The sequence below is a fragment of the Mesocricetus auratus genome, unplaced genomic scaffold (assembly GCF_017639785.1).
Source record: "Mesocricetus auratus isolate SY011 unplaced genomic scaffold, BCM_Maur_2.0 Super-Scaffold_100029, whole genome shotgun sequence".
Lineage (NCBI taxonomy): Eukaryota > Metazoa > Chordata > Mammalia > Rodentia > Cricetidae > Mesocricetus > Mesocricetus auratus.
The window spans coordinates 9,740,482-9,812,570 of NW_024429210.1; the positions used below are offsets into that span (position 1 = coordinate 9,740,482).

Below are 72,089 nucleotides of genomic sequence, written 5' to 3' on the forward strand. Positions count from 1 at the left end.
GAACATTATATGGGTCAATGGATTACGAAGACAACATGCTCTCTGTGTGCTATGATCTTTGATATCTTTCAGCAATATTGTAGAAGGAATTAGCCAAGGACCTTGGCAGGGTCTCTGTTCTAATCCTGGTTGGGCAATGAATAATCCTGACCGTATTGTCTTTTCATTCCAGCCTGCCACCCTTCTTTCTATGGCTTACATTTAGAAACCACAGCCCATCCCTCATAAAGTACATGTTTAAAGACTGCCCCAACTCAAAGCTAGAATTATAAATAGGAACAAGACACCGTATGTGGCTCGGTTACTTTTCTGTTCCTGTGATAAAACACCATGACCAGGACAACGTATAAAAGAAAGCTGTCACGTCTGCTGCGCGGCCTGTGTCCGAGAACGTGTGGAGGGTGTTGGGGATTGACAACACAGAGACTTGTTCAATGATGTAAAGAAAACTTTAAACAGGCTCCAAAAAAGGTTCAAGAAAACCTCCTCAGAAAAGCTCCCACCAGAGAAGCTTCTGCTCTCTCCTCTACCCTGGCTGGTTCTGCTCTGACACCAGAGGTGGGTGTGTGTGGGTTTGAAGGTGCGGTTAGTCTTTGGACAAGGTCGAGGTCAGGGCGGTTTCTGTGGGAAGGCCTTTCCCAGGAACTTATTGTATCGTTTTTAGTAAACATGTTTTTACTAAACATTGTCTTACAGCTGCCTACTCCCAGGCAGAAGGGGAAGTGGGTCTCTGTTCAAGGTCTGGTGTTCCCACAGAAAGCCTTTAAATGGACTCACAGTTCCAGAGGGTTAGCGTCCAGACAGTGGAGTGAAGGTGTGGCGATGGGAGCAGAAGAGAGCTCACATTTTAAACTACAAGCAGAAGGGAATGAAAACCTCAAAGCCTGCCCACGGTGACACACCTACTCCAACAAAACCAACCCCCTGCATCCTTCCCAAACAGTTTTATCAACTGTGAACCAAATATTCTAACATATCAATCCATGGGGGCCTTTCAGGCCACCACATTCCACTCCCTGGGTCCCACAGGTTCATGGCCATATCATAATGCAAAATGCATTTATTGTGACTTCGACAGTCCCCATAGCTTTTCTGTTTCCACACTATTTAAAAAGTCTAAAGTCTCTTCTGAGATTCAAGGCAGTCTCTTCATTGCAACCACCCATACACTCAGAAAGCGAAGTACATGCTTCCAACATGCATTAGCACCTGATCGGCCATTACTAAAGGGAGGACTTAGGACAAAGTGAGGAAACTCTGAACCAAAGAAAGAATAAAACCCAGCAGAGCAAATTTCCAATCTCATAGCTCCATGTTTGAGGTCAAATGGCTTAGATGACTCAGCCCTTTCAACTTTTCAGCCTGCAAGTGACAGCTCTCTTCCAGGCTGACTCCATTCCCTATCTACAGCTGTTTATGGTAGATCATCTATGGCTCTGGCACCCCTAACATTTTGGGGTCTGCAATGTAATCCAGGCTCCACTTTTACAGCTTCACACAGTGACCTTTCACCCTTCTAGGTTCTTCCTGCAGTGTCCGCCCTGCCATATATTACCTGTCCTCAACAGCTCTCCTTAACAATGGAGGAGCACTCCACAACCCTTTTACTAATGTGTCCTTCTGACTATAAGGTGACACTGCTGAGCTTCGTTGCCTGCTTGGAAGGAGCTCTGTACCCCTTCAATCACATTTGTGGCAACTTTTGTTAATTCCTTAGGCCTTTCACAGAGTTGAAGCTAGCTGGGTAGGGGAGCCTCCCCTGAGGGCATCCTTCCTTTTATTCCAATACAGATTTGCCCTTTTCCTAATCTCTTTATTTCTTTGAGCACATGCCAGGACTCCAACATTAAATGCCCTGATTCTTTTTCCCTTCAAACGGTACAGTTCATTTTTATTTTTGCCCCATTTGCTGATAAGGGTGGTCCTTCTTCATGCTGTGAATATATGTTTCTCTTATTGGTTGATGAATAAAGCTGTTTTGGCCAACGGACAGGCAGGAAGTATAGGCAGGGATACAGACTAGGAGAATTCGGTGAAGAAGAATGGAGAGAGGAGCCACCAGGGAGATGCCATGTAGCCATGGGAAAGAGAGAATGCCTGAGCATTCTCCAGTAAGCCAAAATACTTAGATTAATAGAAATGGTTTAATAAATAAGAGAGAGAGAGCCGGGTGGTGGTGGCGCACGCCTTTAATCCCAGCACTCGGGAGGCAGAGGCAGGCAGATCTCTGTGAGTTCAAGGCTGGGCTGGACCGACAGCCTCGAAAACAATACAGAGAAACCCTGTCTTGTAAAAATCAAATAAATAAATAAGAGAGAGCTTGCCAATAAGAAGCCTAAGCCATTGACCGAACAGTTTATAATTAATATAAGCCTCTGTGTGTTTATTTGGGACTAAATGGCTGTGGGGGCAGGCAGAATAGAAACTTCCATCGTCAAAGTACTGAATAACCAAGTGATAGAGTCAATTTGGGGCTCTTGAGATCTCCTCTGCCAAAGAATTTAGTCAATTACTTTTCAGTTTTGCCTCAGGAAAATTTTTAGCACAAGGATAGACAACAGCCACATTCTTTGCCAAAAATCACAAGACTGGCCCTATTGCTGCTAAAGTCCCTGCTTCTCTCTGAAACCTGTTGAGCTGGGCTTCCACAGTTTTTACTGCTCTTGGGACTACTGCCTCCCAGTCTCCAACAAGGATATTTCCTTAAGGCCTGCTTATACAATGTTCAACAGATTCTCTATTCAAAGTCCAAAGTCTTCCATATTCCTCCAAAACCCACATAGACAGGCATGTGACAGCAACTGGTACCAACGTCTGTATTTTTTTATGTCTATGATAAAATGCCATAACCAATGCAATTTATAAAAGAAACTGTTTACCCAGGCTTACGATTCCATAGACTTAGATTCCTTGATAGCGTCAAGAGTGAAGCCATAGCAGCAGGTAGAGCTGAGCACTCACATCTAGAACTGTTAGCAGCAGGCGGAGAGAACATTGGGAATGGCGTGAAGTCTTTTGGACCTCAAAGCCTGCTGTCTTGGTTAGATTTTCTATTGTTGTGATAAAACACCATGACCAAAAGCAACACAGGGAAGAAATGGCTCACCTGAAGTGTCCAATCACAGCCACCATGAAGAGAAGTCAGGGACCTGGAGACAAGAGCTGATGCAGAGGCTGTGGAGGAACAGAACACTGCCTACTAGCTTGCTCCTCGTGGCTTGTCCAGCCTGCTGTCTTATACCATTGGGGACCACCCACCCACGCATGACATATCACTTGTGAGATGAACCCACTCACTTCCTCAATCAAGAAAATGTACCATAGGCCAATCTGGAGAGGTCATTTCCTCTGCTGAGGTTCCCTCTTCCAAATGACTCTAACCTATGTTGAGTTGATACAAAAATCTAACCAGCGCACCCATCCCCAGTAACATAATCCTTCCCAAACAGTTCCATAAACTGGAGACAAAGTATCCAAGCATGTGACCTACAGGGACCATCCTCATTCAAGCCACCACACCATGTAAGGCAACTATAGTCCAGTGGAGAGTCAGAGAGCCATGTTGCAGGGAGGAAGCAGGTGCCACATTGTGTGGATGGTTGAGACAAAGAGGAAGAGATCAATGAACCCCCCCAAAAGGGATACTTAGACATTTGAATCTTAAAAGTAAGCAGTTGCAATGTGAGTGGATGTGTCAATATGGCGTGCCAATGTTGTGGGTATTTACAGGGGTCTTCACTGTCCTGTCTGTAACCCTTCTGCATGCAGAAGACTTCCCTTTGCTCCTGGGGCATCCAGGAACAAACTATGATGTGGACAACTAACCCTCCCTCTATTCCACCAGTATCTGGAATAGTGTATCCTTGGCTCCTTCTCTTCTTGCTGCTGCAATCAGCCCACACAATGAAGGTCAGTCACTAAGTAGGTCGCTTATAGACTATTAACCATATTCCAATGGAAACTGGCTCAAAAATCAAAAGAATCAATGTAATACGTCTTGTTGATCTGTTGAAATCTATGTACTACTAATTAGCATGCTCACCAGAAAAAAAGCACACACATGTGCAACGTGCACTCTCTCTCGTCCCCTTCCTTCCTCCCTTCTTCCTCCCTGCTCCCCCCTCTCCTGTCAAATACACAGGCACACACATTTTACTGTCTGTTTCCATGTACGCATAGCAACTGAGTAATGGTGCCTTTTGCAAGCAGACGGAAATAATGGGACTTTAAAAGATGGATTTTTATTGTTCTACCAAACATCTTAAAGCTGATCGAAGCCTCAGAGGAGAGAAAAACAAAGCCACTCTCGGAGGCTTTCTGTCTACTCCTTCGGAAAATTCTAGGCATCCCAGGCAACACTTAGAAAAGTATTAAAATTTGAGCAACACTGGTTTCCTTGTTCCTATGCATCCCAATAGGATTTCCTACCACGTCTACAGACGCTTCAAAGGCTCCACAGTGAGATGCATCAGGACGTGGGGAGCGCAGAGAAAGACACTGCTCCAGTGTTTGGAGACACAGTGCTGCCGCGAGGGCTCTCAGGCATCCGGTAATGCCAGCCTGACACAGTGTCTGCCATCCAGACTGTTTAATGAATTCTGAGAACACCGCTTCACAGGTGCTGCAGGAAGTATGTTAATTTAAGATCACATCTTCCCAATCCCCACAGGTTTCATTCCAACCTAATAAATGAAATAATCTCATTGCAAGTGCCCTGCTTACCTAATTAGGCACAGGACTGAGCAGTGGCATTTGGTGTACCTCGATGCCACTGGTCACCTTCAGAAGCATAACTGTGGTCTGGCTGTGGCTCCCTGCTTGCCCCAGGTTTCTATCCTGCACAGATCAAAGGCAAACAAAACAGGAGACTCACTTCCCCTCTCTCCCAGTTTGTAGTCTTGCCTTTAGAAATGCATCTACAATGCTGGAGCCTGTGAAACCCTACTTGGCTTAATTAAAATAAAGCTTAGTTCTGATTTCCTGTTAATTCACTAAATAGTCATAAGAGTAAGGTTGTTTTTAAGCAAGCAGGAGTTTTCCCCATTGAAGAGGCACTAATGGGAATGCTTCAATTCTACTGAGACAGTGGTCAGACCAAGACAGGTGTCATTATGCCCGCCCCTCCCTCCCTCCCTCCTGTTCCCTCACCTTCAGAAACTAGCCTCATGTTGCTGCCCCAATGCTATTGACCTTCCCCCCATCCCCAACATTCTCCAGCACTCCTTCATGCCTGGACTCAAAAGTTAGCCCCTCAGAAAGACTTCTCCTGACTACCCAGGTCAGAGAGCCACTCCACCTGGAAACTGGCACCTAGACCTCCCTGCACAAAAAGGCAACACGTGACTGTACTTCCTAACTTACAGGGAGAGAGTATAAAACAAAGCATGTTACCCAGAGCTCATGTTTGGGTCTACCTGGGTGGGTTTAAAGCCACCATGAGAGTCTGACTCCCTGTTATCCTAGTTCATTTATTTTGGAATGAGCTCTAGATCTCAATGGAGACCTCTGGTGCTAAGTCTGGAAGACTCGGTGAGCCGCCATGTAGTAGGGTGGCTTGTTTGTAACAACTATGCAATCAAAGGGGTCAGTTCATTCCCTCTTCACCAGTGGACTGAGGATATGTGTATGTGTGTGTGTGTGTGTGTGTGTGTGTGTACATATATACACATATATATATAAATAATTTTGTATTATTTATGTATTTCTGTATTTATTTATTTTTGCATGTGTGTATGTGAGCCACACACATGCTTGGTTCCCTCAAAGATCAGAAGAGGACATCAGATCCCCGGAACTAGAGTTATGGATTGTGAATCAGCCACCATGTTGGTGATAGGAATTGAACCCCGGTCCTTGGTAAGAACAACAAGTACTCCTAAAACTGAGCCATCTTTCTGGCCCTCCAAATGTTATTTTTGTTTCACTCTGTGGTGTGCAGAGCCCAGGACCAGATCCCTTCATGGAGGATTTATGTAGATTCTGCTTAAATCCCTGCTGTGAGGCAGCGGCAGCTTTTCCTTTGCACCAGTGGAGAGCCACTGGACTGGAAGAACTGAGGCCACGTTTAGAAAGCCAGCCTCCAACCCTCAGCCGCTTGGGAAGGAGGTGAAACGGAGAGGAGAAATGCTTGCATTAGAGACTGTCTGGGTAGCTCTGAGTTCAGAAGCACCAGCTTCGGCCAACTGCTGAGGCCCAAACTGAAGAAGAGGTTTCACAGATATCACCAGGCAGGGCCCCAAAGTGGCCGCCTGCTAAGGACAGGTTTCAGAGCAGCTCCACCCAGTTTGAACTGGCCTTGACCTGGCCTTGGATAAACTCTGTGTCTGCCGTTCTTACAGGACCATTGCTGGTCTAGCCTTAATCCTTAGCAGTTACAGAACTGTCGCTGGGACTGGTCTAGCCTCGGGCTCCTGAACTCAGTTGGCTTCTCTCATTTCCCATTTTCTGCTCTGGGCTTTGAGCAAAACCTCCCTGCGGAAACCCAGAAAACGCTGCCAGGTTTCTCCAGCCCTGCTTGAAGTAATCAAACCCCCAGTGTATGCCCCAACTCAGCCAATGCTGGCTTAGCCACCAGCCCCCGCCTTGCTAAAAAATTCATAAAGCACAGAACAGCTGGGCCACATTCTGCTTTCAGAGCAAGCGTCCACTATCGGGTTTTCATCCGGCACTACTGAGAACTAAGTGTTTATTCTTGACAAAGACTTGAAAGAGGAAACCTCACTGGCTGCCTACTCCGAGTCACACGAGGACAGGTTTGATGGGATTCCCATACATATTCCAATGAGATGAAAGATTATTCATTCCTAAAATGTCTTCAGAGACTCCATTAATGGAGAAATTCCAAGAGACAGAACCAAACACAGGTCCCCTAATATCTACATACAGTCGTATTAGAAGTGGGAGAGAGGAAATGCTTAATAATAGACCTCCCCAAAATCAGGTTTCTTTCCTTCTCAGCACAAAAGATAAGAGATGGCTTGAGGAGTGGGGGAGGGGGACAAAGAGGAGCCCAGGAAAACATGTGGGACCAGTTAAGCAGGAGGGATTTCACCAGGAAGTTTCTGTATTTGGACAATTGCTATGGAGACGAGTCCTCTCAAGAAGTCCCTTATCTTCTCTAGTCAGTTAGAACTGGGTTTGGTTAGAGTAATCCTTTGTCTTTGGAGGGCAACAAGGAGAAAGACTATGGAACTTTCTTCAAACTGAGTCTACACTAAAAGCTTGCTTCTACAGGTCAGTTAGAGGGAAAAGCAGGAAAATTCCTGAAATGCTTTTCACCCATTCATTGTGAAAGGCTGTGAAACGTCCCCTGTCCATAGCTGAGCAAAGGAAGAGTAATTACATCGAATTATGTTAACATGTTGATCATGAAATTGTTAGTGTCCATCATCAGTCCTGAGGTGCATTGTTCTCAGTTCCAGTCACTAAAATCGGGCTTATACAAGCAAAGAAGTCTCACAGCGGCTGGGTTTGAACATGAATTCTTCCAGAGGGTATTTGCATTTGTCCCTGACAGTCCAAGTAACCTGAGACCACTAGAAATCAATCTCACTGCTGGAGGATTATCCCACCAAAGATGTGAATCAGCCCCGGGCCTAAGCAAGCCTCTACCAGCCTGTGCTGATACACAATTCACAGGTTCTTGTGCTTTCTTGCCTTTAAAAATCCATGGCTGAGGCACATGTATTACTTTTCTGGTCCTTCTGGAGTTTCCCTTGGACCTTTCATCAGCGTCTAACCTGGTGATATCCTCACCTTACGTGGGCCTCCTGTGGGATGCTGACGATGAAATTATTTTCTTCAAGCAAATAGTACCTGAAATAAATACTACCTTTATAGCATGGCTTCTTGACTTTGATGAAACAAATTGTTGTTGAGTATTTACCCAGCCCAGAAAAGCAAGGGAGAATTTCCCTGAACCATTTCACTGATGCCGCTGACTGTCTTCCTGTTTCTGGAACCAGCACACCGGACTAACACAGACCATTATAAGCAACCCCCCTCCCCAGCCCCACCTGCCTAGACCAGATGGTTCTCCCTTGCAGATACTTTCTGAATTAGCTACTTTAGTGATTGCTTAAAACCTGATGAGCTTCATTGCAACTAAAGAGGGAGAGGAGAAAGGCAGCAAGGAGGCTTTGGGGATGACTGCCTTTTAAATGTCCCCAAGACAAGAGTCCCTATGGAAAGGGGCTCCCTTTACAGAAAAGGTTAATTAAATACCATCTGTCTGAGATAGAGACTCACTCACCGGCGAGGCACTAGATACCATCATTCAGATACTTGTCACCGGGTACGGAGGTGCACACCACTAATCCCAGCACTCTGGAGGTAGAGGCAGGAGCATCTCTGTGAGTTTGAAGCCAGCCCGGTCTACACATTGAGCTCCAGGGCAGTCAGGGCTACATAGGGAGCTCCTGTTTCAAATACATATATATAAATTCTGTCCTTTCATGTGAACTTTACTGGGTGCTTGACTAATCTTCCAGCTACTCATCTTGCCATCAGTAGCTCAAATAACAACGAACTTTTTTTGTCATCCATTTGAGCTTCCGTAAATGCCACAAAAGTATTCTCCAGTCCTATAGGGAATGATTCCAGAGAAGGCTGAACAAGATGCAGCCTTTCACCCTCTAACTCTGTTACTGCTGAGGTGAGACCTTGGTTAAATCCCGATTTATATCCCCTCTCTGTTCATATTGCCTGGTGCTCCTTGCAGTACTGAACCTCATTTGCTGCCAAAGAGAAAACATTTGCTCAGTGACTCTGCTGGTCTCCATCTCCTTTCTCTTGAGGATTGCTGGAAAATAGGACATTGACTCCAGGTCTCTTTCTTCCTCTTTTCCCCTTAGAGCCCCTTGCCGTATAACAAGATTGTTAAAGACAAATTGCTAACCATTCCTCTTACACACACACCTCATTAAATAGCTTGCACAATTTTCTCTCCGCCTTTCTCCAGGGCTGCTATAGGAAGAGAGGCATTTATAATCCGTGCCACTGTCACCTGTAACTGCTGGGCTCACATGAAAGAAGGTATACACTTTTTGTTTTGCAAAAGGCTTTCTTTCAGGTGTAAGTGATTTTCTTTCCGTTTCCTTAATGATTGGCACGTTGGGAGACCTTAGTTCACGTTGGGTTCAACCCATCTGTTAATGGATTCGGTTGAAATGGTAGAAACTACACAAGACTGCAGAAAGGTAGTAGCGTAAAGGTGATCCGTTGCCTTGTCCTCGTTTTCAGTTTCACTGAGAAGTTAGCATGAGCCGAAAGGAGTCAGCCGTTCTCATCCCCTTGGCTCACCCAAATAAAATCCAAGTTTCCAAAATACTAATGAAAACCAAAATAGAAATGGGTTATTTTGGACAGGGCATCTGCTCCGTGTTGAGAAGCCTAGAGTAACACTGTAGAGTCAGGTAGTCAGTAAGTCTCAGTTTCCCCATTATGTGAGGGCAATAAAAACACCCTCCTTCCAATATAACATGTGTAATAAGCCCAAATAATGCTTCGTGAGAAGTGCCTTGGAATAGATCAAACAGCAGACTTGGGAAGGCTGTACTGCCAGCACATCACAAGGATGCTCTGAAGTTTCTCCAATCCTTACTATACAACATCAGCCTCTGGGAGTCAGAAACAAATGAAAAGGAAAGAGCTAGGTAGGTCTTGGGGTAGGTCTAGAGCCTGATTCTGAATATCATCCACTTTAACACAAATGCCCCCTTATGCACAAAGGCTCACCCACTGAGCAACCTGCCAGAAATGTCACAGGAATGAAAAGCAATAGCTACATTTTGTGCTAGGTACACAAAGGAAACACAGAGTCGCTAAGGGACACAGCAGGAAGAAAACGAAAAAGCAAGGCTTCCCAGAGGTCATGTCTGCCTCTGCCCACTGGCCCTACATGCTTGACAGCAGCTTGGGAGCCATGCATGACTAGACAGGGTGGGCAGAGCTAACTTCCCTGTCCTGGAGTCCCAGATACCCATATACTCAACAGCATCGTGCCCCAATCTATCCCTGCAGCTCCGCTCGCACCCGTTATTAAAGGCCTCCTGTAGACTTGACCCAGTCAAGGAAGCTGAACACACCCAGGACATCCTAGAGCTGTGCAGAGCCTACTGTCCCCATCTACTCCTCAACTCACTAATGTGATAGGCTGGTCCCACCACATCCAGTGTGGGCCTCAGGAAGCCACACAGCCAACAGAGAGGGTTTGGTTCTGGTGAGAACTGTGCTGTGATAGGAAGGGGAACAGTGAAGGCCTGAATACAGATGGATGGGACCCTGGGCAAATGTCTCTCCAGGGAGTTAGCTTCAGAACCGAGTAAAGACATTTAAGAAGACAGCATACCTGTAAAATTCCATTCAATTTCAGGTTCTTAAATACTAGAAAGGGGTTGGTTATAGTTTTTATCCTCTGTAAGCAAAACATACAGAATTTAAAATTCATATTTATGAGAATCTTACGTTCTCAATAATGACTTGTTAATTCGGTGATGAGATCTATCTTATAGTTTCTTTTTAAAGTAAAAACTATAGGTCAGCTGAAAAATATACATTACACGATTCTATGCATCTAGGATTCCAAAGGTGACCCAATTTTTTAATAAAAAACTTCTTTTTTCTTTTAGATTTGTTTTTATTTTGTATATGGGGATGTCTTTCCCACATCTAGCACACGCATGCCTAGTATCCAGTGAGGCCAGAAAAAGGCATTGGATCTCCTGGAACTGGAGTTACAGATGGTTGTAAGCCTCTGTGGGGATGCTGGGAATCAAACCTGGGTCCTTTGTAAGGACAAGAGTTGTGAAGTATTGAGCCCAAGCCTCCAGATCCTCCTTCTTTTAGTTAATCAATTCCTTTGTTGAGAACATGTCGCACTTTGTAACCCAGACTGACATGGAACTTATAATGAGGCCTTAGTTTCCCCAGAGCTGGGATTTTAGGAGTGTTGCCATCACACACACACTCTTCAATAAGCAATTTCCTATTGGTGGCAGCTGCCCTTCTCCTAAAGCCACACAAAATACATAGTGCCACTTCTGTGGTGACTGCCTCCTCACCCTCCCTTAGCTTGTCTGCTGATTGGGGACCACTATGGTGGTGAGCTATCAATTAAGCCAGCCTGAGTAACAGTTGAAGGCAGGCTCCCATGGAAGATGACGTCAGCCAAAGAAGCAGCCAGAAAAGGAATGTCAAGTCACCAGGCCGCAACAAGCTGGGTGAGGAGGCATCTAGAAGCATCGGAGCTGAGGGAAGGTCAGGACAGGAGGCGACAGAAAGGAGGCAGGTGAGGATCCAGGACAGGCTGAGGCAGAGTATAGACACCAGTTTCCCAAGCCACCATGTAAGACAAATGGCAGCAGTTTCAATTTTCCTGCCTCTGAAGCCTTCCCTACCACCCTTCCTCAGGGCTGAGAGCTTGGCCATGCCAGGGGGTCAGTGACCATCCCTTCTAGTCCAGTCTAGCCTCCCCATTAACCCTGATGTGGTGCCTAAGGACGTTAATACACAGAGAGGCTCTAGAACACCTGATGGGAGGCAGCTAGAAGGAGAGACCTGGGAACACCTAGTAGGAGGCGGGTACTATTAAAAGGGAAGTCAAAATGCGCTGGCTCTTTGCAAGTTTCATAACCTCTATCTGGACTACGGAGAGGACTTAGAAATGGGAGTAATTAAATTTATTATGCTTCTTTGAATGCCTGGAATAACTCAAATGTTTCCCCAGTCTACGAACTGGTGTGTAAGGGTCATTAAACATATTTTGGTTGGCTCCTCAGGGTTCAGAGCAAAGTCTTGTAGACTTGGAATCTATAAAAGAAATAAAGCCCTTTGGTTTAACAAAAGAAGATAAGGAAAGGGAGAGGCAAATCTGCCTTCCGTCTATCCCCCAATCATTCTCACTCCCCAAAATGAGGCCTGATTAGTTTTAATAGTGAAAATGTTGCTTTAGACCAATTCAGAATCGATGTATTAAAATTGACAGATTATCCAGTCCTTTACCATGAAAGGATGCTCTCGCGTGTTCTGTGAGTGTTCCTCCAGGAAACCTGGGGTTGTAAATGCCTTCCTAGAATGCTATCAATTTAAATGATTGAAAAAAAACAACACATAATAAGTGACAGATTTTTCAAATCAGATAAAGATGGGAACCAGATTATCTGTCTGGGGTGATAGATTGCAGCAATAATAAATTCACTTCAAGACACTGGATCAATTTTTAATCAAGCCAAGAATTATTATTGCAGAAAGATAAAATGACCCATGAGAAGATGCCTTAATTTTCCACCAATCAAATTATAGCCTTTCTAAATAAGATGTAATGAGATCCACGGAATATCCAGGTTACATGTCCCACCTAATTACCCTGTTCCCTGCCACGTAGCGATACGCTGGTGGTAAACTGACCTCTGCATTTGCCCAGATGAAAAGGTAATTAGTTTTTCCACAAAGCTGTGGTGGAAATAACAGCAGTGACACATGTCATCTCCTTCCACCAAGTCACAGTCTCGGAGGTGTTTGTTCTTAAAATATACAGGATATGACCTACTGGGCAATAAACTACACAGTCATTAAGGGAAGCTTGCGTCTGACAGAAAAAACAGCCGCCACCTCTAAGTTGGTGAGGGGGAAGCCTGGAGGTAGAGAAATCACTCTGCACTTGACATTAAACTTTATCAGCTGGGAAAGACTCCCCTCTCCACCCTCCCCCAGGAACCACCAATCAGGAAACAGAGCTTGAATTACCGACCATTATGAAGGATATAGAGAGGCTGGACCCTTATGTCCCAGCTGACCTCCCTGTTCCCATCCATCCTTTCAGGCTAACATGCCTCCATTTGGGAACTAGAAGCTTCCTTCTCTCCCCAAACACTGCCGGAAGAAAGAGCCTCAGTATCCTCCTAAACAAATCTACACGGAGACCCTCCAACAGTCAAACATTCATTCAATGACACTGTTGTGAGGAGACATATCCCCGCCCTTCCTCTGATTCTTAAAATAGCCCATCCAACCCGGATCAAACAAGTCAAATCACTTTGTTCTTGGTGAGTTGCGCTGGCTGGCTTTGTCAACTTGACACAAGTCTGCCTCGACGAAATGATGGGACAGACTTAGTAGACTTCCTAGGGATGCCCTACCCTCTCCCTGGAGCAGATGGATGGATGGGGGAGTGGGGGGAGCAGGAGGAGAGGAGGGAGGGGGAACTGGGATTGGAACGTAAAAAGCTAAATTAATAAAAGAAAAAACAGAGAGTCATTTCAGAAGAGGGCGCCTCAACTGAGAAAATGACCTCACCAGACCGGCCTGTGGGCAAGACTGAGGTACCTTTTCCTGGTTGACTGATAGGGGAGAGCCAAGGGCACGATAGGGTGTGCCAGCCTCGGGCAGTGGTTCTGAGTTGTAAAAGAAAGCAAATGAGCAAGCCAGGGGGAGCAAGCCAGTCAGTAGTGCTACTCCATGGCTCCTGCGTCAGCTCCCATCTCCTGGCTCCGGCTCTGACTTCCTCCAGCGACGAACTATGATTTGGGAGAATAAGCAAAATAAACCCTTTCCTCCCCAAGTTGCCCCTTGAATCGTGGCGTTTTAACATAGTAACCAATAGAAACCCTAATTAAGACAAGAGTCACAGGACACAAACTGAGCTGTCTTGTGTTGGAAGCCCTTGAATTTCTAGAATGTTCGTTCTGATTTCCCTCTTTCAGTCTGTGATTAATCTCCAGCTGAAGTTAGCATGTTCCTGTACAGAGACGATAAGTAAATGGGTAGGCCCAGGGTCATGATGAGACTTTTGGTGGTTTTTTTCTTAATAGAACTAGCAGCCAACTTGAAGTGACATCTCCTTGGAATATTATTATTAAATCATTTGAAGGGCAGTTTGCATTTCAGGAAGAGTGTACAAATTGCCAAGGTCTTGAGTTCTCAAACACAATGTAAGGCCACGCCAAGTGCCCCATCTGATAGCTCTCAGAGAAACAGCAAGCTTATTCGGTACCCATGGGGTGGGATGGGGGGAATCTTCCAATTACTCTAAAGTTATACTAGACATTAACTCATTCCATTGCAGCTCTCAACCCGCACAGTGCCCAAAGGTATTTATTAATAATTACTGTGTATTGGTTTTATTATTTTGATTATTTAGTATGTTATTTATGTTGTGGAATGTTTATGTTTCTTCCAAACTCATGTATTGAAGTCTCAACACCCAGTGTAAAAATATTAGGAAATGAGGTCTTTAGGAAGTATTTAGTTTTCTAAGATTGTGGGGCTAGAGCCCATGCTGGGACTGGTGCCCCAGGCTGGGAATGGTGTCCTCCTGGGTGGAACTGGTAGCTCTATAACAAAAAGAAGACACACCTTCTCTCCGTTGAGGGGTCATAACAAACAGACAGCCATCTGCAAATTACATGTTTGTTTGTTTTTTTTTAAATAACGGCAGCCTTTTGAGAGCTGGAAAAGGGCCTCACCATGGACCAAATCTACTCATGCCTTGATTTGGGGTTTCCCAGTCTCCAAAACTGGAAGAAAAAAATCCTTCTTAAGTCACAGAACCCATGTCATTTTCATAGCAACCCAAGATGGTTAATATGTAAGTGTATAAGTAATAATTATTGTATTTATGTTACAATTGATAATACAGTAACATGTAATACATAAAATTATATAAACACTTGGACCCCACAGTATAAAACCTAACTCCTTTATTCTAACTACAGAGGAAAAAAAAATCAAGGCTTATACAAGACACTAATTTGTACAAAGTCCCACAAGCAATAATAACCCAGGCATCCAGTCTCCACTTAACTGCAAAGATTCAAAGTGGACAGTCCAGGAAATATGTCAAATTCACTTTCTGCTACACTTCAACAAGGATTATAATTCCTGGATAACAGCCACAGACAGCCATGATGTCCCACCGGCACAGCCACAGAAAGTCATTTTTCCCACTTTCTTGGCTTTGGATGTTCCTGTGTCCTCTACCTTCAAAATAATTGGCACAAGTACAGAGAACGTCATCTTGAGTTTAATGAATTCCAGCAATTCATCGTTTGGCTCCCCCTTCCTTGCTAATTTATTAATAACACTTACAATGAAATTGGCATGCTGTATAAATTCTTACATTTTCTCTTTTCCTTAAAATATCATTCCAGCTGATCTGAATGGTGCTATGCTAAGATTTACAGTTTATTACCAGTAACACAGCTATAGCCAATTGACCATAAAAGCCAGCTACTTTTAAGTAATTCAAACTGTCCATTGTAGTGAATAGAATATTTGCTCAGCTGTGTCTTGGGAATATTAACATCTTCAAACATCCCTTTGCATCTTGCATTTGAGCAAGCCAATACCCTCAGAAACATCGACTGAATGTACACTTCTGTCTTCTTAAAGGTGAAACAGCATAACTATTCAAACACCAACAGGCAGAACATTGGTAGTTATGTATTACTTATAGTACTTGATATGTTAATTATCTGATACGGGCAGGTACTCACAGATTCAACTGTAAACACTTCTATTCTATTTTCACATGAGTCTATTTTGGGAACACATCACAAGTGACACAGAGTTGCAATTCCATTGACCCTGTAGTCTCAACAAGTTCATGCAGAGGTACTGGTCAACTAGCGTGCTGCTTTTAATAAGTTTTAAAAATGCTTCTTTACTAAGAAAACAGTGGCAAGCTATTGGAGCCCTTGAACTGGATCATCGGAAAAGCACCACGTGGTTACTAGAAACACAGATGTTCCCTCTAAGGCAGCAAGCACTAAACACTGAATGCACCCAGGCTGTGTTATCCAAGGACGATATAAGAGTTTACATCAAGGTCAAGTCCCAGAGCTATACTGACACAGCCCCTGCTCTGTACCTCTTAGCATGAAACCCAGAATTCCACAGGAAATCTCTTGTCTTCATAGCAATATCCATACCCCTCACCCCTAGCCCCGATTTGGTGTGTTGAACCATGGCAGTTAGTGGTGGACAGGTGTCCCCATGGGCTACTGTGTCATGAGTGAGATGCTGTCAATGATGCCATTTATTAATGGGAACTTCACTGAGATAAGAGATAAAATTGGCGGAAACTTTCTAAGGAACCCAGCCATGCAAGTAATTTTATTATTCTCCTTGCTTCTAAGAAAGCAAGAAAAATGATGCTTAATTAAATGTTTAATGTTTACAGTTCAAATATTAGTTTTAGGTAAAATTTATGATGTACTACACTCATATTTTTATATTATATAGACTTTATAGTTCATTGAGATTTCTTATATAATCAATGTATATAGTATAGCCAAGCCTATTTATATGACAGAGCACATTTTTATTCTTTAAAATTATGATAAAGGTTTATGGCTCTTGCATCTTGCTTTTATGAGATATTTTTATCATATCTATGGTTTATTTAATAGTAATAAGCTCTTGGTCAAGATTGCAATGCCCAATTATGACATTGTTCTTATGGGAAAAGGTGCCCATTTTACAATAGTTTCCAGGAATGGATTGTGGTCAAAGGCAAAAGATGTGATGCTCATGTGTGCATGCATGAGTGTGTGTGTGTATGTGTGTGTTGCTCACATGTCACACCCCTTCTCTGTCTAAGGTGTATCGCTAGATAGTTCTTCCTGCATGCAGGCTTTGAGAGATACCTGAACTTTCTTGGGTGCTCTGGCCCACAGCACAGAGATGTCGTGGAACAGAAAGAGCTCCAGGAGTCCATCACATGCAAGAGAAAAAAGGCCACCCAGGCATGTAGCCATTTCCTAGCTTCTGGATATTCTTAGCAAGTGCAGAGTTACTCCGCCAGCCTACTCTGAGATGGACTTAGGGCAGACCAATGGTACAGTGTCTCAGAAAACAGTCTGTAACACCAGACTTCAAGTGAGCATGGATTCAGTGTGACTCTGGAGTCCTTTAACACACTTGCTTCCCAAAGTGCACACATTTTATTTACAAGGGTATCTTATTTTCTATGCAGATGCCCAAGTCTCCCAAAAGGATTCTCTGAACAATATTACTTATAAGAGTCAGAAAGCCACATAAATAGCAGTTTTTCAAATGAGAAGTACCTTTCTCTGTCATTGAAAAAGCAATGTCTTCCTTTTTAACTGTGTGTATGCTGTGGGGGAGAAACTGTGATTGCGAATGTAGTGCTCACGGAGGCCAGGAGAGCTAAGAACTGAACTCTGGTCCCTACAGAGCAGCACGTGCTCTTAACTAATGACTAAACTCTGGTCCCCTACAGAGCAGCAAGTGCTCTTAACTAATGAGTCGTTTCTTCACACACACACACACACACACACACACACACACACACACACACACCCATAAGGGGGAACAAAAGATCTCACACTGTATCTGAGGCTGCCATGGAGCTCACTATGGAGCCCAGGCAGATCTCAACATCCTCTGTCTCAGACTTCCCAGTCCTGGGATTATAGTGATTTTTGTTGTTGTTGTTGGTTTGTTGGTTTCTTTGGGTTTTTGTTTGTTTGTTTGTTTTGTTTTGTTTGAGACAGGGCTTCCCTGTGGAGACAGGGTTTCTCTTTGTAGCCAAGGCTGTCCTGGAACTCACTGTGTAGACCAGGCTGGCCTCAAACTCACAAAGGTCTACCTGCCTCTGCCTCCCGAGTGCTGGAGTTAAGGGCCTGTGTCACTACCACTGCCTGGCAGGCTTGTAGTGATTTTAACATGTCAGGTAAATAAGAAGAGCGCCTTGTGTTCTAAAGGGACATGAGTGGGACATCTTTAATCAGTCTCCAAAACCATGGGACTCCAAACATGAAACAAGATGACAGGACGAAGTTGTGGAAACTCACTTGCCATCATATCCCAGGCCACTGTGCAGCCATTTTCTTCTGCTGCAACACTCCCTCCTGCAAGGAAGAGGGAGCCCCCCAAGACCCCAGAAGCCAACGGGACTTACAAGAGTCAGGGAGCTCAGGAAGGCACAGATCCACAACGCTCCTCCCCAGGCTATAGCAGTGGTGAACAGGCTGTGGAAAAGGAGAGCCCGGCCAGCCCCACGGCTCATAGAATTCACGAGCTGCCACCCCAGCTGTTTCTGAGCTACCCACGCTTCTGTAAGCAACCCCTCGTCCACACTCCTGTGAGTAACCCCGATAAATCAGCTGGTTCGGCAGGCTACATTGAGGTGGAGCCATTTCTTCGGTCTGTTATTGATGAAGAGACGTGTGTTCACCACCACCACCACCACCCCCCGACCCCGAAAGTCACACAGCGCGAGCTTAAGCGGGCTCAGGACAGTCACTTCTTTGTTTGCTCAGGCACAGGACCTGCCTTGATCCGCAGTGGCAGCAGCCATACTCGTACCAGGAGATGTGCCAGAAAGCATGGGGCAGGGAAGACAGATCAGATGCCAGGTCAAGCCTCGGTATCGCATGCCGTGACTCTGGTGTGAGCTTTCCAGGCTGGCAAGAACACAGGGAAGGAAGCTGGTGAGTTCAGGGAAAATGGCAAGTGTCCAGTTAGTACCCCTCCCACCCCCGGTCAGGAGCCAGCTGCAGCCAGCAGAAACCACTCTAGCTGGTTTCCAACACAAAGTGATTTATTATAAGGTATTAGGTGCCTTAAAACACCTCTGCAGAGCCTCCAGGAGTGAGTCCTGGTGCCCTTCCACGGTGGAAAGCTGTCACCTCCTTAGGGCACGCTGGTATGTTTGAAACAGTGCACACCTCACTTGCCTACACCAGCAGAACAGGTGCCCAGGGCCTAGCCTCTCTTTCGGCTGGTAGTTCTCAGCTCTGATCCAGCCTGGTACATACACAGGACCGATTGAGCACACTGGATCTGAGCTCTAAGGGATGGACCCAAGCTCCTTTTTATCCTTCAGCTTTGCGGCCAGAGAGACAGAGTTGTGTTCAAATCACAGATGGGGCCAGCTGCTGAGGCACATGCTAGCAATCTTAGTATCCTGGACCTGGGGGTGGAAGAATCGGGCGTTCAAGGCTAGCCTGGGCTACATGATGCTCCATCTCAAACATGAAAAAAAAAACATAAAGGAGAAGGTAAGAATCTAAGACAGCAAAGGAGCACGGGCGGGGAACAGTAAGGATTAGCTACAAGAAGAGGAAAACATGGCTTCTCCTCCAGGAGGCAGACTAAGCCAGAAAGGGAAACGCAAGCTGGGGCTTAGCACAGAAAGGTCGAGTCAGCTGGTACAGGCATGGCGTGACTGGTCCCTGACACATCAGGAAAGGCTTCCTCGACTGCTTGCTTCAAATGCTCAGTTAGCTTATCTGCTTGTGTGTCTGAAGCAGCTTCCCAGTCACCCCTTGCATTCTTTAAGGAGATGTGCAGAGATGGGACTCTCCTGGTGGCTCAGCCTGCTGTGACACTAAGGCTGCAGCCAGGCCTGGTGAATGACAGAAGTCACCTTGCAATCAGCCAACCAGTCGGCTTCTGTGCTCTGCAAGGTTACCACAGCTGCCGCTGCCCCCCACCCCATGCTTCCCTCGGAAGCACACAGGAAAGGAGGAACGGTACGATTCCCTTTGTGTGCGTAGATACCCAACCTTTATGGGTACCCTCAACAGAGTCCCATCTGCCTGAGTAGGGTATAGGCAGACCTCTGACTGGAGGGCAGGCCAGTGTTCTCTGGAGCCAGTTCTGGTCTTGTATCCAGGAATCTGCCCACATGGCAATGAGAGCCCCAGATGATTGTTACTCTGTGTGTTTTACTTGCCCCCTACTACAATTGATAGGGGTAAGAAAATTTAAGGACTGGGAAACTGGGGCTTAGAAAAGATGATGAATTATTCCAGGGTATACACAAACCAGACTCAAGACCATTCATGATGGGGCCAGGAGGGATCCCCACAGGTCAGGGCTCCCACCTCTGGAGCCTGAGTCCAGGAACAAATGGAGGGGCTTTGAGGGCCCCTACTGAGATGGATCTCATCCTCAGAAGTTCCTGGAGCCCCACAGAAAGGACTTCAAAGCTTCCTAAGGCTCATTAGCTCTTGTGGCTCATGGTGGAAGAAAACAATATAAATAGTTCTGAAAACAACTTCAGAATTGAATTGGGAGGAGGAGAGAGAGGTCCAATTATGCCACTGGTTCTAAATATCCGTGACCCGAAGCAACAGCAGCCTCTGGGGACTCACTACAAGAGCACACTCACTACAAGAGCACACTTGAGGACCCATCCCCAGATTCCCTGTATCAGAAGTTTCTGGGTGTTTTGATTGTTTTTCCTGTTGCTGTAACTGAATGTGTAGCATGAAGCAACTTGGGATTTATTAGGGCTCACAGTTCAAGGGCACAGTCCACCATGGTCAAGAAGGCTTGGCGTCAGGAGTGGAGGTGGCTAGCCACGCTGCAACTGTAGTCAGGAAGCAACTGTCCATGAATGCAGGTGTTTCCTCCCTTTTATTCCATCTAGGACCCCAACACACGGAACGGTGCCACCCACATTCATGGTGGACCATCCGTCTCTAGTTACACTTAATCTAGACTCTTCCTCACGGACACACCCAGAGATTTGTTTCCATGGTGATTTCAAAACTCATCAAATAGACAGTCAGAATTAACCATCACATAAGATAAGGCTCACAAGCCCTTGGTTTAAAGCACAAGGCTTCCAGAATTTTCTGTGGGATGCCGCTGCTCGAAACCATCACCAGACTGTTCAGACACTTGATTTTTCAGGGATTCAGGTGACGTGCATCTTCTTTGTTCAGGGTTTTATATTGCTTCATTTGCTTTCTGCTTTAAAGTCTATTCTGCTATTTGTCAATGAGGTCTTGGGCTGGTTTTGGAATTTTGATATATTACAAACATCAACGCTAATTGTTACCACTCAGGAGAGAGTTTCTTCAGGTAAAGCAGGGAAGATATCTGCTTTCCCTAAAGACAGGCACGTTGTTCTTGTCTCCTCCCCAGCAGAGAAGAGTGACAGCACAGCCTACAGAGCCCATCTCAGAATACACCGGAAGCACTGAGCGGGCTATCAAAACCCAATCATGTCTGAGCTCTGGGTTATTAACTGCTGCAGGCACACGCATGCTTCGTACCTTGGAAAGGATCGTTCCCCAAGGCCTGTGTCCAGAGCATGTTTCTACACCGGAGTGGGAATGTTTCCCCAGAAAATCCCCCACTGCGACAGCAGCAAAGATGTAGTCACTTCTCGCTCAGAACCACAGACTTCCAGCACTTCCCGAGAGTAGGCCTCTGCGGTAAAACTCAGGGACACACAAACTGGGAAACAAACAAATCATTTTGCTTCTTCTTGAGCCAAAAGCAATCTAGTGGCATCCCGTTCTGTTCAGTTCACCGTCTGCCGCCATGCCTCCCTTAGCTGACCCTGTCCGATCATCCTCACCTCATGCCTATGCTGGCTGGACTCCAGGCAGGGCATGTTAGAAGTTGGAAGTGTGATATGCTCTTGATGACAGCACATATTTCCCTGCATCTGCACTAAATTCAAACCATTCTTCACAGCACCATTAGACACGACCAAAGGCCCTTGTAGCCAGTAGGTGTCCTTTGATTGTATTTTTAGAATAGCCCATGAATAAAATAGAGTTGGATTGCCCAGAGAAAACCAATAACTAAATCTGACAGTTGGAATATATCTGGAGAATTCCCGGCGTGCCATTTGGAGACTCGTTCCTTCAGTGTCATTGGAAGTAATGCGTTCTATCCTGATTCCCAACTTCCGATAATCCAAGAGTTGATTTAGGTGTTGAAAGATACAAGAAAGCAACCCTGCAGCCCAGTAACATTGAGAGAAGACGTACTAGACAGTCTACACAAATAAGCACATACATGCAAATGCGGCCATTGCCATCTGAGACCAGGAAAAACCAACTTTACAGCCTCATGCCAGATCACCTCTGCCTAAATCAGAGCCTTTTCCAAGGACTCAGAGTTCCTCCCCCTACCCCGACCCCCCCCCCCGTTTCCTTCAGTATCTAATAAATTTGCACCCACATTCCCACAACTCATAGTCCTCAACTTCCATCAGACCCATCAAGAATCAGACACAGGATTTGCACACTCGGAAGTTGGCACGCTGGCCGCATTTAAAGAGAAGCAGCACTGACGGTAACTGGAGTTTCCTACCAAGGTAAATAAATGGCGGGAGACCATAAGAACACACTCCAGCGGGCCCTGTGCATCCTGGAGCAGCTAACGTCAGAGAAAGAGAAGCAAGTTTACCATCGGGGCCTCAGTGGAGTTGCGTTTTCCACAAACAACAGGAAGAAAGCCTTGCCGTTGTCATGTGTGATTCCCACCGAAGAGAAAATGAATACTCTGTTTCCTGTATTACCAGAAGCTGAGGCTTCATTTATTCATTTACTTCGCAGGAGGCTCCCACCTCCTCGGCGCGCAGACCCGTGTCACGTGGCCAGAAGTGAGCCTGCAGTCCTTCTCAGCAGCAGCTCCTGAGGCAAACTGCCCACCGGACTAAATGTGCTGGGGTCTTAGCACGCCACGTGAGCCCCTTTAAGGGTGGCTTGTCTTTCTTTTATCCCCACGGAAGGGAGTTCTCACCTTCTAGAACTAGCGAGCTTTCTCTGGGCCGTGCTTTCTCAGGCTCGGTACCACCGGCATTTATTGTTAGTGGATTTTTTTATGGGATGGTAGCAGGCACAACGACAACTCTACAGACATTAATTGATACCCAGACCTGAACTCCTAGGACCTGTAGACATGTCACACTACATGGTCAAAGTCAATTCAGGTTTGCAGACGGAATTAAGATTGCTAATCAGACAGCCTTGAAACAAAGAGTCTCTTTCAGAACCTGGGTGACCCAGTGACATCCAAGGGCCCTGAGAAACGAAGATGAAAGAGGCACAATGATGGGAGGGACTGTGGAGTTTCATAATGTGAGGGGACTTGGCCTGGTGCCTCTAGCTTTGAATATAGGGTAAGAGACCACAAGCCATGGAATACCGGCAATTTACGGAAGCTGGAAAGGCCAAAAGAATGGATTCTACTGCATATCTCCAAAAAAAGGCAGCATAATGACATCCTGGATTTAACTGCATATGCACTCTGACCAAATAAATGTAAGAAATAAATCCGTATTTCTATAAGCCATTGAATTTGTGGTAATTTCTCATAGCACTAACTGTTATGGCAGCCTTGTATTAAAAAGGAATGTGGGTCTATCCCACATGTCTAGCTGCATCCATGCCCTGTAAGAGATGCCAGAAAGATTTCCCCCAGTGGGAAGCAACCAAAATGTCTACAGATGCCTGGTGGTGGTGTCACACGCCTTTGACCTCAGCAGTTGAGAGACAGAGGCTGAGGCAGGCAAATCTCTGTGAGTTGGAGGCCAGCCTGGTCTACAGAGTGAGTTCCAGGACAGCCAGGGCTACACAGTGAGATCCAGTCTCAAAAAAAGAAAAAAAAAGGAAAGTCTCCAGACATTGCCACACATCCTGGTTGGCAAACTCACATGAGCTTAACCACTGCCCTTGGGCTATTTTCAGAATCATAGTCTGTCAGTGTAAGAAATCTGCCACTGATAGGCCACGTAGTTTCAATACCCCAATATTGTGGGTCTCAAAGTGTTTGTTCTGAGAAAAATAAAAGAAAGAAAAGAAAAAGATCTCCACGCCAGATATGGTAGTACACCTGCAATGCCAGCCCTCAAAAAGGCTGAGGCAGGAGGATCTCATGTTTGAAAGTAGATCAGGCTATGTGTGTATGGTGAGACCCTACCTCAAAAGGAAATCCCCACTCATACTAGAAGAAAGCAAGCTGGCTCTACAGAAGGCAGGCGAGAAGGTACGAAAGACCAGGCCAGTGCAGAATTTAGCCCACCGGGGGGGGGGGTGTAATGATAACAGTGCTGAGGGGCTGACAGCACTTATATAGCCTCCAAGGCTATTAACAGCTGCCCTGTAACCTCCCAGGTGTGCTGGGACATTCTTCCCACAGCCTGCAGGCTTCTGCAGCCACAGCGTAGATGGTGAACATAGAAGCGGTTCTCGGTGTTCAGAAGGCTTGGAGGCTGCTGAAGGGTGACTGAGCACGAGGAGAATGACGCACACATGTCAGAAACCTGTTCTTGGTCTGTCCCGTCCTGAGGCCCTCTCTGCGACACCAGTGCCCACATCACGTCAAGGTTGATCTTTTGCTGTACTCTGGCAGGGCCTGAGACAGAATCCACAGCTTCTCACGTGCCAGGCAAGAGCTCTACACCAAGCTACATGCACAGACCCTCATGCTGCTTCACATGTGTGTGCCTACATGTGGGGTGAGGGGTGACTTCATGCACCTGTGCAATCGAGTGTGGAAGTCAGAGGTCAGCTTCCTTAGGTACTACCTACCTTGTGTTTTGAGACGGGATTTCTTCCTGGACTGAAGGTCACCAAGAAGACGAGTCTGGTTGGCCAACAGATTTCAAGAACCTGCCTGTCTCCGTCTCTGCTGGAATCACACGCAGGGAGCCACTGTGTCTGGCTTTTTTTGACATGAATTCTAGGCATCAAACTTAGGTCTTCATGCTTGTGAAGTGCCCTGGCCAGTACTTTACCCACTGAACAATTATTCCTCTGCCGGCCGGTCTTATGTCAGCTTTGCAGAAACTAGAGTTATCTGAAGGAGGGAACCTCAATAGAGAAAATGCCTCCATAAGATACAGCTGTAAAGCGTTTTCTTAATTAGTGATGACGGGCGATGGCGTGGTGCTGTTCCTGGACTGTTGGTCCTGGGTTCTGTAAGAAAGCAGGCTGAGGAAAGCCAGGGGGAACAAGCCAGTAAGCAGCATCCCTCCATGGTCTCCGCATCAGTTTCTGTCTCTGGATTCCCCACCCTCTTTGAGTTCCTGTCCTGAGTTCCTTCAACAGTAAACAGCAATACTGAAGTGTAAGCCAAATAAACACTTTCCTCCCAAGTTTGCTTTTATTGCAGCAATAGAAACCCTGACTAAGCTGTCCCTAGCCTACTTTATACCACTTCTGATAAACACACACACACACACACACACACACACACACACACACACACACCAGGAGCTGGGAATATAGAGATCTTCGAGAATGTTTCTGAATAAGAGTTAACCATGAAAAATAATGATGATACTTACTCAAGGTTGGACTTTCCCCTTACTCCCAACCTCTGGTTCTGTTACCTATGGGTCAGTCCTAGGAGCTTTGAACAGTGCTGCTGGGCATGCAGTCAAGATGTCTGGAGGAAATCCCCTCTGTTGGCTGACACTGACCTCTCCTAATCCCAGGAGCTTCAAGCTTCTTTGGTTTTCATTGTCCTTTTCTTCTTATAGATGATATAGATGATGGTTTGCTTCCTAGCTGCCTGGAATTGGTTTGCAGCCCCCCTACTCCAAGAGTTTTCCAATGACCCAGCAACTTTAGCTATCCCTGGGGAAAACCACCTCTTGGGGCCAAGCTCATCAGGCTGTTACTATCACTGTCCCCTTATTATGGTGCAGAATCCATCTCTCAAGAAAGACCCTCATGGAAGCATAGCTCAATGCATGAACTAGAAAACCCAAACCTGCCTGATGCCATTGTAGGATCAATGATTGAGAGTGTTTCTTTTATTCATGGAAGATTCAGGAAGGAGCCACAGGGGCAGGGAGGGAAAACAACTGCCGGACAGACAGCCACCCTCCCCGCAATAAGCAGTAAGTAGACATCCTTAAAGGGCCATTCTGCTACCACCATGGATTCTCCCCCAGTCTTGTGTGTCTGGCTCATTTTGCTATCATATTAAGCACAAGAAACTGATATCAGGCCCGTTTGCAGAGCCCAGTGTCAGGGATATTTCTTGTTGTTTACCTGAGTCTCCCTTTCCTTAACTTCCCCCACCCTCCTTCCTTCAAAAGGTAATTAGCCTCGGGGAAAGAGGACAGAAATGGAGCAAGTCATCAGGAAAAGCAGTTGGGTTATGCTTTATTGATGTGGTGTTTAACAACACCCCAACACACACACACACACACACCAAACGGTAGCTATTTAAATTGGAATGTGATAGATAGAGCTGTTTTATTATCTTACACGGAGCCGCACAAACAGAAGCCAAACCACTTCTATCATTGAGTTGGTAATTAGAGAGAATAAAATGCAACCTCACATTGAACAAAATGCACGTAACCCTGCTGCAGGGATGGCAGGCTCCACCAGAAACCCCTGTGGAAGGCTGGGAAGCCGGTCTGCCTCCAGGCTCGGTGCTGTGCCATCAAGATGAGGAGTCAGCTTCGTCGGGGAGTTCTGTCCCCGGCGTCATAGTGGCAGGGAGGAGGTCCCAGGCAAGTGGCACACAGCCTCCTCAGAAGCAGGACTGTCAGATGGGACGGTTCAGAGGGTCGGCTCTGGAGCTCGTCAAACTGAAGCAGCAAGTGCTCGGGCAGCTCCCACTGGGGTGCTTCTGTGTTCACTAGGAACACAGGGGCAAGAAGGGGACTCCTTCGACAAGACTTCTGACCCCACACTGAAGGCACGCCCTGAAACTTCTATAGGGATGGACTATGTATGACCAGCATTCCTGGAAAAAGAGACATGTAAAAGTCCAGTGAATTATTTGGGGGGGCACTTCATTCAATCAACATTTATTATTACTTCTCATGTGAAAATGAACAGTTACAGCAAAAAAAAATTGAAAAGGACAACACATGAGACATGGCTCCTTTCTTGAAAGTAGGTCGATATTTATAGAAATAAATTGTGCTACATACAATTTGGAACCAAATACTTGCTCTAGGGACGGTACAGCCAAATACTTCCCCTGCCATTCATGGTGATGAAGGGATCCAGAAGGGTCTGAGGAAAGCCAGGCTGTCTAGCTGAGCCTTTCAGTCTGATGAAGCACCCAGGCTGGGAGCACAGCCGGAGTAGAAGCCAATGACTCAGAGACAGAGCACATCTGTAGGGCAGTGGTCCCTATGGACTAAAGCTGAGAAGGAAAGTGATCTTCCTGGATGTGTATCTCAAGTAGCCTTAACTACATCAGTGCATGGCGGCACCACCAGAGCTCCTGGGGCCTGCTGTACACTTGCTGAATATGACCAGCGTACTCCAAAGCGGCACCCGGTGTGTCATGTCCTTCAGTGGTCTCAGCTGCAGTTTGGCATTACAGGCTTCTAACCAACAGATGTTCTAAGCGGTTAGCTGTCACTGCCTCATCTGGTTACACTCTGAGTTTGGGAGCTACTCTCAGGATGGCACTATATTCTGCTCATGAGACTTTAGCATAGGTAGCTGAAGAGGCTGCTCAGAGGTTAAGAGCACTGGTTGCTCTTGAAGAGGACCCAGGTTTGGATCCCAGCACCTACACGGCAGCTTACAACCATCTGTAACTCCAGTTCCAGAGGACCCAATGCCCTCTTCTAGCCTCTGTGGTCACGAGTCATGCATGAGTTTTGAATACATACATGCATGCAAAACACTCAGAATATAAAATACATACATCTGGGAGGGGGAAGACTTTACTGAGGCCACATGCGACACTGCTGGAAAAAAATAATTAAGATTTTACCTTATCAGTAAGATGAGATGTGGTGTTATAAGAGGGACATGTAGCAAGAAACCGGGATCCCTAGGAGCCTGCAGGGGCCTCTAGCTAGAGGCAAGGAAGAAAAGAGGCAGAGGAATTCTGCCAACGTTAAAGGAAGCAGATCTCTCCACATTTTGTTACTGAATTTCCTCCTCATTGTGACAAAGTATCCGACAGGAGCAACTTGAGGAAGCAAAGGCTGGCTTCAGGCTCATACCTTCAAAGGTTCAGTCCACCCTGGCTGGGGCAGTGTGATAGAGTGGGAACACAGCCACCACCAGGCAGAGGAAAGGGGGAGCAGAGATGAGGAGTGGCAGACACAGTCCCTGGGGACCTTCCTCCAATGGCCTGCCTACTCCTGCCATTAGGCCATTCCACCTACATTTCACCACCACCCAAAACATGCCTCAGATTATGAATCTAGGCTGAGGTTGGTTAGTCCAATAATAAGATGTAAGTCGCCAGGTGTGGTAGCGCACGCCTTTAATCCCAGCACTCGGGAGGCAGAGGCAGGAGGATCTCTGTGAGTTCAAGGCCGGGCTGGACCGATAGCCTCTGAAACAATACAGAGAAACCCTGTCTCGTAAAAAAAAAAACAAAAAAACAAAAACAAAAACAAAAAAAAAAAGATGTAAGTCACTGAGAGCTAGTTGTCTGTGGAAACATCCTCAAAGACACCAAGTAGTACTCTTCACCATCCCCTTGGCTGTTTCTTAATCCATACAACTCGACAATCAAAGTTGATCAGCACATCCAGGTAGGCCTCGGATGAGACCACAGCCACAAACAGAACATTCAGAAACCCTGGATAAGAATCGTCTAGGACCTTGGCCCACAGAAACAGTGAGCAGTGGCTTTGGTTTGAGTGTTGTTGCTTTATAGTGGTTGCTACTGTTGCGTTTGATATTATTTTTCCACTTCTTTCTTACATAACATTTTTATTAATTCTTAGAGAGTCTCACACGATATCGTTGGATCATATTCACCCGTCTTATCACACCCAACTCCTCTCTGTCAGATCTACTTCTCACCCACGTGACCCCATCTCCATTGAGTTCTCTACTTCTTCTAAGCCCAATTTATGCTGCCCATACGGTTACAGCTGTGGGGGGTCATCCACTGGCCGTGACCATCCTACCAGGGGCCACACTTTAATGGCCAGGGGCCAGGAGCCATCAGGAGGAGGAGGGGGAGTGAAATGTTTGCTTGCCTGTGTAGGCTGTGTGTGGGCAATCACCGCTGCTGTGAGTTTGTGAATGCAGAGGTCCTGGCATGTCCAGATGTCATACCGTGGTCCTCCCTGAACCCTGTCTCTCCCAGTCTGTATGCTGCCTCTCCCAAGATGGTCCCTGAGCGTGGAGTAAGGGGAATGGAATGGATCCTCGTTTGCGGCTGCACTCCACAGACACCCGGCCTTTGCAATTTGACCAATAGTTGTTTGTGTGTTAACCACTGTCCACTGAACAAAGAAACCTCTCCGATGAGGTCTGAGAGTTGCTCTAATCGAGAAACTGTTTTGTTGTTGGTGGGCTTTTTTTTAAGTGACTACACTTATGGTAACATCATTCTGCACTGATACATGAGGACAATTGAGAGTGCAGGAGGCTAGCATTCCAGACCAGCATGGGGGCGGGGGTGGCTTCCCCACAGAGGCCCAATATCCCATTTCGTTCCCTAGGATTACAAGCACCTTTGTAAATTAGCTAGCCTTGGGTGAGACCTAATGTCCTAAAAGAATATTAAGAATTTGGCTCTGCAAGGTGACTGTAACATGCCAGATCTTAGATCTCAGATTCTATAGTCAGCTCTGACACCCAATCGTGTAGCTAGAGTTAGCTCTTTAGCAAGTTTTAAGGTGAATTGACACTGGGTGCTGCTCAATGAGGATATTGTTTCCTACGTACAAGGTAGACTCAGCCCTTGCTCTTTGCGTGGTAGGCAGTGACTCCCATCACCAGACTTGCTCAGCGATAAAATTCTGAAATGTAGCAATCCAAAGCCCATCGTTGCAAACCCTCCTCAACCTCCATATACATCCTAAGGGCTCTAGATGAAATTCAGCAAAAACGAGATCCACCCCCCGCTGAAACTGTCTCTCTCAATTCCCGCAGAAAGGGCAAGTAAGAAACTCAGGGATGGGTGGAGTCTTGTGAGAGTCTACAGTTCAGAGTACAAGCAAGCATCAAGGTTGCCCCAGCCCACCCTCAATGCATTGTGTAACTAGTCCCCATAGAAAAGCAGGAGTCAGAGAATACCTCAGTCCCATTAGCTGTTTAAACCAGCAGCTATGTTCTTGGGATTGCAAAGCTCTCACAAATAAACTAAAGATTTAGCTTCCTGCCTGGGAAAAAATGTAAATGGACTGGAAATAAAATGGACAATGTGTGGTCCGATGAACAAAAGCTAATGTGCATGGAATTGGGGGAAAGTGAACCTCATTCCATGCACACATTCCATTCAGTTGTTCTAAAATATACATTTTTATATATGCGTGTGTGTGTGTGTGTGTTGTGTGCACGAGTGCATGCACACATGTTGAGAGCATTCACACGGTGGGCTTGAAATTAATAATCAAATTTGCACATCATCTTAATTAAATCCATATTTTTCCTGTCTCCCCAGCTGTTGGCCTGTCGTTTTGTGGAATACATCTGGCAGTCCTCAGAATTCTCCACAGTCACCAGTCCTCTTAGTCCCTAGATACACCTGCCTTCTGCAGCTGGTCCCCAACAGGTGCAGCGGAAGCCTGGTTGATGGGCATTATAAACACCCTGCTGTTGAGCATCTGTGAGGTAACAAAGGGCCCAATTCTAACCTCAATACTTCTTCCTTCAGGGCAAGTGGGAAACACCCTGTGTGAACCAAACATGCTGGCAGGAGCCATCAGCCACTCCCCCGAGAGAGACTCCAGGAAGAAGTGCTTTGGGTCAACCAGGTGTTAACAGCTGAGCCACCTTCCCAGCGGTTAACAGAGGTTCCCTCAGGGAGCCGGGCCTGGTTGTTCCTGGCTAACCCCATCCTCCGAGCCCTCAGCTAGTGGCCTGGATGCTCGTCTCCACCCTAATGAGCGAGGCACAAATCTCCTCATGGTCCCCCAGTTTGTGACCATTAGCCACCTGGTTTTGATTGGGGAGCCTGCAGACCAGTGCTTCCCAGAGAACGTCCAAATGGGAAGCATATGGACAACACACATAACGTGAGAATCACCACACCCGTTCCTTGTTGATGGCGTGACAGATATTTCAAAGCAAAACATTCAGAATACCGTCCAGCATCTTTGGGGCTCGATTTGGATGTTGTTCCAAACCCTGGGGTTCAGAAAGGGGTTCAGATAATTTCCCCTGTGGCAATCTGAGAAAAAAAATCTCTCACCCTATCCTGATGGCGTCTATGTAATTAGTCCAGATATAAACACGGGTCTGAAACTGCGCTCCATGGCACCCAGGTTAATGGACTCATGCAATAAAGCGATAGGTTACAAAAAGGAATTTCGATACAATTAAAACCATAAAGCTAATGATGATCTGTTGCAAATGAATCTCTAGATGGGAATGAAGCACTAAAATCATTTCTTCATTAAACGGTTCTGGTTCTGCTCGCAGAGGTTCACAGAGGGCATCAGTCCTCTAACACATAAGCTGAGCTGGGACTCCGCACATGAAAGTGGCCACCGGGCCACTCCTTCCCTCGGCTCTCCCACCTTATGCGGACGCCGCCCCCCCCCTGCACCGGTGAGGTGAGGTGACGTGGGAGGACAATTAGCATCCTCTTGTCATCTTTTCATCCCACTCTAAGCCGCTGCGCACAGCCCAGGCAGTGCACAGCCTGGTTACAGTCAGGTTGTCACCTGACGTATGTAGAGGTTGCAACCAGTGCCATATGATCCTTACCAGCGGTGAGTGAGCCCTGGCTACTTGCTTGAGAAGCTCATTGCATCACACTGTGACTGATGAAGGACCGTGGAGCATTGTGAGCATTGCGGTAGAGCCTGTGTTTATTTCTACCCAGGATCCTTGTTGATAGTCATTATAATGTCTAAAAGGTAATTCCTAAGCCAATGAAACGTGAATTGGAAGAACACGACAGGTGTTACTCTGCAACTAATGGTGTACAAGAGCTGCCACCCACTTCCTCATCCCTTCACAAGGCTCCACAGAGGTAAAGTTAGGTGCTGTTCTCACAGCAAGGAGCCCATCCTGGCTCTTAGGAATGTTCTCTCGGGGATCACCCTATTATAAATGCTGGGGCAGGGTGGGGGGTGGGTGGGCATGTATGACCGTGGAAGACACACGTTATAAGGTGCTGTGAGAAGTGTAGACAGAGAGGCTGACATAGTGACCACTTCATATCACACACGCATTGTTCTGGAATTTGGTTGTAAATCAGAGTGACCTGTGGCCTTTCTAAAACTACAGATGACTAGACTCCATCCTCTGATGATTCGTGTGTCCCATTTGATATTTGTGTGTGTGTGTGTCTGTGTGTGTGTGTGTGTTAGAAAGCACAACTCCCCAAGATGAGACTGCTGGCTCCTGCACTCCCCCAAGAGGAGTCGCCTGAGTGTGTCTAAAGGCAGATTCTTACGCTCGGGGTGGTGCTGGGCTTGAGCCATAGCCTCAATGCCATCTACCCTGAAATGTATTCAACTGCTTTCTTCTTGTCTGATATTTGGACTCTGTTTCCTATTCTGATGTTATAAATAACAATGCACGGAACATCCTTGGGCATTCAATTTCTGAATAATTTACTTTATAATAGACTTATAAAAGAGAAATTACTGAGTCATAAAGGATGTGAGCTCTTTTTCAGTTCTTAATACATATTGCTAAATTGATTTCTGTAATGCTTATGCCAATTTATATTCCAAACAGCCAAGTCTGCAAATGTACCTCACTGTACCCTTACCAACACTGAAGAATATCTTTACTTTTGCCAATTTGATAGGTGGAAATGATTTCTCATTTCCATTGGCATTTCTTTATTATAAAAGCAGAACTTTCAGTGTTATGAGTCATTTATAATTCTACAAATAGTCCATGTCCACTATTGGACCAGTCTTAAATTACTCCTTTGTCAAATGTTTTCAGTTGAAGTCTATCATAGACTCCCCCCCCCCCACCTCTTATGAGCCTACATTTCCAATTTCATAATTAGAGTCAGAGGGGAAAAATAAAGCTTTTCAAAGAAGTTCATCACTGGGTTGTGAGAGCACCCTGTACTCACATGAGGAGGACATGTCTATCCTGCACTGACATGAGGAGGACATGTCTACCCTGCACTGACATGAGGAGGACATGTCTACCCTGCACTGACATGAGGAGGACATGTCTACCCTGCACTGACATGAGGAGGACATGTCTACCCAGCACTCACATGAGGAGGACATGTCTACCCTGTACTCACATGAGGAGGACATGTCTGCCCTGTACTTACATGAGGAGGACATGTCTACCCTGTACTCACATGAGGAGGACATGTCTGCCCTGTACTTACATGAGGAGGACATGTCTACCCTGTACTCACATGAGGAGGACATGTCTAGCCTGTACTCACATGAGGAGGACATGTCTACCCTGTACTCACATGAAGAGGACATGTCTGCCCTGCAGGCAGGGGTCTGCTAATCTTTTCTTCCATAACACTTGTGTGTTTCACCTTACAGCAGGAAAAGACAAACTCCGTATTTTGTTACTTGAGGATTGAGTGTTCAGCAGTTTTGCTTTCTTTAAGCAAAAGAGGGAAGGGTAAGTAATAGAAATGAAACCACCATCAACATTTCCCACATCAGAGTGAGACAGCCACACAAAGCCAGGGATACGTTGCAGGCAAATAGTTCCGCATGTTTTTTTGTGAAGTGTGGTTGGAACACTCAAACTGTTGGATTTCACTGGAGAAGCAAACAATAAACCTTTTCAAGGCAATGGGAACTATGAACACTAAATACAATCTATGTACTGGGGAACCTAAGTTGAATCAGAATTTATTAAGCGCTTAGCATGTCAGTTTGTAGATCTATCTTGGGTATTCCTCAAAATAAGTTAAATCATCCAAATTTATTATTTTAAATATTTGTTTTTAGTGCATGCGTACATGTCTGTATGCCCTGGGTATGCATGTGTGTAAGTTTGTGTGTGACTGTGTGTGTAAGTGTGTGTATGTGTGTGCGCGCGCGTCTCTGTGTGTGCGCGTGCCTCTGTGTGTGCGCGCGCCTCTGTGTGTGTGTGAATGCAGGTGCTTTTGGAGGCCAGAGGTGTTAGACCCCTTAAAACTAGAGTCATGTGTGGTTCTGAGCCACCCTTTGTAGGTGCTAGGAACCAAACTCAGGTACTCTGAAAGACTAGTCTGTGCTCTTAACCACTGAGTCTTCCTGCCAGCCCCCGAATTCATTATTTAAAAGATTCTTTTGTGGGTCTCAAGAATGTTCCACCACTGAACTGTATCCCCAACCCAGGGTTAAGCTTTGAAGGCAGTTTCATTGTGTCAGTGAAAATGTAATAGAAACAATGTGTGTGTCAAAAGTTTTCAAAATCCCTATACGTTTGAACTAGTCATTTCCTGTCTAATGATTTATCAAAAAGGAAAAAAACAGGAAAGGAGGAAGAGATGGATAGAAAAGAAGAAAATGGAAGGGAAGAGATGGAAAGGGAAGAGAAGGGGAAGAGGGAGGAGAGGGGAGGGAAGGGAAGAGGAAGGACAAGGAGGAAGGCCAGCATATGAAGAGTTTTAGGAGCAAAGGTGTTGCTGGTGTGCATGGACAAGGAAGGGGACAGAAAGCAGGTTTGCTCATTTGCTACAATCACAGATGTATAAAGTAGAAGTCAATCAGATAAAAAAGAAACAGAAATTAAGCAGATAAACAAGGACATCCTTGGCGGGGGGGGCAGGGACCACTGTGCACCACAGTTCTGTCTTTCCTAGGTTTCCTGTCTGGAGCTCCCGGGTCTACTGTTTCTTCACAGCCTCGCTGCCTCCGGTCCACTCTTTCCCATTTAAGCGGAGTAATTCTGTAAAAAATTTTGATTACGTCGCTCACCTGCTTTAGTGACTTGTTACTGCCCTCAAAACAAAACCCAAACTCTCCCAACCCCTGCTGACTGAGCACCTACGACTTCTGCAGCTTGACTCTCTCACCGGGCTCAACACTCACACACACACACACACACACACACTCACACACACACACTCACACACACACTCACACACACTCACACACACACTCACACACACAGACACACACAGACACACACACACTCACACACACCTCACACACACACAATCACACACACCTCACACACACACACCTCACACACACACCTCACACACACACACTCACACACACACACTCACACACACACCTCACACACACACTCACACACACAGACACACACCTCACACACACACTCACACACACACCTCACACACACACTCACACACACCTCACACACACACACTCACACACACCTCACACACACACTCACACACACAGACACACACACTCACACCTCACACACACACTCACACGCACACACACACTCACACCTCACACACACACTCACACGCACACACACACTCACCTCACACACACACACTATGCTGTTGTCCACCCAAGGACAGTAAGGCTCTGGTCTCAATCCTTTTATGTATAACTCCTTGTTAACTCAGTTCTCAGAGATGTGTTGCTTCTGACTTTGAAGAAGGAGGCTGGAGACCACAAGTCTCTACAAGCAGAAAGACAAGGAAACGGCCTCTCTTTGTGATATGGACTGTCACTTCAGGGCTTCTTAAACCTTTTCACCTGAGAAATGTTTGTGTAACTCTAGGTCTACAGATGTATGATACATGTATACAAGTCAAACATATACTGACAATGCATCATAAAGAAGTTTATCTTGAAACAATTCACTGATGACACGCATGTAACTTTGCCTTTTACTAAAGTTGAGCCCAAATCTGCATTGTTAATGAGGTGAATGTGTTTATTTTTATATCCAGAGCTAAACCTTGACTGAATATCTCATACCACTGAACGCAAAGCACCTTCAACATCTTTCAGAGCAGATCAATATTTTGATTTTGTAATCATCAGTGCGGAGAACACTTCTTCACATAAATACATAGCTCAAAATGGCAAAGGCATATCTAGGGCCTTTTCAGAGATTGTTGGAAGTTCTGTCTTGATATCAAGCCAAAACTTAATTTAATGAATGTTTATGGAGCCCAATTGGCAACTTCAAAAGAGTTGTTTTTAAAAGCAAGCATTCTAACACAATAAATCCAGAGATATATTAATTTGATACTCACATACCAAGGAATAACAGCAGGAAAACATCTACAATTCATTTCTGTAACGTGATGTCTCTCTAAGAACGGTCATCTTGGATCTGAGCAGAGGTGTGTCTCTTGATTTCCATGACATGAGGACAGGGACAATACCAAGTGAAGCTGTCGTGTGTTTAGGACAAAGCCTGGAGTGAAGTCACACAATACAACACAGGCAAGCAAGGCCTGAAACACCTCACATTCACTACAATTATGATTCTGAATTTTTTTTGGTCACTACAAATTCAGAAATCTTTTACTATTGCCAAATGTTTTATTATCCCCACACTTTGTTAAGTAACTCCATGTGGGGTCATACCCACAATTTAGGAACGTTGATCCTAAGTCATGGGCCAATAAACTACAACCCTGAAGTCCATTCTAACCTGGTTTTGTAAAGTTTCTGAGGAACCCAGGCACCTATTCATTTAAGTTTTGTAGTTGTGTTACTTTTCCTGGGCAGACAAATAACTATCTATTTACCCTAAACAGGGCATCAATGGCAGCCCAAAGAAACAATTCTGTCCAAGTATAATTTGGTGAAACAATGAGTTTATTGGGCTTACTCGAGGAATATGGGTGAGGGGTCGCTTACAGGAATGAGGGTGCCCCTGCCAACATTTCCATCACTGCCAAGTCCCCCTTGTTCGATGCCCTCATGGAAGCATCAAAATGAGTCCCATCTTCATTTATCCTCACATCTTCCAGGAGCTTGTGTGTCTCCCAAGATCACATGCACCTGAGGGTCAGGGGGGAAGTGGTGAGTAGACTCTTAGGAGATTGTCTTTTTATTATTAATTTATTTTTTACATTCCAATCCCAGCTTCCCTCCCTCCTACGCTCCCACTCCCCCATCCCCCCCTCCTCCCATCTGCTCCACGGAGAAGACAAGGTCTCCATTAGGAAGTCTACTAAGTCTGTCCCATCATCTAGTTGAGCCAGGATTAGGAGAGTATCTTACAGCTCATCCCCCACTTCTTTTTTTTAAATTTTTTATTTAATTTAAATTAGAAACAAGTTTGCTTCACATGTCAAACCCAGCTCCCTCTCCCTCCCCTCCTCTCCCACCCCCCTTCAACCTTCCCCCAACCCCTTCTCCAATCCCCACTCCACTCTCCAAGGAGGGTGAGGCCCTTCCTGGGGGATCTCAAAAGTCTGTCATATGATCTGGGGCAGGGTTACTCCAGGCGGAGACAGCATCCCTACGTGTGGAATGGGCTCCCAAAGTCCATCTGGATGACAGGGCTAAATGCTGATATATTGCCTGAGGCCCCAAAGGATGCTGAGACCTCCTCACTGACACCCATGTTCAGGAGGTCTGGATCACTCCCATGCTGGCCTCTCAGCTATCAGTCTGGGGTCTATGAACTCCCCCCTTGTTCAGGTCAGCTGTTTCTGTGGGTTTCACCTGCCAAGTCGTAACCCCTTTGCTCATCACTCCTCCCTCTCTGCAGCTGGGTCCCAGGAGTTCAGTTCAGTGTTTAGCTGTGGGTGTCAGCCTCTGCTTCCTTCAGCCACTGGATGAAGGCTCTAGGATGGCATACAAGGAAGTTGTCAATCACATTATAGGGAAGGGCCTCTCCAGTATTGGTTAGATTGCCAGGTGGTGTCATCCTTGTAGGCCTCTGGACATATCACTAGTGTCAGCTCTCTCTTCAAACCTATAATGGCTCCTTCTATTATGGTATCTCTCAACCTTCTCTCCTCTATTCTTCTCCCGACTCAACTTTCCTGCTCCCCCATGTCCTCTCCCCTCCTCTTCACCCCCTCTCTTTCTCTCAGCTTCCTCACAGCCCCCTACCCCCTCATTCCCCACCCCCTACCCCCCACCCCCGTGCTCCCAATCCCCTCAGAAGATTCTGTCCTGTTCCCCTTCTCTGGGTTACCATTCATATCTCTCCTAGGGTCCTCCCTGTTTCCCAGACTCTCTGGCTGGGTCATGCCCCACTTCTACTGGGGAAAAGTTCATGGTCCCATTACCATTATTGTAGACAAAAATATCATCATATTGTTTTGCTTGTGTCCTTGCCATGACGACAGGGCCCAGGTTACCTCTGCCTGGTGATGGTGCTGGAGTTACACAGAAGAAAAGGCCAGGCTTAGGCAACTGCCTATGCTGCTTTGCTACTCCCATGGCGGGGCTGAGTATACACATCCTGTAGCACAGAAAGCCAGAAGTGCTTATGGTCCAGGCCTAACACTCCACAAAGAAAGCTTGATCGACCATCCAAAGTCCATGGAGCAGCCCCATAGAAGGCCTTGAGCAGGAAGTGTTCACAAGGCCACAGGCTATCTGATGTTCCTGTGTAGCCATGGTAAAAGGGACATGCCTGTCTTTTCTCCTGCAGATGGTTTTGTGACTCGTGTCTTCTAACCTGCTCAGTGAGGGTGAAGCATACAACCAATAGCCCAGAGAGAGCCACCAGTGGCAAGCCAGAATGTTCGCTTCTGAGTGAGGTGTACCTCCTGGAAGCTGCCTCATTTGATCCCCTTCTTCTAATTCAGAAGTCCCCAACTCTTTCCGCCTTGTTTCAGAAAAGATTACAATAATAAATCTTTCATTGCCTATCAAAATCCTGGCTCTCTGCCACTTTCCACTCACAGAATCTTTGCCCTTTTATTTAAGAAAAAAAGAAAGAGGGACAACCTTGAACTCAGAAGTCCCTTTCCTACAGCTCACACTTCATAGCGGATGTCCCGAGCCACTGAGAAGTCACTGTCTTAGAGGTGAGCTCTGTTGAAAGAGAAGTCTGTGTCGCCCCTACTCATAAGATGCCTCTGCTCATATCAAGAGTCACGCTCCAGGGGACCAAGTGGAGAAGTTCACGGTAAGCCACGACGAACAGAGGACAGAATGTGATGCAGCAATTGTTGCCCTACAGATGAGGGAAGGCGACTTTCTCCATCTGTTCACCTCCCAGAGGTTGGCTCTGGAAAAGGAAGATAGATGACAGAATTTCTAACAGGTGGAGTGAAGACCCAAACACTGCTTGGACTGGAGCTTTCACTTCTCCCTCCCGTCACTGCCCCGTGCCCGTGTGCACGTAAACATACGTGTAGTTCAGTAACGAAAGAGCATCGTTTGTAAAGGGGATGCTCAAGTGATCAGGTTAGAGTTAACAGTCTCCTGTTTCCTCCTCACAGGCCACACCTAGCACGGGGACATCTAGATGCTCTCTGATAGCTCTGTGGACCCTAGGGGGATTAGTGTCCAATAAGGAGGCAGCTGCCACACAGCAGGAGGATGCTACAGCAGGTTCTCTGATAGGGCTTCCCGCTAAGCCCGAGAGGCCCTACCTTAGTGAATGGAAGATGCTGAAGGGAGGCAGTCTGTGCTTGTGCTCAGTCTAAGACACTCCAGCCAGGGCGCTTTGGTAGCTGAAGCTAACATCCAAAGAGGAGGTAAGATGGGTTGGACCTCAACAAGAAGTCAACAGAGGCCAGAAGAGGGTAATGTGAGTACAAAGCGACCTGTGTCCGCCATGGGGGGGGCTCCCCACGGAGAAGTTAGGGGCAGAGAGGAGCCAAGGATTAAGCCCATAGCAGGTCAACATCACTGAAGAAATGGCATCAAGCCAAGACAGACCTGCTTAATCAAACGAGCAAGTGTGACTTACTTCTCTTGGGTTTCCCTGTGTGATGGGGGAACATCAGAGCAAGACAACATCAGTTCACACAGGGAAGTGTCCGTGATTTCCGCACGACTTTAGCGTGGCTTCTCAACATCCTTGTGTCTCAGTCCTTTCACAGCTGCACGCATGGACTTCAATGCTCTTCAGCACATAGAAGAACAGATGCCCTTCCCATCAGGGCAGACAGGAGAAAGGAGACGCCAATTGAGGCAAAGGTGAGGAGCGAGCAGATCTTGTCTTTGGATCTGGCTGCCCTGGAAGCTAGAGAGAGGTAGCACTTTCTTTTCTGTTGCTGTGATAAGACACCAAGTGACTAAAACAACTTGGACAATAAAGAGTTTGTTGGGGGCTATGGTGGTTTGAGTAAGATTGCCCCCCATAGGCGTATATGTTTCAATGTTTCATTCCCAGTTGGTGGAACTGTTTAGGAAGGATTAGGAGGTGTTATTTGTTGGAGGAGGCGTGTCGCTGGGTGTGTGGGTTTGAGGTTTCCTAGTCTATCTCTCCGCCTTGGGTTTGTGGATCAGATGTAAGCCCTCAGCTACTACTCCAGGGCCATGTGCAGCTGCCTGCAGCCATGTTTCCCACCCAGAAGACCGTGGATGGACAAGCCCTCTGAAATGTTAGCACGCCCCCCAATTAAATGTTTTCTTTTGCAAGCTGTCTTGGTCATTGTGTCTCTTCACAGTAATGGAACAGTAACTGAGACAGGGACTTCCAGTCTCAAAGATGAGTCCATGACCATTACGATGAGGGACGTGGCAGCAGGCAGGCAGGCACAATGCTAGAGCGGCAGCCGAGAGCTTGCTTACATCCTTATCTACAAATAGGAGACAGGGGGAGCTAGCTGCTAATGGCTTGGGCTTTTTGAAACCTTGGTGACATACTTACTTCCTCCGTTAAGGCCACACTCTTGATCCTTAGCAAACATTTCCATTAACCGGGGCCCACGCATTCAAGTATGTGATCCCACAGGGGGTAGCTCTCATTCAAACCACAGGGGCCAAAGGCCTTAGATGGCAGCATCCCTCCTCCACTTGTCTACAGCCCGACAGGCAGCAGACTGACCATCCTGTTTCTTACTGACGTTTACTGCTAAGCAGCCTTCCAAATGGTGTGCCTCCTTCTGCAGTTCCTATATTTCAAACCAAACAGGGCTCCATCCTCACTTGGCCATTTACACTGTACAATTCACTGTACAGTTATGTCCTGCACCATACACCCTGGGTTGGGGCTCTAAGTCCCCTCTCCCCCAGAGACACAGAGCAGTGTGAGGACAGAGGCGTGTGGCTGTACAGTTATAGTATTTCTCCAAAACTGGAATTAATTATTGCTACTTGCTCCTCTGTCCCTCTTAGATCTGCAAAGTGTGGGTCACAGGGACTTTGTTTTTCTTGGCCTACCACATATTGAAACCATTCCTGCATGTCGATACCGAACATCTATCTCGGCCAAATCCTTGTGAAAATTACTTACTGTGCAGTACAACAGAGCAAGTTTCTAAAGTTAAATGTCTTGGGGTATTTTATCTTTTCAAGTGCATACCAAAAGCAATTAAGTTCAAACTACGGGGTCCAGTCCTTGCCAGTTTCCATTCTTGACACATATGTGTCTGAGTTTACGAGTTCAAAGGCTCTCTCAAGGATCCGATCTCTAGCTTTAATTTTCTCCCTGCGACCAAGAAGCTGTGCTGCGTCCCTGCTTAAACCATCTGCAAGGAAGTCTGAGGCGTGGGGTTTCTGCCCAAGACATCTCTCATGTGGCCAGAAGAGCCAAACCAGAGCCCCCTCCCGCCCAGCACCCCTCCAGGGCAGACCACAGGGATACCGCAACAGGGAGGAAAACTGGATACAACTACAGGGCTCTGAGCAAGGGAGAAGTGTAGCAGTCCTGTGCCAAAAAAAATGACTCAGCACGCTGTCACTGCACACCCTGCCATGCTGCGCTCCTGCGGCCTCGCCCGCTGCTGCCTGTTCCCTTCATCTTCCCCATCCTGACTCTTTCCCTCTCCCCCTGGCTGCAGAGATCTGGGATTCCTGGGGCTCTTCCCTTTTCCGCTCCTCCCATGAGACCCACACGGACCTTCCTTCCAGCTCTTCCTCCTCGACCCTGAAGAAATTTTCTGTGGGATACGCACAGCTAAGCCCACATTATGAACCCAGGAAGCCTGTCCCAATTTTCAACCTCCCCGCCAAACCCTAAGTTTACTTTCCAGTGCCAATTACCAGATTGCAGTTTCAATCTCATCTGTGGAGGCCATAATTAGAAACCCATAGACTCCCCCACGTTTATTTATAATCCCAGGCAGCTCTGTTGAAGCTACTCACGGCCATGGGCAGAGCCACACTTGCCACTGAACTGGCACACGGTGACGCTGAAGTACGTTGTTAGCCAGATTATTATAAGCAAGTGTCCTCCTTGGTGTCTACTTCTTACCATTTTTTTTTCATTTTTATGCTTTTTTTTTTGTTAGTGAGTTCACCATATAAAATGGCCCCAGGGCCAAGGTTGATCAGCAAGCACTGAGTCCGACTACAGGAAAATATTCTGGGGAGGAAATAAAGAGTCCTTACCCAGGAGCATGGCTATGGATAACAGTAGCTTAGTGTACATTTCCAAAAGCCAAAAATAAATATTTTGAACACTCCCACTATGAAGAAATAATAAATGGAAAAGATATGTTTAACAATGTGAGTATGTGTGCAATGAAACGTGTTACCCCACTAGTACATAATTTGTATGCAATAGTTTAAATAATTGTAATAAATGATGAAAATAAATAAGCTAATTAAAATGGACACCAGGAATTCCACACGCCTAACGCCCCACGTCAGGTAGCCATGGCGTACCCCACTCAAGGTGAGCACACCCAGTCGCATCCGGTGTTGTGGTTCTCTTGAACGTGCAGCCAAAGGCAGCCGTCTTAGTTTCTGGTGCTGTGAAGGGACACCATGATCACTGCAACTCTTAGAAAGGAAAACATTTCGCTGGGGTGGCTTTCAGTCTCAAAGATTTAGTCTGTTATCATCGTGGCGTGCAGGCGGACATGGAGCTGGAGAGGGAGCTGAGAGTCCTCCATCTTGATCCCCAGGCAGCAGGAAGCGGACTGTCTCTGCACTGAACATAGCCTGAGCATGGGAGACCTCAAGCCCGCCCCCACAGGGACACACTCCCTCCAACAAAATCCCCAGGCAGCAGGAAGCAGACTGTCTCTGCACTGAACATAGCCTGAGCATGGGAGACCTCAAGCCCACCCCCACAGCAACACACTCCCTCCAACAAAGCCATACCTCTACTCCAACAAAGCCACTCTTCCCAATAGTGCCACTGCTTATGAGCTTACGGGGCCAACTACATTCAGTGTTACCAAAGAATACGCCTTCAAAGAGAAAGACACAAAGCATGGGACCCAGTCAGAAGACTCTGCTGCCAAGCCTGACAACCTGAGTTTGATCTTTGGAACCCACATGGTGGAAGACTGATTCCTGCAAGGTGTTCTCTGACTTCCACACATGCACCATAGGACACACACACACACACACACACACACACACACACACACACACACACACAGAATTGATCAGTCAATCAATAAACGTAAGGCTATGGATCCATCAGTTGACCAGAGGACCACAGGAATCGACCGTTGTGTCTCCCATAGAGCACATGGCTCTGTGTTCACTACTTCAGCATTCTCAGGGGCTAAACAGGAACATAACAACCATGAACGGTAAAGACTGACAGTTAATACAAGGAAGAATCAGTCAAGACTCTCAACGTTGTACGCACTGGAAGAGAACATCTTCCCTCTTTCACAGACCTGCAGTTCACAGTCATGTTTCACTGTTCCCTCTGATGTCACCTCCAGACTTTCCCGGCTCCTAGCCACACCCACCCCACCATGAGTTCTCCCAAACCGTGTGAAGAGCCTCAGGTCATGCATCAAAGCCTACCCCTCCCCTGCCAACACCCAGCCCTGCCCCTTGGGAAGCCTCTGCTTTAACCCTGAAGAAAATGAAGCAAGAGTGGGCTCCAGTTATGTCTACTTAAATTTTCTTTGTGGGTTCCTGTTTCACGGACCCCAGTCCTCCTTGGCTTATGAGGTGCCCATTTCCTTCCTAAGCCCACAATTCCAGAGTGTTTGCGTTCATGCTGCTGTTAAATGAATTGCCAAGACTCCATGGAGATGCTCACTGTCCGAGTTAGGTTTCTATTGCTATAATAAACACCATGACCACAAGCAAGTCAGAGAAAAAGGTTTTATTTCAACTTGCAGCTTACAGTCTAGCACACAGAGAAGTCAGGGCAGGAACTGAAGCAAAAGCCATGGGAAAAGATGGCTTGCTGACTGGCTCCCTATGGCCTACTCAGTTTGCTTTCTTACAGCACCCAAGATCCCCTTTCAAATGGTGATGCCATCAACAGTGAGCTCAGTGCTTCCACATCAGTCGCCAATCCAAAAAGAAATGCCCCACAAATTGCCTAAAGGTCAATAAGATGGAGGCATTTTCTCACCTGAAGTTCCTTGTGTCAAGCTAACAAAAACCTAAGCTACACACTCACTGACTCAAACCTTCCTTCCCATGCACACCTCCTGTTTCTCCTATCATACCCCAGGAAAGACAAAAAACATTGCCGTGGGCACTCTCACTTGAAGACTCCAGGATCTTGCATGTGTAGATGTTCCCATCAGTCTGTTTGCTGGCCAAACTGTGAAAAGTTAAGATCGTCCACAAGCTCATCTCCATCCAACATGTGTGTTGTGACTAGTTACTGTGTGGCTTCAAGTGACCCTGACAGCCTCTGTTCTTCTCCCCCAGTGGGCCACTCCTCATCTCTGGTGGTGACACCTTCTTGAGTAAGATGATTATTTAAATGTCAGCTCTTCCAGCAAATCCTTGGAAAGGGAAGCACTGTAATCTAAAAACAGCCATTGTGCGACACCAGGAAATTAAAGGATCCAGACTTTGATCTTCAAGACAAAGACATGATAAGAGAAAGAGAAGCCCACAGTGGCAGAACCGCCTCCCTCCTCCTCCACCAAGGAAACCATAGCAAGAGATCACGTGATCTTTGACCCGCCCTCCAACTCCAACTACACCTCATGGGAGTTGTGGAAGACAGAGGGGCACTTCCGACTACACCATTGAGATGCAACCGGCTGATGCCAGACTAGAAATGCTTATTGGTCAAATAACTGAATTTCTACAAATGGTTAACTGTGAAGACAAAAAAAAAAAGAAAGAAAGAAATGAAGAAAGCCTACAGATTCAGATTCAGCGAGAATTAAATCATAACAACCAATTGCAATGTGTGGAGCGTTTGTGGACTTTAATTTAATAAACTGTTAAAAGTAAGATATGGATGAGATAATTATAAAATTAAGTACTACCTGAACATTCAAAACTATCAACAGTATTGTTAATTGTTTTAAGCACAATGTCATTGTAAGTTATCTTTAAAATGAAACAGACCTTATCTTTTTTGCAGACATATTTTTGTGAACGTTCTTCTTAGCATGCAAAGGAATAGACTATATAGTCTTCATAGGGATTCGCACAAACATGTTTGTTGTGGGAATGATGCAGTTGTGGGGAACGCACTTCATAGTAACACAGGGCCTGGAGTGTAAAACTGGCAGGGCTTTTGCTGCTTGCTGCTGAGTGAAGGCAGATGGTGTGCACATCAGGCCATTCTGTCTGCTCCTGTGCATAACGTTCCAAATCCTCCAAACGCAGAGGTAGCACAGGATATGGAATGCCACTCTCCACAGCCTCACTGCATCGTCTGTCCTAGCTCCTCAACACCTCTGAACTCTTTTCCTGAACAATATCTACTGCCTGTTAGCGTCCTGATGAGAACACAAATGAAGATCCATGAAGCACAAAACAAAGGGCCAGTGTATCGGTTACTCTTTAAGGTTCACCATTTGTTTTTGTGTATGCATGTGTCTCTGTGTGTGTGCATGTGTGAGTTATGTGTCTGTATGTGTGTGTGCGCGTGCGTGAGTTATGTATCTGTGTATGTGTGTGTGCGTGAAGGCCAGAAGAGGGCGTTGGATCCATTGGAGACTGAGTTCAGGCTGTCGTGAGCTGCCTAGCAGGGGCACTGGGAACCAAACTCAGGCTCCCTGCATAAACAGCAAGTGCCCCTAATGACTGGGCCACCTCTCCACCCTCACAACTTTCTATTGCTGTGATAAATTGAAATGAGTCCATCATGGCAGGAAAGTGCAGCAGGTGGCACACGGGCGGCAGGCAGGGCAGCAGGCGGCAGGCGGCAGGCGGCAGGCGGCAGGCAGCTGGGGTAGGAACTCAGGACTCACACTTGAACTCAAGCAAGAAGCAAGAGAGTGCACCAAGAACGGTGTGTGAGACTTTGAAACCTCAGAGCCTACCACTAGTGACACAACTTCCTCCAACAAAGCCGCACCCCCTAAACGTGCCCAAACAGTGCCACCAACTAGGACCAAGTATTCAAATGGCTGAGACTAGGGGGACATTTGTTATTCAAACCACCACAGTCAGTTTAGAAGAGGACAAGGAGGAAGAGAGGAACTACTTCTCTTTTCTGGTATCTTTCAAATCAATTTCTCCAGTCCTAACTGCTGATCAGAAGCACAAAGATACATCTCCAAATACTAAGAAATTATTTTCCTGAACCAGGAACTTTAAACCCAAGGAACATTTACCTCTCCACGGGCTATTTCATTTTCTTCAGGTATGTGCAATTTTGCTTCAGGTATTTCCTGTCTCCCTATTTCCATTGATGGTGACTAGTTCAGTGGTGAATCTCCAACCCATTTCCTTCCACCAAGACCCCATCAGTCTGATGGAGGTTCTGGGACAGGATTCATCGCTCACTTAAAAATCGGAAGGAGGAAAGAGTTCACTAGCTTTTTGCATGTGGTGCCTGGAACCGTAGCAGCCACCTTGCCTGCTTAAAGAGATTGTTTAAGTGGCTAAAGCGACTGAATAGGAAGAAGTAAGCAAGCTGGGCTCTCAGTGACCCACTCGGATGGCCGTCCATGCTATTCTTACTTTCTTTGTAAGAAGCACACTGCTGTTTAAGCTGAAAATCTTACATGAAATGGACTCACCATCATCACTCAGCAAAAGAGGACATCAGCAGAGCAAAGATTCATCTGCCCCATTACCCCATCCCTTCCTGTCCACCCCACTCCTTCATCCCCTGTCCATCCATCAGCAAATTTCAGATGAGCTAGAAGAGGTCTCTGAAGTGTCCTGCTTAACGTCTTAGCCCTGGTGCCTAGCAAAGTGAAATAATACTCCATAAACTAGTGTTCTGCTGGCTCCTAAAACCCACTGCTTTCAAATTTGGGCTCAACTTTCACCCACACCTCCTAGGAACCTATTTATCAACATCTCTTACCTCAAACGTAGGAGTCCCACCAATTCCTGCCCAGGGCCTCTGGGGCTCATCGTGGTCACTGCCCCTCCAGGGACATCAACCTAAGCACAAACCAGATCATTCACTACACTCTTTAAACATCACCTAGTATCTTATATTAGGAGCTATATCCTATCCCCATTTCCTCCACAAGAAAGAGGTCCTCCTATATCACGCCATCTCCACCACGTTCCCTTTCTCCCTGCCCCTCACCCCCAGCCTACCTGACTTCCAGTCACTCTAGTCCTGGTGGGTCTCACGCAACTCTCCCACATACAGTCCTTCTCCCTAAACCCCCATTTCTTCCTCAGTCCTTCCCCTCAGCACCCATTTCTTCTTCAGACCTTCTCCCCAGCATCCATTGCTGTTGTGACTGATGTTAACAGACTTGTTGCCACTTTTCCAGGCAAAGGTAGATTTCTTCAGCCTTCTCTTAACTCTACAGTAGTGCCCACTGCCACACGAGCATGTAGTGACCTGTCCAAGCACCCACCCTCCCCACCGAAGTAAAATGTCTTCCAGAGACCAGTCTCCATTCTTGCTCCCACCCTATCTGGAACGGGTTGTGAAAGGGGAAAGAAGGAAGGTACTGGCATTTTTCCAGCTGCTAAGTCTTGAGAAACCTGGAAGTTATGAATTTCCAGAAGGGAAAGGAATGCTGTGTGCAAAACTCTCACTTTAAAGATAAGTAAATTGCCTCTTCTTTCATCCACTTTGCTCAATTTGTCACCAAACCTGGTTGTCAGAGCCTGTCTCCCTATGTCTTCCAGATCTCCTGCCTCTCCGTCAGCCCCCACCACATGCAAGCACTCACCTGGGATTGGTAAAGCACTCTCAGGGATGGTCCACCTTAGTCTAACACATTCTGATGGAAGACACCATGAATCAGTTCTTTTAGTGAGTCATCCCAGGCACCCAAGATGCTGCCTGACTTCCCAACTAGCCCTGTATGTTTTGAAGCAAGCTCACATCTGGGCTCCAGAGCTCAGTCATCTAGTCGGCCCTCTCAGCCCCGCTGTTCCCACACCCCCAGACACACACGCCGTGTCCCAGGTTCCTCCTGGGATCAGAAATGTGGCAGCACTGACTCCTGCCTCCAACCTTCTGCTCAGCCAAAGTCAGTATCCCAAATGTTTGCCTACACTGGCTAAAACCATGTTGTGTTGATAACCCCCGGATGATTCCCTAACAGACAGTGGAAACCTGGGAAGGAAGGAAGTCACTGTGGATGTGACTTTGACGATTGTATGTAGCCCCTCATGTCTGTCTTGATCTACTTACTAGAATTTTGCCATGCAAAGGAAACGTCCCATGATGCCACACACTCCCCTGCCATAATGCATGTCTGAAGTACATGAGGCCAAGAGCGAATTAACCCTTTGATAAAGAGTCAAAATAAAGCAACTCTTAGAAAGGAAAACATTTCATTGGGGCTGCCTTACAGTTCAGAGGTGTAGTCCATTATCGTCATGGCAGGAAGCAGGGCAGCATGGCTGCAGACGTGGTGTGGAGAAGGAGACAAGCATTCTACGTCTGAATCAGTAGGCAGCATGAGGTTAAAGCGACACTGGGCCTGGCTTGAGCTTCTGAAACCTCTAAACCCACCCACAGTGGCATCACTTCTGACAAGGCCACACGTGCTCCATCACAGCCACACCTCCTAACAGAACCACTCCCTATGAACCTACGGGGGCTTCTTTCATTGAAACTACCACAGTCTCACACTGAGAATTTACATGATCTGAGAGCATGGGCTATGTCTTCAGCAACTCGCATGCCCGGGACTCTGTCTCCTACAGGCCCTGCCTATCAATGCCTACTTCCTAAGACTCATTTTAACTGCTTCCTATTAAGGAACTAAAGAAACAAACAAAAAAAATACCTAGCACCTCTGAACTGCTGCAGAACTGGTAATGCCTTCATTTCAACATTTACCACATTCATCTTTCAGATGGAGCTCAGGTTTCTATCGCTGTGAAGAGACGCCATGACCACAGAAACTCATAACAGAAAACATTTCACGGGTGTGGCTTACAGTTCAACAGTTTAGTCTCTTATCATCAAGGTGGGAAATGGCAGTGTGCAGGCAGACATGATCTTGGAAAAGGATCAGAGAATTCTACATCTTGATCTTGCAGGTAACAGGGAGTAAACTGTGTCCCCAGGCACAGATATAGGAGACCTCAAAGTCCACTACTACAGTGACACATTTCCTCTAATAAGGCCATACATAACTATTCTAACAAAGCCACACCTCCTAGTAGTGCCAATCCCTTTGGGTTTCAAACGACCATACTCCACTCCCTGGCCCCCAAAGGCTTGTAGCCAAATCATAAGGCAAAAATACATTAAATCTAACTTCAAAAGTCCCCATAGTCTTTAACAGTCTCAAGTGTATTTAAAAGTTGAATTTCAAAGTCTCTCTGAAACTCACGCAGTCTTTTATTTTTCTTTCTCTCTTTTTCTTATACTTTTCCCTCTTTTTTGTTTCCTTTTTTAGGTTTTCTGAGACAGAGTTTCTCTGTGCAACAGTTCTGGCTAATCTGGACTGTTGCTTTGTAGACCAGGCTGGCCTCAGACTCACAGAGATCCTCCTGCCTCTGCCTCACAAGGGATGGGATTAAAGGCATGCACCAGCACCTCATTGCTCCTTGTTAGCAGCTTTGCTTGGCGGGTTCTCCACAGCTCTGGCGTCTCTAACATCTTGAGTTCTCCGAGGCAATTCAGGCTTCACTTTCACAGTTTCATGTAATGGCCTCTCTAGGCCTCCATGCAGCCTTTGGTGGTCTGAAAGAAAATGACCCCCAAAGTGAGTGACACTATTAGGAGGTGTGGCTTGTTGGAGAAACTGTGTCCCGGTGGGAACAGGATTTGAGGTCTCTTTTGCTCAAGCTTCCCTCAGCGACTCCGTCAACTTCTTGTTGCCTGCAAGATGTAGCACTCTCAACTCCAATGCCACATCTGCCTGCACACCACCATGTCCTACCATGATGATCAAATGGACTGAACCTCTGAACTGTAAAGTGAGCCACCCCAATTGAATGCTTTCTTTATAAGTGTAACTGTGGTCATGGTGTCTCTTCACAGCAATGAAAAGCCTAACTAAGACAGAGGTTGGTACCAGGGATTGGGGTATTATTGCAATAGACCTGACCATGCTTTTGTTTGGAGGAATTTGGAGTTTGTTCTTTTGGTTATGAGAATAGTGGAATGTTTTAAGTGCTGTTTAATGGGGTATACTAGTAGGAACATGGAAGACAGTTGTGCTGAGTGTGATTTGATGAATTGTGAGATGTTTACTCAAGAGGTTTAGAGTAGAAAAATTTTAGTATGGTGCCTAGAAATCATTCTTGTGATATTTTGGTGAAGAAAGTGCCTGGCTTTTGCCCTTGTCCAAAGAGTCTGCCTAAGGTTAAAGTGATGAGTTTTGGATTAATTTCATTGGCAGAGGAAATCTCAAAACAGCCTAGTATAGACTCTGTCATGTAGATTTTAGTGATAGCTCTAGTGAAGATTTAAATAAGCAGAGTAAATTACAAAATATAAATTTTGAGGGGAAAAGGGGCACTAGGAAGTGGAATAGAGCTAAATCCTTTGTTCAAGGAGATACATGGATTAAGAAATGGAATAAAAGGAGTAGAGACCTAAGGGCAATAATTTTCCATCTTGTGGAAAGAAACTAAAGAAAAGATTAGAGCCAGGTACATTGGGGCGCACATTTTATCCCAGCCCTGGAAGGCAGAGGCTGGCAGATCTTTGGGTCTGAGGACAGCCTGGTCTATAGAGCAATCAGGACAGCCAACCTTAGGCAGTAAAGGACGGAAAGCCAGTGAAGGTGTAATTGAATGAGGGGCCATGTTCCAGTCCCAGCAAGCAGCAGAACTTGGCAGCTTCATCCACGTGGTTCTTGCTTTGGAGTTAAATATGGAAGAAACAGGTTATGGAATTTGCCTCCAAACCTAAACAAAGAAGCTGAGGCCAAGGATGGCGGCCATTGCATGGCTGTGAAATTGAAGCCTGGAAAACCCAAGATGTTGGAGATGCCAGAGTCATGGAATATCCACCAAAGAGAGCTGCTAACAGAGAGTGGAACCAGCCCAAGGGAAAGAAGTGTGTTGCAGTCAACAAAGATGAACAGAGTTGGAGATCTGAAGAGCGCTTTGACATGAAGACACAGAGTTTGGAGTTCACCCAGCTGGTTTTTTGGTCTTGCTTTGGTCCAGTATTTCCTCACTATGCTCCATTCCCTGTGTTTTGGAATGGCAATGTATATCCTGTACCATTATATATTGGAAGTATCTGACCTGCTTTTTTATTTTGATTTTTTTACAAGGGGATTACAGTTAAGAGATTGTCATGTGTCTCAGAAGAGACTTTGGACTTTTGACTTTAAAACAAGTTTGAAACTGTTGGGGATTTTTGTAGTTGGACAGGATGCATTTTTTTGTTTGCATTATGGTATGGCTATATGCCTTTGAGGGCCAGGGAGTGGAATGTGGTGGTTTGAAAGAAGGGATTGGCATTAGTAGAAGGTGTACTTTAGGAATCAATGTATGTGTCAGTGGGGTAGGAACAGGGTTTTCATACATGCATATTTTTATTACTGGCCACCATATTGATATTCGCATGAAGTCATCTCTAACTGCTTATCAGTTGTAGCCTTTAAGGGGGAAACGTTATCAAAGATAAGAAAGACAGAGTCACTGGTCCATTCACACAAAGTTAGTCATGGTAACCTAGGAACATCATTATTAGAATCTCCTGGTTCTAGTATTGAAAGTCTTACGTCTAAGAAGTCCCTAGGTCCCAGAAAAAAAAATCTGGATTGTTCCCTAACATAATTATGACATCCAATTCTAGACACCTACCTGTCTCCCTTCCCACTCCTCGGATCACTGTTCACCAGCACAGACATAAGATATACACACACCAATGCCCTGTGGCCTATTCCACACCAAACTCTAACTCATACCCCACTTTGTACCATAGATGCTTCAGTGTATTAGAAATGCTTTCTCCAGCCGGGCGTTGGTGGCGCACGCCTTTAATCCCAGCACTCGGGAGGCAGAGGCAGGCGGATCTCTATGAGTTCGAGGCCAGCCTGGTCTACAAAGTGAGTTCCAGGACAGCCTCCAAAGCCACAGAGAAACCCTGTCTCGAAAAAAACCAAAAAAAAAAAAAAAAAAGAAATGCTTTCTCCAAAAGATGTGTGAGGTATGGAGTATGCATTTTCATTGTCATCCTCACTGGATTTATCAACGGTCACATCTCTGGGTGTGTCTGTGACAGTGTTTCCAGAAAGCTTTAGGAGCAGGGGAGACCTTAAATATGAGTGGTACCAATCTTGGGCTAGAGTCTTGGAGTGTGCGTGTGTGGCAGGGGTGGGGTGTAAACACCAGTACTTATCCCTGCTTTCCGACTACAGCTGCAATACAACCAGCTGCCCTGTGCTCCTGATAGCCATAACTTCCAAATGATCCCTTCCTTCCCAAGTTCTTTAGTCAGGTATTTTGTAACAGCAATGAGAAAGATAACTAATACAGGATGTTTCTGCAAAAGTAAGATAATTGAGCAAATACACTGAGATCATTTAAGTTCCCCGAATGTCATTTGAATAGCAACTTATTTTTCTCTCTTGACCTTTAGAGCACACATGAATACAACTGTGCTGGGAAATCTTCTAGAATAATATCAGTAGGTCATATCTGCCTTTGATAGCTCTGTTTACTAACAATACAATTAAACTCCTTCCATATTCCTCAGTCAGTCTCGTTGTGATGGTTAAGAAACCACATTCAACCAGGTCAAACCTTTCTTTTTAAAAAAAAACATCTTTTACTAATTTTTCAACAATTTCATATGTGTATACAGTAAATCTTCTTTAGGCTGTGGCGGTGACTCAGCCACTAAAGACTAGACTCACAACCAAAATATTTATCTTGGTCATATCTACCTACCAACCTCCTCCAAATACCCCTATACACAGCCTACACATCCCCCCTCCCTTCATCCCCTCTTTTTTTCTCTATTTTATTTTTAACCCACTGAGTCTAACTAATCCTATTTGCTTGAATGCTGACTGGTTCTATTGGTTTAATCTTGAGCAGGTAACCACCGCTGCTGTGAACTCATGAGTGCAACATCCATCTCAGGTTGGGAGGCCAGCTTTTCATAGCACTCTGGCTCTTGAAGTCTTTCTACTCCCTCTTCTGAAATGTTCCCTGAGCCTAGACAAGTTGATACAGCTGTCCCACTTAGAGCTAAGCTCTCAACAGTCATTTGTACACAGATCTTTGATCAGTTATGAGTCTGTGCATTAACTGCCATCCACTGCAGAAAGATCTTTTCTGGACAAGGCTGAAATCAGCAGAAACATGGCTATGGACACAAATATTTAGAGGTTAATTTGATGCCCTTTCCATATGTTAAAGAAACAGTAGTAGGTTCTGCCCTAGGACCTATGACCTCTCTGGTCATGAACTTTTGACCAAGTTTACTGTACTTGGTATGAATTCCTCCTGTGGAGCAGGTCTCAAATCTAATACGAAAGCAGTTTGTGGTTACCCCTAACTTTTATGGCACTATTATACCAAAGTTGGTGTTGTAGGTTGCATGGTTCAACACTAGGTAAAAGTAATGATGACTTTTATTCCCCAGTAAGTGCACATTTGGGTACTATGAAAGTTAATCAAAAAAGAGGAAATTTTCATATCAGTTCCAACTTGATTTCTGCAACCAAACATATTGAGTCTTCAACAATAGACTCTTACCACATAGTTCTGGTGGGCAAACAAAAGCAATAGTCTGTGTTGTTTGGTGGGCTCTGGGCCTCCCTGACTAATAATTTGTAAGATGGTATCCTATGTACAGCATTGAGATGTTTCATTTAAAAACCCATATCTCAACAATATTCAACTTCATATAAAAAAACAGGATAGCCATAACAATCCTGTACAAAAAAGGATCATTTGGGGGCAACACCATCCCTGACTTCAAGCTCTACTATAGAACTATATTAATGAAAACATTTTGGTATTGGCATAAAAAGAGACAGGTGAACCAATGGAGTTGAATTGAAGACCCCCTGATATCAACACACACACACACACCTATGAACACCTAATTCTTAACAAAGAAGCTAAAAATATAAAATGGAGAAAAGAAAACATATTCAACAAATGTCTCTCAACATGTAAAAGAATGCAAATATATCCATATCTATTGCCATGCACAAAACTCAAGTCCAAATGGATCAAAGACCTCAATATAAATCCATCCACACTGAACCTCATAGAAGAGAAAGTGGGAAATACAATGAAATGCATAGGCACAAGAGACCACTTCCTAAATAAAACACCAGTAGTACAGACACTGAGAGTTATGATTAATAAGTGGAACCTCCTGAAACTGAGAAACTTCTGTGAAGCAAAGTACATGGTCAACAAGACAAAACGGCTCCCTACAAAGTGGGAAAAGATGTTCACCAACCCCACATCTGACAGAGGGCTGATCTCCAAAATGTACAAAGAACTCAAGAAACTAGACATCATTTCACAAAATAATGCAACTAATAAATGGGGTACAGATCTAAACAAAGAATTCTCAATAGAACAATCTCAAATGGCAGAAAGATACTTAAGGAAATGTTCAACGTTCTTAGTCATCAGGGGAATGCAAATCAAAAACACTCTGAGATTCCAACTTATACTGATCAGAATGGATAAGATCAAAAACAGCTTATTTTGGAGAGGATGTGGAGAAAGGGGAGCACTCCTCCATTGCTGGTGAGAATGCAAACTTGTACAGCTGCTGTGGAAATCAGTATGGTGATCTCTCAGAAAATTAGGGATCAGCCTACCTCAAGACCCTGCAATACCACTGTTGAGCATATACCCATGGAGGCAGATTCACACCATAAAGACATTTGCTCAACTATGTTCACAGCAACATTATTTGTAATAGTCAGATCCTGGAAACAGCCTAGATGCCCCTCAACTGAAGAATGAATAAAGAAGATGTTGTACATTTCCACAATGGAGTACTACTCAGCAGTAAGAAACAATGACATCCTAAAATTCTCAGGCAAATGGACAGAACTAGGAAAAAAATCCTGAGTGAGGTAACCCAAAACCAGAAAGACAAATATAGTATGTATCCACTCACTCATAAGTGGATACCAGAGATAAGGCAAAAGATACCCAGGCTACACTCCACAATCCCTCCCCCAAATAAATAAATACCCTTATCTTCCAATGGAAACATCATCCACCCATACAGGGCATCTGTGTTCAAACACCCTCCTTTTTTTTCCATCACACATTTGTGGTGTTTTGGAAGAAAATGGCCCCATAGGAATGATACTGTTAGGAGGTGTGGCTTTGTTGGAGTGGGTGTGGCCTTGTTGGAGGAAGTGGGTCACTGTGGGGGTAGGTCTTGAGGTCTCCTATGCTCAAGCTGTGCCCAGTGTGATAAACGGTTGCTTCTGCTGCCTGCAGATCAAGATACAGAACCCTCAGCTCCTTCTCTAGCACCATGTCTGCCTGCATGCCACCACACCCTGCCATGATGATAATGGGCTAAACCTCTGAAACTGTAAGCCAGCCCCAACTGAATGTTTTCCTTTGTAAGAGCTGTTGTGATCATGGTGTCGCTTCACAATATTTTAAGTAGCTTACAAAGTTTCCACAAGAGTTTATTTTTATTATGTGGTACATGCAAGTTCTATGTGGGTACCACGATGCTCTAGTAGAGGTCAGGCTCCCCTTCCACCATGTGGATCCCAGAACTTAAACCTAGATCATCAGGCTTCTAGGGCAGGTGCCTATATCCAATGACCCATCTTGCTGACTGTATTAGGATTTTCCATACATCCTTAGTTTTGACTAAATAACCTCCTGAGGCCCCCTCCTTCTTCAACCGCCCCCCATTCCTGCTTAAGCCTCTAACCCTCAGGACTCTCCCTCCTCTACTTTCATACCAGTGATCTTCCACTCTTAGCCCTGAAGTCCAGGTCAAACTTCTATTCCTAGTTCATCTGAAAGCATCCGGCATCAATGGGGATTAGACGAGTAGGACTTTCAGCCTCCCTAACGACTCTGTGGCTCTCTGTCGGTCATCTGGCTTTACAGCAGAACTTTCAGTGTGGGAATTTGCCCTCCTGTGTTTCCACCAGTTTCCCTCTGGCAAAGCTCCCCCAGTGGTTGTCAGAGCCATCTTTGTAGCCTTCCACCGTGTCAAATGTCTCAGAGCCAAGATCTGAAGTGATCACGTGTGCCCTGGTGTGACACCTGAGGACTGAGAAAATGTATTTCCTTTGGTCAGTCACATCTGAGAGTTTCTGCATGGTTTGTGGCATTTGAATTGCACCAAATGGACTCAAGTGGCTGTTTTGTTTTGTGTTGTTGTTGTTTTTTTTTTTTCTCTTTTGCTGGATTAACTGGAGATTTAGACACCTTCTAAATCCACCATTACAAGCTTCAAAATATGCGACTAACACCACCCATAAAGTTGGTGGAATCAATTATTTTTTTAGCAGGAAGAAAACCTTAAATTGTCCCTTTGCATCAGCTGTCAGGCAAATATGCTATAGAACTTCACAGAAACACGACTTGATCCGAGAACATCTGTAGCCGTCTGGAACATATTTTCCCCAGGACTTTACTTTCGAGCTCTCTATACGTATCAGATGTTCTCCACAGAATCTGTGACATGTCTTAGGATTCTTGAATTAACATCAGTTACGCCTCTGTCTCGAATGGTGCCAATCTGAGTTGAAACCCTGCCAACCTTCTTAGCACCACCACCAGCAGACTTAATTAATCTATGGCTCTTGTGCATAGGCAGATTAAAATCAGAGTGTGTGTGCACAGGGACTTTCTGCTTCTCTGGAGACTCGCTTTAGTTTCCAGAGATCGGAGATGCATTTCAGCAAGTGACACCCTGATAGCCTCGTGTCCCTACTCACATTTGCTAGGGCGCTACTTGTCTCACGATGGCTGACAGGGTCCTTCACCAATGGCCTGAAGTCCTTTAATCATGCAAAATGAAAATACTTCAGCATAGCTCGCCCTGCCCGCATGTATTTTTTGATTATAAAATGGAAGAGGAGCAGTGTGATTAATAGCCCTTATGAAATGGGAAGTCTTCCTCTCTTACACTGGTCTCTGACACAAATGTTCAGCAAATTACATCTGAAGTATACATCATAAAAAGAACCTACTTAATTCATTTTGATAAAATTATTTCAGAGATACACAAAGATGTATGTTCAAGGATATTCTTCTCCAAGTGGCTTAGAAAGTCTAAAGACTTAGAAAGAGTTGTGCTATAGATCTTTCCAAAGATCCTTACAAAGAGCATGCTCTTTTGAAAATTAATATGCCAAAAGTATTTTTTACTTCCATGAAAAAAATCTACTATTAAGTGATCAAAGGAGAAATTTTAAAAGCCATACCACACTATAATAGAATTTTGTTCATGTTTTTAAAATTATGAATATTGATATCACACGAAAACAAATGTAACAAGACATAGACCAAATGATGCGAGAAGCTATGGTGGGTTGTGGGTAAACGCATTTTTTAGCTCTTGTTTATGCCACCTCCAAACTGTGACCTGCAGTCCCCAAACGGAAAGAGGTAGCCCAAGGGGGAAGCAAAGGACGGTGGACTCGTGGGTCAGGTGGCCCCCAGAGGCAGAACGCCCAGGAGGGACCTGAGAATCCATCCACACTCACGTCAGGGGATGCTGATGCTGCTGGCTCACAGAGCAGCCCCCTCACAGCTCTGCCTGCGGGTGTGTGCCCCTGCCCCATATGGCGGCCCTCTGGCAAATGTGTGTACATACATGCCTGTGCCTGCGTGTGCGCGTATGTGCATATCTGAGCATGTGTGTCTGTGAGCCCTGTGTGCCTTTTTCTTCCAAACAGCAATCCCCTGATGCTCGTTTATCAAAGAAGTTAGGGGAAAGACGTACAGACAAAGAGGTGATCCGAGGAACTGCGGTACCCACTGTTCCTTGTCGGGTGGTACAATATGTTCACCTGCTTCGTCCACGCGTGGGTCGGAATCTGGGCGTAGCCTGGAGATCTGCACACACTGGGTCTCCCAGAGTCCTACTGAGGCAGCAAGAGGAAGAGGAGGGGTCTGACGCTGCTGGAGGAGGCTTCTGATGAGGCTCGGGTTTCCCTGGGACATCTTCCCAGATCTGGAACCTTTAAGCCCTAACCCTCCAGGAAGCATCCTTGCCTCCAGTTGGCTCAGAAAAGTAGAGCATGGATTTGAGGCTGACAGGATTTTATAAAGGTCGGAACAGCTAGGGATCAAGGACAGTGGAGAGAATGTCCTTTTCTGAGGGTTCTGGGAAAGGAACGCATGGTTTTCAGCCTGGACGCCTGCCTGCGCGCAACCCCCAAAGAGAAGGGTTCTTAAAAGAAATTCAGCAAAGAAAAAGAACGGTCTGTTTCCACTTCCCAAGCGACTTTCCAGCCAGCAACAAGATGGAGGCCAGGAGGGAGCTGACCCAGGGAGGTCTGATGGGATTTGAGCTTCCCACATGCTACTGTTCCTGGCTGTACCCGGTTTGGCCCCCAGTGGCGGCGTCTTATAAAAGGCCACAACACTTTTCTCTTCTCACCCCAACACGAGGCCTTCCATGAAGCTGGAACTAATTCTTATGACAAGTTACAAAACCGCTGGCGAAAATGATGACAATGCTGACACCGCACACACTGGAAGAGCTCACGGGGTGCCTGTGACCAAGCCCCACTACTCAGCTGGCTCTCCTGGCAGATCCCAAAGCTGACAAGGACGTTGCAAAGGCCAAGTCATCTCGTCACAGGCACAGTTCAAGATCATGACAGCTGGTTCTGCATATTTGACCAACGTCCTCAAAGAATTTCATTCCTTTAAATCAGAAGGATGAGGACTGGACTCTGTTAAAACCCTATAGTCTGTGGAGCGGTTGTGGTGCACGCCTTTAATCCCAGCTCAGGAGGCAGAGGCAGGTGGATCTCTGTGAGTTCGAGAGCAGTCTGGCCTACAAAAAGAGTTCCAGGACAGCCCTGTCTCGAAAAACCAGGAAGAAAAAGTTCTGTGATCTATACCCTACTTTATCAAGGTGGGGGAGTCCTGGCACAGTTTAGTTCATGTCTCTAAATCAGAAACAGGGTGGGGAAAGGAATAGAGGGAGAGCGGATCATACGAGGTTGAACTCGAACCTTCAAAGCTCAGATGTGAGCACATGCAGTATGGGGGTGGCACCCATCCTCCGCATATCTCCCTGAAGGAACTGGAAGGTGCCTTTTGCTAGACAGAAAAGTCTTGGGAGCCTTGGGGGGAAAAAGACCTAGAAGACTAGAAAAGTGCCTCCCCTAGTTTCTGGGAGCATCCTTCTCATCAGCTGAAGCATGAGTAGAGACCGTTTGAAAATACAGTCTACACACAGCAGAATATATAAAGTCTGGCTCCTGCACCCAAGCCAGACACCCAGAGGACCACGGAAGTGGCAGAGACTCCAAAGAGATCCCTGAGGTTCCACAGGTAATCTGAGCACCTTAAAGTTGAATCATTGGCCTTAGTAAGCTTTCCCTCCTATCTGCTGATAGGCAAGGCATGGGACACGCAGTAGGACTCTCAAGAGAACATCTCAGGGTCAGTGTAAAGTTTAAACTCAGAAGAGATCTGTAAACTGTCAAGGTCAGAGAGATACAAGGCTTCCCAGTTCCTTTTCTTTCTCAATATAATGCCAACAGCCCACAGCACCTTGGCACACAAATCTCCTTGGCAACTAGAGCTTCAAAGTCTTTGGTAAGCCTACACTCAAAAGCATATTTAGGTCTATAGGAAAAAATTACTTTCCAAGAGCCCTCGAATGGTTTCCAAGGGATTGCCGGGATCCTCCGCAAACTGTAAATTCAGCCAGTCAGCCTTTGTAGCAGAGTTCCTTTCCTAGCCTTAGTCCTCAGTCTGTGCCCGCAGACACCTGCAATCAACACTCAAATGTATCTTTCCTGTTTAGAACCTTTTGCTATTGTTAAGAGACAGACACCTGCCCTTCTCCCAGACTCTAGGACTCTAGGACAGTGACCAGACATTACACACTACTGTGGCCTCAATAAAGATAGCCAATTCTCAACAGTGTTTGGCTCCCCTGAATTAAGGGATTTGTTACCATAATGCCCAAATTTAAGAAGCTTAATGCAATTTTATTTTGAGTCATCTAAAGATGGGAGTCAGGATCTCCCTGACCAGCAGAAAACCTTTTATGTGATCATTTCAGACACAGTGTCTTCTACTTCACAATTTTGCCCTCTCTGGGGCTGATGGGCTCTTCTGACTTCAACGTTGTTCGTAAACTTGCTGGGTTGTTTTCAAATGCCTGAAGTGTGGGTAGAAGGCTCAATCAGTGAAGTCCTTGCTGTGGAAGCATGAGGGCCTCACTTCAGATCCCCAGCACCCACATAAAAACCTAGCTAAGGGAACATGTACCCAGAAGCCTAGCAATAGGAAGGCAGAGGCAGGAGGGTCCCCAGGGCTCACTGACTAGCTAGTCTTGGAAAATCACTAACTTCCAGCTCCAGTGAGAAACACTGCCTCAAAAATTAAGTTGAAGAGTGACTGAGGAAGACACTGTGTGTGGGTGGACTCTGGCCTCAGCAAGCATGAACACACATGTACATATACCAGCATATGCGTGTGCATAAATCCTTCCCACACAGAAATATCTGAGATTATAATCTTGTGGGCTCACCATTTTGGAGATGAATTCTATAATTTATTGGCTCCATTTCTTTGAGGCCTGTGACAAGGCGACAAAGCCTGGAGTGACAGAGCACAGCTCCTCACCTTAGAGTCAGTAAGTAGGTGAAAATGAGAAGAATTTTTCACAACCCCTCCAAGGTACTCCCTTAATGGCCTAAAGACTGCCTACTAGATACCCTATGGGTGTCAGGCTTCCCAGTAGTGCCCCAAGAACTCTGTGGACGTTTAAGATCCTACCATAGCATACTGCATAGTTCATCACTGAAGAAAACCAATGCAGGAACGCAAGCAGGGCAGGAACCTGGAGGCAGGAGCTGGGGCAAAGCACATGGCAGGGAGCTTCTTACTGCCTTGGGCTCAGCCTGCTTCCGTATAGAACCCTGGACCACCAGCCCAGGGATGGCCCCGCCCACAGTGGGCTGGGCCCTCCCACACCAATCACTAATTAAGAAAACGCCCTTCGGGCCTACCCACAGCCCAATCTTATAGAGGTGTTTTCTCAGTTGAGGGTCCCTCCTCTCAGATAACTATAGCTTGGGGGTCAAGATGACACGCAACTAGGGAGCACACGTTGGTACCACACTGTTGCAGTAGGCTCTGGCATCTGACACACAGAAGATGAGTAGTTCTCAGCAAGAGAACTGGATGGGTCCAGTACGCTTGGGGGAAAACCTCTTTGTTTTTGCCTGTTTCTTGGCTTGACTATTAACACTCCTTTCCACTCGCTCTCCATAACAAATCACACTGTTACTCTACTCATCAACCATCTCAGGACTTACAAGTTCACCTAAGTTTCCCAAGGATGCATTTCCACCATGGGCGTCTTGGAGCATGCATCTGAGAGGAAGCACAATATAATAAGAAGAAAAAGAGAAGAGCAAAACACAAAGTGCCATGCTCGGTTTTAACTGACCACCGTTGACTTCCCCACACAGGCATCAAAACACGTTCTTCACAGTTTAAAGTTCACTTCAGAGAAACATGGCCTCCCAGCTGCAGCCCAGCTGTTCCCTGGACACAAAAAGAGCAGTGTCGGCGTCTGAATACCCTGCTCACGTTTCAGTGCTCGCTGGACCTTCCCGAGAGCAGGGCTGGCACCTTCAGATGGGTCAGTTTTTCTTTCCAAAAACAAGAAGACTATACACCAATTGAAAATACTAAGTAAACCTTCACTGTAGATAGGGAAAACATGAATACTTAGGAAGTCAAGAAATTTCTGTTCACAAGCAAATTACCACTCCACATTAAAAGGGAACTTAATTCTAAACTTATAACTGTACAGGGAGTTTCTCTTCATGACTCAGTCAACAGAGTTACAAACACAGTGCCCTAAGGAGCTGAAGCCAACGAATTTTCCAGAAACCAAGAGAATTCCACAAGATCGACATGGAGGCAACTTTGGATATAAGTAGATAGATAGTTGTACCAACTCCTAGAAAGCTGAATTAAGGCAACAAGTTGAGAACTATTGTTTGTTCTACATGTTCCTTAATTTAGTTTGAATAACTTGAAGCCACACAGCAACCTCCTTGGAAAATAGTCTGCAATTCAATGTCACTAACTCACACTGGTTCCCTTTCAGTGAGTCCGGATGACAAAGGATTTGCCACTTAGAGGTTTCCCCACTAGACAGCTCTCTGAGTCTTGTGCAGACACGAGAAAAATAGTTCATCAAATGTTTAACCATTATCTGTGTGCAAGGAAAGCCATTAAATGAATGAACCTTTAGTGAATTAAAGCAATTTTCTAGAAAACCAAAAGAAAATTGAGTCCTAGAATAAACATTCTTAAAAATAACATTGGACAAAGACTTTTTCCACTAGGTCTGTAAAAATTAAACCAGTTAAAAGAGGAAATAAACGTTTCTGTGTTCTAAGCAGTTCCATTTATTAGGACAATTGCTAACTATGAAAGAATAAAAACCCAACACAGGACTGCCCTTACTACCCCAGGTGATGCCTTGTGAAGTAAAAGCAACATCAGTATTTTTCCCGAGTCACCCTGTGGGAAGGGGGGACAGAAGGACTAGGTGACAACCGAGCTGAGGCAAAACTGGCTGAGCTGGCACTGGCTCCTCCGCCCTCTCCTCTGTCCTCAGCATCACCAACTGCTATCCGTCACCCATATCACCAATATTAGGGTTTAAGTAGCTTCATACAGTCCCAGTCTTTGGAGGGGCTTGTACAATCAGCTATCCTGGGCTGAGCCACCATGGCAGCAGGCAGCTAGATCATGTTGTGAGGCATAAAGAGCATGCGTGTTCTGTGCCCAGATCCTTGTTTCATTAGCTGGATAAGTACAGCACCTAATAGAGCTAACTAGTTCCGATTGGAGACTGGATTTTAAACACCGGGTCTCTGCTCTCTTCAGTGACTCAGGAAACCGGCGCACTTTCTATCCCAAGACAATACATGAAAGGAAGGGGAGGGGCTTGTGGAGGACAGGCGGTAAGGCTCTGGCCATGACTGCAAGGGGCGTCCATCCTTTACACACCCTCCGCCTGCCAAGACTCAGCGATGCAGTTCACTTAGATGCACAGAGAGCTGGGAAACGTAGCTTTGCTCTCTGAAGACCTGTGTGTTGGTGGATTCTAGCCATTTCTTCTGCCAGGGCTCACACTGGTTCAGGCATTCTGCTCACCAATGACAAGGACTAAACAGTGAGCAATACACCGCCCTTGAGTAATTACAGCCTACTGGAGAAGAACAAATAAATTAATAATTATGATAGAGCATGATAAATATTGCCACTGGGGGTCCAAAGAATCCAGAGAAGAGTGAGCTGGGGGAAGTTCCGGGTACCTGTAAATGGAGTCTTGAGAGTGGTCATAGGCTAAGATCCTTGCAATACCATTAGCTTCCCTAACACTGTTCTGAAGGTCTTTCACATATTAGCTTACTCATGACATGAGAAAAGAAAATGGCAGCGGCTGTAGGAAGTGGGCCTGCCATCAATGTAGCTAGCCTAGAAGACGGAGGCCCCCAACAGGGAAGTCAGTTCTCTGCTAGTAAGAGAGACAAGGGTCAGTTAGTCTCAGGCATCCCTTCCCTGAAATAACTCTCTTCCCACTGGCTCTGTGCCGAGAGGCTGTGGAAGCTCATCAGTGACCAAGGACCGAAGCCCTTCCCCTTAGGATGGCCCTGTGCTTGCATGATTGCAACAAGGGAGTCTGGACGAGTATGTCGTGGTAGCGTTATTGCATCCTGGCCACCCGTGCCATGGCTCTCTGGGTACTTCAAACATCACAGTCCCGGAACCAGGCCACCACTTCGAGACTGGGAGGGCGTTAGGACATGAAGGGGCTGGAGCAGGGTGGAGCAACTGACCAGGAGAGAGAGCCACCATCTTATGAGGGTCAGCATGCGGCCATCTGGGCTGAAGTGGACGTCCAGCCTGTGCTCTATTTCTGATCAGAGTCTGGAATTCTTCTCCATCTATTCACGCTGTACTAGCTACTTCCCATTGCTATTTTAAAAGACTGACCAAAATCGACTTAGGGGGAAAAAAGGGTTTATTTGGCTTAACATCCCAATCATAGTCCATCATGGAATAGGGATTCAAGATAGGAAACTGAGGCAGGAACTGGTGTGGAAATCATGGGGGAGTGCTGCTTACCGGCTTACTTCCCCTGGAAAAATAGCTGCACTCACTGGCGTGAGCAAGCTGGTAAGCAGCACCCCTGCAGCTACTTTTTCTTATGCAGCCCAGGCCCACCCACCCATCCAGGGATGACCCCCCCCCATGAGCTGGGCCATCCCACATCAATCAACAGTCAAGAAAATGTCCTGTGGATATGCCCAAAGAGCAGCCAGATGGAGGCAATTCCTCAATCAAGGGCCCCTCTTCTCAGAGATGCTATTGTATGTCAAGGTGGCAAAAACTGATCAACTCATACACTCGTTCTCCTTGTGCTATAACAGTTCCTCCCTGATCACTCAAGCATGTCGACACAACCCAGTGAAGTAGGCCGTGTGACTGGTCATAGCTAATAGGAAATGGGCAGAATAATTTGTGATTTTCTCGGCCATGATATCTAGAGCTGACCTCTAACTCTTCGCCATGATAACCCTGGAAGGCCCCTGCTGAGGCGTCAGCCTAACAAGAAAGAGAAGAGACACCCCAGAGAATTGCTCAACCCACATAGGACTTGGTCAGGCAAGCCCTTTCTTCCCCTCACCCTGAGATTTCTTGATTTATAACCCATTAAGGGTATATAACACATCTGATTGGCAGTCCTCGTCTATAACTGGTTTTGTGATTTTATTGGTATTCACATTTTGAGATGAAGCTATGACCACCACCTGGAATGGCATCACCTAAACCTGTGTCACAATAGTCGCGGAGCTGAACCTATCTCCTGAGACATCCTCCCACTCTAAGTGGACACCTAATGGGATGAACTATCTAGTAATGAGGCTTGACAGTCTTGACTTGTTGAAGTGTTGATTAGGTTGTCTGTGCATGGCCTGCTCGTGGAGGCAGTCTAACCGGTCACCTTCCAAACCTCCTGGCTCACCCTGCCCTCCACTCAACACTCTCAGGAGATTAGCAAGCTACAAGCCAGCGTCTCTAAAACAGACTACCTGCAGCTCAAGTTTGCCTCCTTACTATGAGAAAGCCACACTCAGGATGTGCTGGGTATAAATTCAGCCAGCGTTAGAGGGCAGCATCCTTTAGTCAATTCCAATTCGTATACTCTTTCCTTTCAGAGAGATGTATGAACAGCTGTAATTTTAGCTTCAGTGTGATGACTGTGACATTTAAATAAAACAAAATGCTCTCTCTCTCTCTCTGTGTGTGTGTGTGTGTGTGTGTGTGTGTGTGTGTGTGTGTGTGTGAGCATACACTCACACATGCACAGCACACATGAGGAAATCAGAGGACAACCTTCAGGAGTTACCTCTGGATTCTCCAGAATCAGAGCTGGGCCATCAGGCTTTTGTGGCAAGCTCTTTCACCTCCTGGGACGTGTCTCCAACCCAATAAATTGTATTCAATCTCTAGAATCAGACACCAATCCTGAGTAGACAGGGGAAAAAAAATGTTCCTCTTCATGATGCTCAGATACAACAAAACTCCAAAGCAAAACTTGGAAATTGTCTGAATGCCTTCACTACCATGGAGTTACTTAACTAAATGTTTTAAGGAAGAGCATTACTGAAAAATTGCTATAGTAACCCTAACTTAGCCAATGACAAATCCCCGGGAACAAAAAATTGCTGTTATCCAAGCTATGTACCTTGGCTTGCACTGCAATGTCCTCATCCCTTGTCTCCCTGTCTTAGAACTTCTTTCCAAAACGTCCATGCAATATCCAGAGGGTCACAGACAAATCACCACATAGTTATGTAAATATTATGCATCTTCTAAGAATTATATTTTCACTAGAAAAAGTATAGCATCTATGTGTAATCACTAATACATATAATTATGTAGGCATAAATATGCTAATGACTTAAAGGTTTGCTCTCATCATTTTTACACTTTTGCCTTCCTATTCTGATCATTTACTACAGTGTATATCAACCCTTTTCACTTAAAACTTGTCTTCCATCACTTTCATCAACAGAAACATGTGAGTGAAACCTTCCCCATGAGAATTGCCTATCAGAACTTTTAAAAATAAGTTTTCCTACAAAGAACATAATTCTGTTACTTTCACACATGAAAAACAACTTGGTTAGGTATAAAAATTCTTGAATCTCAACTTTTTAGGAGTGAAACTCTATAGCTAATGTTTTTGTGTAATTATTATGGGCTAGGATGGTTATGGGCATCTTTATCTTTTTTGCTTTTGCTGAGTTGCATTATCAAGACCACACAAAAGGCATGTTTATGTAATAAGAAAAAAATGACTAAAATCAATACATTTACACTGAGTGATTATTAAATTCCCAGCACATTGCCAATAATCACTTTTCTCAAGGAATTCACTGTAAATGAATATTATTGGTATGCATGAATGATTTTACCACACAAGAAATTTTATGTTTTAGAAAATACAGTATTGGCCTGGAAGGTTTGCTCTGAGTCTGGCCACACTTCAGTCTTCAGCCCCCTCTTGTCCCTGACCAGTGTTTGAGGTGAGTGGGAGCTCTGCTCTGGGCCCCAACTCCCAACATCCCCCTGCTACCATCTCCCTGGGCATTTTCTGAACCTAGAGAGGACCTGCCCAGCCTGGAAGGATCACCCTGAGTCTGGCCACACCTCAGTCTTCTGTGCCCTCCATTCTCTGCCCTGTAATTGAGCCCCTGCCCTGGGCTTGAGTCTTCAGTCCCCTCTGGTCTCCACCCTGTGTTTGAGAGTTTCTCAGACCCACCTACACCCATAGGAGTATTGGACCTGCTTGAACACACTGGAAAGGATCCTTAGACCCAAACCCATCAGGAGAGGAAGAGACCCTACAAGCTCCCACTGAAAGAAGGGATGGAAAGAAGGCAATATAAAAACACAGCTAACAACAGAGGAAACAGTATAACAACAACAGAGTCTAGAAACTCTACACCAGCAAGACCTGAACATACCAACACAGATGAAACAGAAAAGAATGGCCTCCAAAACAACCTCCTGAAAGTGATAGAGGCCCTCAAAGAGGATATGAGAAAAGCCCTTAAAGGAATGGAAGAAAACACAAACCAAAAAATGCAAGAAATCAACAAATCTCTTAAAGAAAGCAAGGAAAGACAAGAAAAAATTATCAAACAGATGAAGGAAACAATTCAAACAGTTCAAGACCTGAAAACCAAAACGGGGACAATTTAAAAAAAACAAAACACAAACTGAGGTAATGCTGGCAATTGAAAGGCTGAATAAACAATCGGGAACTACAGATACAAACATAACTAACAGAATACAAGAGATGGAAGACAGAATCTCGTGCATTGAAGATAAACTAGAGGAAATAGATTCATCGACAAAAGAAAGTCTTAAATTCAATAGACCCTTAACACAAAATATCCAGGAAATATGAGACACTGTGAAAAGATCAAACCTAAGAATAATAGGTATAGAAGAAGGTGAAGAAGCCCAGCTCAATGGTGCAGAAAACATATTCAACAAAATCATAGAAGAAAACTTCCCCAACCTGAAGAAGGAAATGACTATGAAAGTACAAGAAGCTTACCGAACACCAAATAGACTGGACCAAAAAAATAAGTTCCCTCGACACATAATAATCAAAATGCCAAACATACAGAATAAAGAACAAATATTAAAAGCAGCAAAGGAAAAAAGACCAAGTAACATATAAAGGCAGACCTATCAGAATTACACCTGACTTCTCCATGGAAGCTATGAAAGCCAGAAGGTCCTGGATAGATGTTCTTCAAACACTAAGAGACCACAGATTCCAGCCCAGCCCAGCAAAACTCTCAATCACTATAGATGGAGAAAACAAGATATTCCATGACAAAACCAGATTTATGCAATACATAATCCACAAATCCAGCCCTACAGAAAGTTCTAGAAGGAAAACTCCAACCCAAGAAAGTTAACTATGCTCAAAACAACATGGGCAATAGATAATCTTACTTTACAAGAAATCAGAAATAGTGGAAAAACTCACACACAAAACCATCAACAAAAAACAGATCCAAAGCAAACAAGAATCAACAATCGATCGTCATTAATATTCCCTGAATATCAACGATCTTAACTCACCTATAAAAAGACACAGGATAACAGAATGGATACAAAGACAGACTCTATTCTTCTGCTGCATACAAGAAACACACCTCAATTTCAAAGACAGATGCTACATCAAGGTTAATGGTTGGGAAAAGATTTTCCAATCAAATGGATGTAAGAAGCAAGCAGGTATAGCTATCATAATATCTAACAAAAGAGACTTCAAACTAAAATTAATCAAAAGAGATGAAGAAGGTCATTTCATATTCATCATAGGAAAAATCTACCAAGAGGAAGTCTCAATTCTGAACATATATGCATGCCCCAAATATAAAGGTACCACGTTCATAAAAGAAACATTACTAGAACTTAAATCACACATTAAACCCCACACACTTATAGTGGGAGACTTCAGCACTTAAGACCTTTCTTTGTTTACACAGAAAAGCGGACATGATGGGGAAGTCCTGTGTGTATGTCAATAAAGCAGTGTTGGCCAATAGGGAAGCAAGATAGGTGGGACTAGGAGTCAAGGAGTACTCTGGGAAGAAGAAACACAGGGAGTCAAGATGTAGCTGCCATTGGGGCAAGAAGTCCAGACCTTTTCTTCTGTAAGAGAAATACTCAGAATAACAATTATGGGGTAAATACTCAAGTCAGAGCTAGCCAGTAAGAAACAAGCAAGGCCAACAGCTTCATAATTAATACAGTGTCTTGTGTGTTATTTGGGGACTACAACGCAGCAGAGCCCAGGCAACTGGTGGGGAAAAGCCAAAGCGGCTAACAAGGAAAAGGCTTCTCTCCACACCCTCTTACCATTGGGCAAGTCCACCAGACAAACTTAACAAAGAAACAATGGAACTAACAGAAGTTATCACCCAATTGGGTTTAACAGACATATATAGAACATTCTACCCAAACAAAAAAGAATATACATTCTTCTCAACACCACATGGAACCTTCTCTAGCACATGCTTGGCAATAAAGCAAACTTCAACAGATACAAAAAAAAATTGGAATAATCCCCTGTATCTTGTTGGACCACCACAGCTTAAAATTAGAATTCAACATCAACACAAATTGCAGAAACCTCACAAATTCACAGAAATTGAATGATGCTCAGTTGCATCACCCCTGGGTAAAGGAAGAAATAAAGAAAGAAATAAAAGACTTCCAAAATTTCAATGAAAATGAAGGCACAACATACCCAAACCTTTGGGATACTTTGAAAGTAGTTCTAAGAGGAAAATTCATAGCACTAAGTGTCCACATGAAGAAACTGGAGAATTACCGCACTAGAGAATTAACACAACACCTGAAAGCTCTAGAACAAAAAGAGACAAACTCACCCAGGAGGAGTAGATGCCAGGAAATAATCAAATTGAGAGCCAAAATCAATAAAGTAGAAACAAAGAAAACAATACAAAGAATCAATGAAACAAAGAGTTGGTTCTTTGAGAAAATCAACAAGATAGACAAACCTTTATCAAACCTAACCAAAAGACAGAGAACATACTGATTAACAAAGTCAGAAACGAAAAGGGGGACATAGCAACAGACACTGGGAAAATCCAAAGACTCATCAGATCATACTTTGAAAACATGTACTCCACTAAACTGGAAAATCTAAAGGAAATGGATGATTTTCTGGATAGATATCACTTACCAAAATTGAATCAAGAACAGATAAACAATTTAAACAGATCTATAACCACTAAAGAAATAGAAGCAACCATAAAAAGTCTTCCAACCAAAAAAAGTCAGGGGCCAGATGGCTTTAGTGCAGAATTCTACCAAAAATTCAAGGAAGAGCTAATACCAATACTCTTCAAATTGTTCCACACAATAGAAGCAGAAGGATCACTGTCAAATTCTTTTTATGAGGCTACAATTACCTTAGTACCCAAACCACACAGACACAACCAAGATAGGAAATTACAGACCAAATCTCCCTCATGACCATTGATGCAAAACTACTCAATAAAATACTGGCAAATCGAATCCAAGAACACATCAGAAAAATCATACACCATGATCAAGGAGGCTTCATCCCAGGGATGCAGAGATGGTTCAACATATGAAAATCCATCAATGTAATCCACCATATAAACAATCTGAAAAAGAAAAACCACATGATCATCTCATTAGACGCTGAAAAAGCCTTTGACATAATCCAACATCCCTTCATTACAAAGGTCTTGGAGAGATCAGGGATAACAGAAACATACCTAAACATAATAAAAGCTATATACAGCAAACCAACAGCCAACATCAAACTAAATGAAGAGAAACTCAAGGGGATTCCTCTAAAATCAGGAACAAGACAAGGATGTCTACTCTCTCCCTATCTCTTCAATGTTGTACTTGAAGTTCTAGCTAGAGCAATAAGACAACAAAAGGAGATCAAAGGGATAAACATTGGAAAGGAAGAAGTCAAACTTTCACTATTTGCAGATGATATGATAGTCTACGTAAACAACCAGGGAACTCCTACAGCTGATAAACACCTTCAGCAAAGTGGCAGGATACAAAATTAACTCAAAAAAATCAGTAGCCCTACTATATAGACAATAAAGGGAATGAGAAAGAAATCAGAGAAGCATCACCCTTTACAATTGCCACAAACGCCATAAAATATCTTGGGATAACAGGTGAAAGACCTATATAACAATAACTTTTAGTATTTAAAGAAAGAAATTAAAGAAGATACCAGAAAATGGAAAGATCTCCTATGCTCTTGGATAGGTAGGATCAACATAGTAAAAAATGGAAATCTTGCCAAAAGCAATCTACAGATTCAATGCAATCCCCCATCAAAATCCCAGCACAATTCTACACATATTTTGAAAGGACAATCCTCAACTTTACATGGAAAAAGAAAAGACCCAGGATAGTCAAAACAACCCTGTACAATAAAAGAACTTCAGGAGGCATCACCATCCCGGACTTCAAGCTCTACTATAGAGCTATAGTCCTGAAAACAGCTTGGTATTGGCACAAAAACAGACAGGTAGACCAATGGAATCGAATCGAAGACCCTAATATCAACCCACACACCTTTAAACACCTGATCTTTGACAAAGAAGCTAAAACTATACAATAGAAAAAAGAAAGCATTTTCAACAAATGGTGCTGAAGTAACTGGATGCTGGCATGTAGAAGAATGCAGATAGATCCATGACTACAGCCATGCACAAATCTTAAGCCCAAATGGATCAAAGACCTCAACATCAATCCAGCCACACTGAATCTCTTAGAAAAGAAAGTGGGAGGTACCCTTGAACAAATTGGTACAGGACACCTCTTCCTGAACATAACACCAGTAGCACAGACACTGAAATCGACAATTAATAAATGGAACCTCTTGAAACTGAGAAGCTTCTGAAGAGCAAAGGACACAGTCAACAAGACAAAACAACAGCCCACAGAATTAGAAAAGATAGTCACAAACCCCACATCTGACAGAGGGCTGATCTCTAAAATTTACAAAGAACTCAAGAAACAAGTCTCCAGAACACCAAAGGATCCAATTAAAAAGTGGGGTACAGAACTAAATAGAAAATTCTCAATAGAGTAGTCTTAAAATGGTGAAAAGACACTTGAGAAATTGATCAACATCATTATCCATCAGGGAAATGCAAATCAAAACAACTCTGAGATACCATCTCATTCCCATCAGAATGGCTAAAATCAAAAACACTAATGACAGTTTATGCTGGAGAGGATGTGGGGAGAGGGGAACACTCCTCCACTGCTTGTGGGAATGCAAACTTGTGCAGCCACTTTGGAGATCAGTATGGAGATTCTTCAGGAAAATGGAAATCAGTCTACATCAAGATCCAGAAATTCCACTCTT

The 72,089-nt window shown here is 45.2% G+C and overlaps 2 long non-coding RNA genes across 2 annotated transcripts; both read right to left on the reverse strand.

Annotated features, from left to right (window-relative positions):
• Positions 1-25,861: 25,861 nt before the first annotated feature.
• LOC121134674 lies at positions 25,862-49,386 on the reverse strand. The gene is made up of 2 exons (XR_005871791.1): positions 46,830-49,386; positions 25,862-26,478 (listed from the first exon to the last, which is right to left on the reverse strand). It is a non-coding gene; the product is annotated as an uncharacterized LOC121134674 (long non-coding RNA).
• Positions 36,341-37,268, reverse strand: LOC121134675. Its single transcript, XR_005871792.1, has 2 exons — positions 37,214-37,268; positions 36,341-36,544 (listed from the first exon to the last, which is right to left on the reverse strand). It is a non-coding gene; the product is annotated as an uncharacterized LOC121134675 (long non-coding RNA).
• Positions 49,387-72,089: the final 22,703 nt, after the last annotated feature.